The sequence below is a fragment of the Balaenoptera musculus genome, chromosome 8 (assembly GCF_009873245.2).
Source record: "Balaenoptera musculus isolate JJ_BM4_2016_0621 chromosome 8, mBalMus1.pri.v3, whole genome shotgun sequence".
In the NCBI taxonomy this organism is placed as follows: Eukaryota; Metazoa; Chordata; class Mammalia; order Artiodactyla; family Balaenopteridae; genus Balaenoptera; species Balaenoptera musculus.
This window is the reverse complement of record NC_045792.1, coordinates 14571563-14640785: the sequence shown is the minus strand read 5'-3', so window position 1 is coordinate 14640785 and position 69223 is coordinate 14571563. Positions and strand designations below refer to the sequence as shown.

Below are 69223 nucleotides of genomic sequence, written 5' to 3'. Positions count from 1 at the left end.
GCACAGTATCTGGCACATAGTAGGTGCTCAACAAATGAATACATGTAGGCATGCATGAATGAATGAATAATGAATATCACTACCTATAACTGTGCCCAGGGAGTAACACTGCCTTACATCCTTCTATCACTGGGAGATTTCAAACGAGTAGGGGCTAAGGGTTAAGTTCTTGCCTAGGGGGTTTCATACTGTTATGATAAATGTAATTCATCATCCTCTGAAGTATAGAGGCACAGGATGATAATGAGGGGAGTGATGGCCTCGCTGAGAGGCCTCTCTTTGCTACCTGCTTCCTGAGACATGGCTGCTTCTGAAGCAGAACTGCTGATTACCCTCAAGTCCAATCCACACACCTCCCTGTCTCAGTAACCTTTGACATCTTTATTAGTATCTGTGACATTCAGGGCTTGCCAGGCAGGGCCTCTGTCACATTCCTAGCACCTCGATACAGACGGCCCATGGATGTATCATCACCACCATCATCATCATGATCACCATATCTTTATTGAACATCCCTATGTTCTAATCACTGTGCTGAATGCTGGGAAAGCACCAGCTGGGGTGGGAGTTGGTAAGATAATAATGATAGATGAGACATAATTCCTGACCTAGCATGTTTTACCATTCAGCTGGGTAGAGAGATATGTACTTAGAAAAAGCTTATCAGATTCTAGGACAGTTTACAATAAATGTCAGAGACATAGTACAGTCGTGAAGTGGTGCCCAATGTCAAAGGAGGGAGAGTACTAGATAGAACCGTGGGTAGGGCTGGGCTGGGGCGCTCTCCACTATGTCATCCACACCCCCCATTTTCCATGTTCAGATACCAGTCTTTGGCCCTCACTCCCACCCTCCACTCCACTGCCCAAACTCAGAAGGAAACAGGACAGGGGTATCTTTGTGGAAATGCTTGCCATGTCCCTCCGGGCCAGGCACTCATTAGACTGTCAGATGAATGAATGAGTCAAGAAGGGCACCCCCAGCTGCACCCTCACCTCAGATATAACAAGGTGATACAGTCCTCCTGGGTCTCACCCCACTGAACCTAGTGACGAACAGCCCACTGTTGAAGTCATCCTGGTGAGTCATTTCCTGGGAAGTGGCCTGGAGAGCCACCTCCCGCTTTGCTGGCTTAGCTGCCCAGGACATGCTTGGCTTAGGGCGCCACCTGCTGACACTCCTAGGAAAGGCTCTCCAGGTCACCACCTCCTTCCCCACCTGGGCCAGCCTCAGAGTCCTCCAGGCTGGTAACCCAGGAAACCAGAACCCCAAGGTCCAAGTTCCCCAAAAGAGCAGAATCAACCCTCTTCCAAGACCCTTACTCTTATCCTCCTGTGCGGCTTTGGTCTTGAGCATCCTTTTAAGGGAAAATGTCACCTGTGTATCAGCTACTTATATGTCCCTAAAGCATTCAGCTGTCTGGAGTTATTACCCTCTGCTTCCAAGCCCATACAAGTGGGGAGCCAGGGTCACTCCCCACACCTCCAAGGATTATGGAGGGGGACTTATGTTTCCCAGAGTTACCTTTAGATCTGCATTCTTTCTTCTGCTGGTGTTGGAACTCTTGCTCGTTGCTCTAGGTTTTACATCCTATTCACGTATTGCTCTTTTTCTGTACCATGTACCCCACCAGATAACACCCCTGTTGCTTTGTTCCCCAAAGGGTCAACTACCAAAGGTTGTGCATGCAGCACACTTTACAGAAGGTGTAGAGTTGGAAGGGGGTGTTCAAGCAGGGAGTTGCATTGTCAAATAACTCAACACTGGGCAAGAGATGGGGGCAGGGAGGCTAAGGTCGGCAAGATGCCATTTACAGACCTAACCTTATTGTGGGAATAGAGGCACCAAGACAGCTCAGATCAGTTCTGGACAGGAATTCTTCATGGACAGAGAGATAATGGTCCTATCCTGATGAAGCTTACATCCTAGTGGAGCGAGATGGGCAATAAACAACTGGACTAGTAAATAATTAGGTGACTTCTGTAGTAGTAAGAGTTATAAAGAAAACAAAGTGATAGGGAGTGGCTAGTAGAAAAGAAGGGAGGCACTTGCATAAAATGATGTCACGGATGATTTCTCCAAGAAGGTGAGAGGTGAACCAGGACCTGCATGGTGAGAAGGAGACAGAGCAAGGGGGAGGAGAAGGGTGAACAGTCAGGAAGAGAGGCGGAAAGGAGTCAGAGTATTAGCCTTTCACCTTTGGGGTGAAGGGTCAAGAAGAGACCTCCCCAAAGCAAGGTAACTAATGTGATTTCCAAGGACAGGAATTTCAATGTACAATTTCAAAATTGTGTGTGCATTGAGGGGTACAGTGTGGCCACTCATTTTCAGTAAATCGATCATACTCATGGATTTTTTTGCAAGGGAGTTTTTACTTTTTACTTTTGTTTCTGTTTTGGTTTTGGTGGAAATCAAGGAAAGAAGTGAGATTGTCACCCATGGAGCAGAACAGAAAACATGTATCTAGAAACAGAAACTCACAGATAAAGACAAGCCTGAGCTCACAGATACCCCTGGGAATTCCTCTTGAGCAGGGTTTCAGACCACAGCCAGTCTGGGACTTGGGGCTCAAACTCATCTTAGCTAGATCCCAAGGAGCAGAGATAGAATTCCCAATGTTTATTGCATACTTGCACTTTACTTCCAATATCTCATTTTAGCCTTGCCCCTAGGTACCACTGTTATTTCCACATGATAGATGAGGACACTAAGGTAAGAGAGGTTAAGTAACTTGCTGAAAATTACATAACTCATAAGTGGAAGACGTAGAATTTGAATTCGAGTCTGACTCTAACCCTGGGCCCTGGATCAGACTCTACAATGTGAATACAATGAATTTTTTAATGAATGTTTCTCCTTCCCTCTCACCCCAACACTCAGACACCCACAGACACAAGCAATTCCTCGCTTCTTTGACTCCCCCATAGTACCTGGTCTGTTGAAAGTTGAAAGAGACCTCGACTACACAGAGCAGTGGTTCTCAACCAGGGACATTTGGCCACGTCTGGAGACGTTTTTGTTGTTGGTGTTGGTGGTGGTGGTGACATGCATCTAGTGAGTGGAGGCCAGGGTGCTGCTAGACATCCTACAATGCATGGGACCCACAACAAAGAATTATTCAGACCAAAATATCCCTCGTGCTGAGATTGAGAAACTCTGATGTGGAAGATGTCATCAAGGAAAGCTACTAGCTGGCCAACTTGACATTACCTTGATGACTTAACCTCAGTCAGGGAACTGTTGCTCAGCTAGCAGGACCCAGAACCTAGGTTCTGTGAATTCTCCAAGATGATAAGGTCCTGAAGAAATGATTCACCTCAAGCCAAAAAAAGCATAAGAACTAGAGCTTTCAAATTTTTGAAGCAGATGGACCCCCAAAACCAAAACAAGCCAGAACCCTCCCCACTCTTCATAGATGCTATTGCAATACACTCTAGAAAAAACAAAGGAGGAAAGTGAAAGGAAACCTCAAGTCCGTTCAAAGCCCTGGGGTATCTGAGCTCCTTCTCCAGCAGTCAGGGGAGGAAGAGCCCTGGGTACCACTTGTCCAGGGCTGCTGCACCGGCACCTGAGAACAGATACCAGAAGAAGTCTTTCTAGAAAGATCAAGATCTGGCGATAGTCTGAGATCCACAGGGACAAAGCCAAAGGGAAAGAGCCCAGGAACGAGGCCAAATACCACCCATGTGAGTGAGACCAGTGAATTCTCCAAAGCTACGCTCATTAATTTACCACAAAGAAACCTAAGGGTCACACAGTCTAGAATGTTCTCATTAGCATAGAAATAACTTCTTCCCAGAAACAGACCCTCAGAATACCAACTGCTCATTCAGTTTGGAGGGAATCTCCACAGAGGATTAATAGTCTCCTTTGAAAGTGCTTTTCTCACCCCAGGACTGTCCAAGCTATACTCTTCCAGAAAGATTCTAGTCCTGAATGCAGATGACCTTCAAGTTCTCAGTTCCAGGGAGACCTGGGTTCCCCCGCCGACCCCCCTCCTCACCCACACATCTTCTTCCCAAGGGCACGTTGTCCAGGTTGTGGTGAGTCTTTCTTGGCCGGAAGCCAACAAGTCTCCTGATTTGACCTGGGATGTGTTGATTTTCTAGGTTAGCTCTCAAGAGTCTCTCTTGTTTCCCTTGTTCACCAATGCTAGTTCACGGGGGGAGCCCTGTCCCTTGTGCTGCGGCTCTGTGCTGGCTCCCCTGTCACTTCCTACACTGTAAGAGTTCCCTGAGTATGTACATTGCCTCCCGACCCCTAGTCTGCGGTTGGCAAGGCAGGTTCAACAGCACAAACTCTCGATGTGGACAAAGTCGAGACTGAGTCCCAGCTGCAGCCCACACTGGCTGTGTGACCCTGGACAATGGCTTTCACCTCGCCAAGGCTCAGTCCTCTCTTCTGTTAATCAGGGCCACAAACGGCAATGGTGGCTTGAGGACTAAATGAGGGGATGCGGATGAAGTGCCTTGCACAGTGCCTGGCAATGGTGAGCACTCGGGAAACGTCAGCAATCATGGTAGCTGTCACCTTGCACGGGGCCTAGCAACAAGGGCGGTGGCGTCTCCCACCACGCCTCCCGCCTGACCTGTGCCCAGCACGTGTTTGTGACTCGGGGTATCGGCGCAGAACTCCTTGTTCACTACTCATTTCACGTACACGTGATTGTCCGATCAGTGTGGATTAGAGATTCTGTGAGGGCAGAGAAGAAAGCAGTGCGGCGAGGTGGAGCCCAGAACCTGGATGTCAATCCTGCCTTCTGGGTCACCCCGGCAGGTTACTTACCCTCTCAGCTTATTCATCGGAAAAGTGAGGAGATGGCAACATACGCCTGCCTTCTAGACCAGCACTATCCAACAGAAATCTGACATGAGCCACAAATGCAAACCACAGAGATGCGATTTTTAAATATTTAGCACGTATATTATACAGAGTAAAAAGAAACAGACAAAATTGATCTTAATGTATTTTATTTAACCCAAGATATCCACAAGATTATCATTTCAACGTGTAATCAATGAAAAAATTTAAGGGGCTGTTTTATAGTCTATTTTTTTAATATTAAGTCTTTGAAATCCAGCATGTATTTAATATACACAGCACATCTCAATTCAGACTAACCAGGTTTCAGATACCCAATGGCCACATGTAGGGAGTAGCTGCCGTACTGGACAGTGTAGTCTTAGGAAGTAATAAAAATTGAATGAGTTGATGGAAAGAAATCAGTTGGTCCCAAGTAAGTGCAGGGTAAATGTTGGTGTTATTACTTCACCACTTGAAATAGACAGCACAGGGGTGTGGGTGGGGCTCTGAATAATTTTGTGTCAAAATCTTTTTTGAATGCTCATCTTCTTATGTTGTAAATATAATATACAGTAGAGGATAGAGGCTAAGCACATAGCTTCTGAAGTCAAACTGCCTGGGTTAGATCCCACCCATGCCACTTACTAGCTGTGCAGCCTTGGGACAATTACTTAATGTCTCTGTACCTCAATTTACTCATCTGTACAAGGGGGCTAAAAATAGGACCTCCACCATGAGGTAGTTGTGAGGATGAAATGAGTTCATTCATGTAAGTGCTTAGAAGAGTGTCTGCCATCTGATATCATAATAGCAGGTATTATTGTTCCATGTTTGTTAAAGAAAATCCAAAAATACAGAAAGTTTGGAAAAAATTAATCAATTAACCCCAGAGTCTTTTCAACCCAAAACAACCACAGATGATATTTTTCTGCTGTGGTTTCTCAATAAAACATGGGGCCCCACCTAGTTCCTCTGTTGATGTTATAAAGTGCCTCTCCCATCCTTCCCTTACTCTCCACTCCACCCGCCTTGTCTGCCTTTGAAGTCTCTGGCCCCAGAAGCCAAGCGAAGGTCAAAGAACATTCCTAAGAACATGAAGAAAAAGCGAAAAAATATACTTATGTTTCGAGGCAACACTTCTCTGGTCTGTTGTCCAGTGACAGTCTGATCAGTAATTGACATGACATCTTGCTTCCACCAAATGTCAGCTGAGATGGGACTGTTGATTTGGTCATATCACAGCACAGGGCAGCTCTGTGTGTCAGAGATGTGACACCCACCTGGGACAAGCCCAGGGTCTTCTCTCAGTCATGCTGGACAGTCCCAGGGCACCTTGGCGACCCAAATTTGAACAGAGAATGTCTGTCCCTGATTACAACCCCTACTGCCAGGCCTGCAGCTCCAACTGCGGACACTTCCTTCTAAGGCAATGGTTCTCAAACTTGAGGGTGTGCTTATGAGAATCACCTACTGAAATGGTTACAATGCAGATTTGACTGGGTTCGACCCTGAAAGTCTGATTTAATAGCTGTGGGGATACCCAGGAATCTGCATGCCACGGGGGATTCTGATGCCTGTGGTCTGCAGCCTACTCTTTGAGAAGTCCTATTCATGTAAGGGGGGTAACTCTCTTTGCAGCTCACTGGTATCTACAGACACAGAGACCAAGCTAGAGACAGTGATGGTGAGAGCGAGGGAGCGAGGGAGAAAGGGGGAGGGAGCCCTCCCTGAGTCTCTGACCCACAGTCCTCTCCTCGGAAGTTCAGTGTCAGCCTTCGACCGGAGCACGGACAGCACCCCTCACCGTTTTTAAAAACGGTGTGACTCACATATCACATTCCAATGATAATGGAAAGAAATATCATGTCTGGAGTCAAATCTTAACTTTGCACCTTAGCTGTGTGACTTCAGGCAAGTGTCTTTCCTCTTTGAGCAATTTACTCATCTGTAGATAGGGATAATGAAGCCAACCTCTCGGGATGGCTTCGGCTATTAAATTAGATACTGTATGTGAACCAACAGAGCAGAACCTCCTGCATAGTAGAGGCTCATTTTAGTTATTTGGCAACTATTTATTGGATACCAGTATATGCCAGGCTCCATGCTAGCTTTGGAGGCACAAAGATGCAGCAGAGGAGCTGCCCTTTTATAAGGTGTCCTCCAGGTGCTGGAGAAGGCAGGCAAGGTCTCCACTATGAGACAGAAGAAAAACCAGAGAGGCAGGGTGGCTTCCCAGAAATTTGAGTACCTTCCCTTCCCCAGATGATAATTTGCTACCCATTCAGAAGTTGGGGAGTGGCCCGCTGAGATCCAGTCATCCTCACACTGGGATTGGCCATGGAAAGGACATGCTTATAACATTCAGCTGACCGTTCCAAGGAAAGCTAACTTTCAGCAAAACTCAAATCCGCTAAGTGAGCGAGGGAGTGAGGCCTGGTCAGCATGCAAAACTCTTGCCTCAGTGCACATCAAAGACCTTTCGTATATTTATGCCCTAATAGTCCCAGTTCTTGACATTTCCTCTGAGGAAATGATCTTAAAAAGAGAAAACCTTTACACACAAAAATGATAGGTCAAAAGCTGTTTTAAAAAAAAGTCCATGCCCTTTAATCTAGTAACTTCACTTCCAGAAATCTTCTCTAAGGAAATAATAATAGAGTCACACAAAGACTGTGATGTGTACAGGTTATTCATTGCAGTGTTTTAAGTAACATTTTTTAGTCTAACGTCAGACAAGAGAGGAATTGGCTAGGTAGGAAATAATAGTCAAAACATTAAACAACCAGCAGTACAAATAAGGATTCTGAAGGCCCCTACTATGCCAGGTGTTAACCTTCTAGCTGCCAGACTGTGAAAAGTTTGGGGAGGGGTGTCCAGGGCAGCCTGGAAGGGAAGACAGGGCATTGTACCACTGGCTACTCTCCTACTTACTAGGCTAAAAATTCAAATTAGATTCAGAGGAGAATCATGCAGTCATTAAAAATTTTTGTGGTTACATGTATATACATTTGTCAAGACTCACCAAATTATACACTTAAGATCTGTGGATTTTACCGTATGTAATTATATCACAATTTTTAAAATTATTGTGGAATAGAGTAGTGGTTAAAAGCCTGTATTCTGACCTCAAATGGATTTGGGTTGGACATACCAGCTCCACCAATTCCCTTTCTAAGCTTCAACTACCTATCTGTAACGTGAGGATAATGATAGTTTTTACATCATAATATTGTTGTGAGATTAAGTGAGATAATTAATGAAAAAAAATTAACACAATGCTCAACACTTAGTAACTGCTCAGTAAATGTTAGCAATAATTTGATAATATGAAAAAGTATATATGATATAATATATATCATAACACATATGACATACATATGTATCATATACATCATATACACAGACATATAATCATATACATACATATCATATGTATATCATATATACATATATACCCATGACATAATAAGAAATATAAAAACCAAATACAAAATTATATCTGCAATATGATTAAAGCCATATATATTTTTACATGTTTAACCTTTGCATTAAACAGAGACAGGGATGGAGTGATGTCACCAAAATGACGACATAGGACATTCCCGATTCCACCCCCTCACACAATAAGAACGACGAACAACTATTCATGGACAAGACACCACTGTGAAAATCCTAGAACATGGAGGTGAGGCTGAAGCACACCCTGTACCACAGAGACCAAGACAGATCACATCAGGAGGGTAAGAGGAGCAACCACACGCTGACCACATTGCCCCTCCCCCAGGCTGGCGCAGCACCACGTGGAGAGGTCTCCCCTGAGCCTATGGTTCCTCCAGAGGCAAAAGAGAGTCCAGGCTGGACATCCAGCTTCCCCATTGTTGTGGCTCACTTCTTGAGAGTCCCACTCTTGTCTTGCCTCAGGGGGATCGCAGGGGAATCTGTGGAGCTTGACCACTGGGAATCAGATTGTGATGGAGAAGGGAGGAGGGCTTGTAGGAACCAGGATTTGGATTTTGGCAGACCAAGTTCCTACTAGCAGCACCTAAGTGGTAGTCTCAACTAGGAGCTTTACTCATCTGTAGACCCAAGACAGTGGTGCAGTCTGACCAGGGAACTCGGCAGGGTGCAAGTCTGCCTGATTTGGGACCTCAAACAAAAAGCTTTGTCAGCCCTGGAGCCTGGTCTGCCCCTCCACCCAGGTAAGGGAGGTAACTCATAGCCCTACCTACTGCTGAATACAGCCTCCAACCCTGCTAGCCAGGAAACCTAACCAGAGCTCCTGGGAATCTCAGTAGCCCACCCTGCAGCCCCGATTACAGTGGCACTTGACTGGAGAACCCAGCCAGTGGCTCTGAACCTGCAGAGCCAACTCGGTGACCATGTCTGTCCAGGGAGCTTAGCATGCAGGTCTGTCTGATTTGATCACCCAACAAAGAGCCCTGACAGCCCTGGGGCCTGTTCTGCAGCCCCAGCTGGCAGAGAAACTAATTTATAGCTCTGCCCAAAGCTGAATACAGCCCTTGGCCTGACCCGAACAAGAAACCTATCATCTCTAGTTGCAGAGCTATCTTGCAACTCTGGTTACAGCAACACTTGAGCAAAGAACCTGGTCAGTGGTCCTACCCATCTGTATAGCTATGATGGTGGCCCATCAGGCCAGAGAACTTTGACCCCTAAACAATAGCCTTGTGGGACCTACCCCAACAGGGAAACTAACTTATAGCCCCGCCCACTGCTGAATATAGCCTTCAGCCCATCCAACCAGGTAGCCTAACCAGAGCACACAGGATGCAGTGTAGCCCATCCTACAACCCTCCTTCCAGTGGCATTTGAACAGAGAGCATATCCCATAGCTTTTCCTGTCTACAGAGCAAAACCAGTGCACCCATCTGCCTGGGAAGTCAGTGCACAGTCTTACCTAATTTATGTCCCCAAAACAAGGTATGCAGGCCTTGGGTCTGTTATGTAAGACCTGAAATCATAAAACTCCTAGAAGAAAACAGAGGGAAAAAATCTATTTGAAATGGGTCTTGACAACGTTTTTTTTGATATGACACCAAAAGCAAAGGCAACAAAATAAAAAATAGACAAATAGGGCTACATCAAACTAAAAAGCTTCTACACAGCCAAAGAAACAATCAACAAAATGAAAATGCAACTTACCAAATGGGAGAAAATATTTCAAATCACACATCTGATAAGGGGTTAATATACAAAGTACCTAAATAACATACAACTCATTAGCAGGAAAACAAATAATCCAATTTAAAAATGGGCAAAGGGCCTGAATAGACATTCTCCCAAAGAAAATATTCAAATGGCCAAAGGTACATGAAAAGGGGCTCAACATCACTAACCATTAGGGAAATGCAAATCGAAACCACAATGAGGTATCACCTCACACCTATCAGAATGGCTATAATAAAAAAACATAAGAGGGACTTCCCTGGTGGTGCAGTGGTTAAGAATCTGCCTGTCAATGCAGGGAACACCAGTTCGATCCCTAGTCCGGGAAGATCCCACATGCTGCGGAGCAACTGAGCCCATGCATCACAAATACTGAGCCTGTGCTCTAGAGCCCATGAGCCACAACTACTGAGCCTGCATGCTGCAACTACTGAAGCCCGCACACCTAGAGCCCATGCTCCACAACAAGAGAAGCCACTGCAATGAGAAGCCCATGCACAGCAATGAAGAGCAGTCCCCGCTCAACGCAACTAGAGAAAGCCCGCGCATCTCAATGAAGACCCAACACAGCCAAAAAAAATAATAAAATAAATAAACAAATTAATTAAAAAATAAATTAAAAAAACAAGTAATAAATGATGTGTAATCTAATGAAAAAATATGAGATTTCTATCAATAAATTTCCTGTTAAAAAAAAAAACATAAGAGACAACTACTGGCAAGGATGTGGAGTAAAGGGAACCCTTGTGCATTGTTGGTGTGATTGTAAACTGGTACAGCCACTATGGAAAACACTATGGAGGTCCCTCATACCATCTGATCCAGCAATTCCACTTCTGGGTATATAGCTGAAGAAAACAAAATCACTATGTTGAAGAGATATCTGCACCCCCATGTTCACTGCAGCATTATTTACAATATCTAAAAATGAAAATAACCTAAATGTCCATCAACAATGAATGAAGAAAGAAATTGTGGTGTATATATATATGCAATGAATACTATTCAGCCATAAAAAAAAAAATAAAAAGAAAGTCCTGTCATTTGTAACAACATGAGTGGGCCTAGAGGGCATCATGCTAAGTGAAAAAGTCAGACAGAGGAAGACAAACGCTGTATGATCTCACTTAAATGTGAAATCTAAAAAAAAAAACAACCAAGTTCAAGAAAAAGAGATCATATTTGTGGTTACCAGAGGCAAGAGGGTGGGGGTGGAGGAATTGAATGAAGGTAGTGAAAAGGTACAAACTTCCAGTTACAAGATAAATGAGTACTAGGGATGAAATGCACAACATGATGACTGCTGTTAACACTGCTGTATGGTATATCTGAGAGCTGCTAAGAGAGTAGACCCTAAAAGTTCTCATCACAAGGAAAAAAATTTTTTTTCTTTTTTGTATCTATGTGAGATGGTGGATGTTAACTAAACTTATTGTGCTAACCACATTGCAATACATGCGAGTCATTGTGCTATACACCTTAAATATATGCAATGCTGTATGTCAGTTATATCCCAATAAAACTGAAAGAGAAAATAAAAACATTTAAAAAAAACAAAGTGAAAAATATGTCATGGGACTATGGGTGATTTATCTTTCCTTCTTGGTAAACTTTTCTGTACTTCCAAATTTTCTTTAATAAATATGAACTGCTTTGTGGAAGAAAAACATTTCTAATTTAAAATATGAGATAATTTCAAAATCCCATTGTTTGGGAATATGAATGCTTCAAAATGTTATGGTTTGTTAGCACTACCTGTCCTTAGGGTACTTGGAAAGGGATGAACTTTCAAAATGGGAGAGTCAAGGAGCCAGCTATAAGGAACCAGGGAATACAAAATCCAGGGAATGGGGCAGGCAGATGAAGCTGACACTGGACACAAGAATTCTGAATAAAAGATGAGTGGCTGAGTGAACGAGCAGAATTCTTAAGAAGCTCAACAAACCCCAAGCAGGATATATTCCAAGAAAACCATGCCTAGGTACATCATAATAAAACTGCTGATGACAAACACAAATAGAAAATCTTGAGAAGAATCCAGAAGAAAAAAAAAAAGACACATAATCTTAAAAGGGAGAAGAATAAGACTAATGGCTGTTAAAAAGGAACGAAACTGGGTCATTTGTAGAGACATGGATGAATCTAGAGACTGTCATACGAAGTGAAGTAAGTCAGAAAGAGAAAAATAAATATCGTTTATTAACGCATATATGTGGAACCTAGAAAAATGGTACAGATGAACTGGTTTGCAAGGCAGAAATAGAGACACAGATGTAGAGAACAATCATATGGACACCAAGGGGGGAAAGCGGCGGGGGCTGGGGGTGGCAGGTGGCAGTGGGATGAATTGGGAGATTGGGATTGACATGTATACACTTATGTGTATAAAAGAGATAACTAATAAGAACCTGCTGTATAAAAAATAAATAAATAAAATTTAATTTAAAAAAAAAGACTAATGGCTGACCTTTTGTTATAAGTGGAAATGTACCCCTCCCCACAAATTTATATGTTAAAGTGCTAACCCCCAGTACCTCAGAATGCGATGGTCTTTAAAGAGGTAATTAAGTTAAAATGAGATCATTGGGGTGGGCCCTAATCCAAAATGACTGGTGTCCTTATAAGAAGAGGAGATTTGAACACAAACATTTACAGAGGAAAGACCATGTGAAGGTACAGGGAGAAGACAGCCATCAGCAATCCAAAGAAAGAGGCCTCAGAAGAAACCAACCCTGCTGACATCTTTTTTTTTTTTAATGTTTTAATTTTATTGGAGTAGAGTTGATTTACAATGTTGTGTTAGTTTCAGGTGTACGGCAAAACGATTCACTTATACATATACATACATTCATTCTTTTGTAGATTCTTTACTCATACAGGTTATCACAGAATATTGAATAGCGTTCCCTGTGCTATACAGTAGGTCCTTGGTGGTTATCTATCTTATACATAGCAGTGTGTGTTCATACCAAGCTCCTGATTTATCCACCCCCCATGTTTCCCCTTTGGTAACCATAAGTTTGTTTTCAATATCTGTTAGTTTGTTTTGTAAATAAGTTCATTTGTACCTTTTTTAAATAATTAGAGTCCACATATGAGTGATATCATATATTTGTCTTTCTCTAACTTACTTCACTTAGTATGATAATCTCTTGGTCCATCCATGTTGCTGCAAATGGCATTATTTCATTATTTTTTATGGCTAAGTAATATTCCATTGTATATATGTACCACATCTTCCTTACCCATCCCTCTGTCAATGGATATTTAGGTTGCTTCCATGTCTTGGCTATTGTAAATAGCGCTGCAATAAACATTGGGGTGCATGTATCCTTTTGGATTATGGTTTTCTCTGGATGTATGCCAGGAGTGGGATTGCTGGATCATACAGTAGTTCTATTTTAAGTTTTTAAAGGAGCCTCCATGCTGTTCTCCATAGGGGATGTACCAATTTACATACCCACCAACAGTGTAGGAGGGTTCACTTTTCTCCACAACCTCTCCAGCATTTATTGTTTGTAGACTTTTTGATGATGGCCATTCTGACTGGTGTGAGGTGATACTTCACTGGAGTTTTGATTTGCATTTCTCTGATAATTAGTGATGTTGAGCATCTTTTCATATGTTTCTTGGCCATCTCTATGTCTTCTTTGGAGAAATGCCTATTTAGGTCTTCTGCCCATTTTTTGATTGGGTTGTTTGTTTTTTTGACATAGAGCTGCATGAGCTGTTTGTATATTTTGGAGATTAATCCCTTGTCGGTCACATCATTTGCAGATATTTTCCCCCATTTTGTGGAACCCTGCTGACATCTTGATCTTGGACTTCTTGCCCCCAGAACTGTGAGAAATAAATTTCTGTTGTTTAAAAGTTATTTTGTTATGGCAGCCCTACAAAACTAATACACTTTTTAACAGAAACTAGAGAAACCAGAAGACAAAGGAATGATATTTTTAAGGTGCTGACAGAAAATAACTGCCACCTAGAATTCTATAATCAGCAAAAATGTCCTTCAAAAATGAAAGTGAGAACTTTCGCTTCTGGACAAGATAGAGTAACAGGGACCATTTTACCTTCCCACCTGAAACAACCACTGCCCCCCCTCCCATGGAAAAAACATATGTAATATTGGTTTTCAGGATCTTAAAATTCAGGCAACAAAAGACAAGAACCCTGAAAGCCCTATGATTGCCCCAACATGTTGCCTTGAGAGAGTTTCCAGGCCATAGCACAGGGAGGGGGAACTCGGGTAGAGCCTATGCAGCTGGGGTTCATAGGATGGAATATCAGAGAGGAGACAGCTACACACAGAGAGAACATCAAAGATCTGAAGGAGGTTCCCTTCAAGTATTCAGCAGAGTACTGATTAGTGTGTCCAAATGAAGAAACTACCAGAGGCCATGAACTATCTGAAAGAATAAGAGTGAACTGTACCTGATGCTCACAGAGAACTGGAAACAGTACCTGTCCCCACTATCCAGACTGGAGAAACTAATAATCCACAGGGCAATGGGTACAGTTCTCAGGATAGTCTTGCCTCAACAGAGGAGAATAATTGCCAGACTCACCTAAGAAATCACAAAAGCAATACACAAAAGGGTAAAACTTTTGCTAAGTAAACTTAATTGCATCTCAGAGCACAACTCAATAATAATTATAGGAATACAAAAATATCCAGCACCCAACAATATAAAATTCACAATGGCTGGCATACAACCAAAGATTATAAGGCATGCAAAGAAACAGGAAAACAAGACCCATAATGATGAAACAATCAATAAATTGAAACAACCCAGAACTGACACAGATGCCAGAATTGGTAGAGAAAGGCATTAAGACAATTATTATAGCTGTATTTCATAGGTTCAAAAAGTTAAGTAGAGATCAAGATACTTATATTTTTAAAAATCTCAATTCTAACTTCTAGAGATGAAAACTACAATATCATAATGAAAATACACTGAATGGGATTAACAGCAGATTAGACACTGTAGAATAAAAGATCAGTGAACGTGAAGGCATAGCAATAGAAACTACCCAAAATGAAACACAGAGGAAAAAAAAGCCACAAAAGAAAAAAGAATATCAGTGAGCTGTAGGCCAGTTTCAAATGGCCTAAGATTGGACTCCCTGAAAGATTCCTGAAGGAGATGAGAGAAAGGGGAAACAGAAAAATATTTGAAGAAATGATAGCAAAATTTTCCAAATTTAATGAAAATTATAAACCCACAGATCTAAGAAATCAACCAACCAAACAAACAAACAAAAAATCTGAGCACAAGAAACATGTAGAAAACTACACCAAGGCACATTATAATCAAATTGCTCAGTACCAATTTTAAAGAGAAAATCTTAAATGCAGTCAAAGAAGGACATGTTACATACAAAGGAAAGACTGAGATAAGGATATGTCACATCAGAACCAATGTGAACAAGAAGACTATGGAGCAACATCCTTAAAGAACTGACAGGAAAAAACAATCCATCTAGAATTCTATGCCCACAAAAATATCTCTCAAAAATAAAGTTACCATAAAGATATTTTCAGTTATACAAAAGCTGAAAGAATTTTCACCCCACACCATTTTCCCCTATTATTAATATGAGAACATTTGGTTACAATTAATGAACCAATGTTGATACATTTTCATTAACTAAAATTCATACTTTATTCATATTTCCTTAGTTTTTACTTGATGTTCTTTTTCTCTTCCAGGATCCCATCCAGGGTACCACATTATATGGGTTGCCATATCACATTACATTTAGTCATCATGTCTCCTTAAGCTCCTCTTAGCTGGGACAGTTTCTCAGAGCTTTCTTGTTTTTGATGACCTTGACAGTTTTGAGGAGTACTGGTCTGATATTTTGTAGAATGCCTCTCTGTTGGAATTTGTTTGATGTTTTCCTCATGGCTATACTGGAATTACAGGCTCTGGAGAAGAAGACCACAGAGGCGAAGTACTATTCTCATCACATCATATCAAGGGTAGGTACTGTCAACATGACTTATCACTGTTGATGTTGACCTTGATCACCTGGTTGAGTTAGTGATTGTCAGGTTTCACCACTATAAAGTTACTCTTTTCCCCCTCTTTCCATACTGTCCTCTGAAAGAAAGTCACCAGGCACAGCCCACACTTAAGGAGTAAGCAGTGATGCTCATTGAGGGTAGAGTATTTACATAAATGATTTGAAATTCTTCTACATGGGAGATTTGTCTCTTTTCCTAGTTGGGATTTTCCATATTTTGCTCAGAGCTTATCACTGTTATCAGCCAGAGGGTTATCCAGTACAAACTATTCCACCATTACCTGAACTAGACCTTCCCATATCTAACATCTGTTGGACATTTATGCACCATGCACTGTACTAAACATCTTTTATGTATTTAATTTCATTTAATCCTTGAAATAACCTTATGCAATAAATACTATTATTCTCATTTCATTGAGAAAGAAACTGAGACTCAGAGTTACTCTACTTGCGAACCCCATGGCATTCCTGGCTATGCCTTGCACACCATACCCTGAAAATTGGAGTGAATTTCCATAGATTGTTTGTCCACCCAGATTTTGTGCTGCTTGGTAGACCCTGCTCTGAATCCTCTCCTTCACACATTTCTCAGCCTATCTCTGAGGCTGTCTATCCTCCTTCCCTGCTGGGCCTGGTTGTGTAGTAACTCGGCTGGCTCCTCAGCCTCCCCCAAAGCCTACCCCAGAATCCAGTTCCATGGCTTCCCATGGGTGCCTGAACTCTCAGGCGCAGAGCAGCCCCAGGGCATGAGGGGTCACAGCCTCACACCTCTGCTCACATGGAAAATGCCTTCCCGCCAAAGGATAAAAACAACTCCTCACACCTATGAAGACCTGAGCCATCTAGAAGACTGTTTCACACTCTGAACAAAATCCCCCACCCAGATGTTCAAAGGCGAGAGAGCAGGGAGGGAATTGAAGACTCAAAAGCCGCTATGGTTGGAAAAGAAACCTAACAAGACAACTTCTGGGCAGTTAACCCACCTGCACCCGCAACAGCCCTTAAAGGAGGAATCATGGGTATCAGTAAGGCTCAGCCAATTTTAGAGAGTTCAACCACTCAATGCTCAAGCTTTTGCCCTTCCTCACCCCACCCTAAACCTCATCTTGGGCACCGCAATGGAGTAAAAACAGGACGCGGGGGCAGAATATCATTTGATATTCACAGAAGCCCTGGAAGGATGACAAGGGACTTATATTTTCACTTTACCATAGAAATGGAGGCTTAAAGATGTAAAGCGATTTGCCAAACTCAGTAGAGTTAGCAAGCTGTCTGACCCCATCTTGGCCTATTCACACAGATGGTTTGATGGAAAAGACTAGGACCAGTGTCATTACCAAAACATCAAGTTGAGGCACCTAGTAATAGTGGCCAATAAACAAAGATGTAGATGAAAATTGTTGGCCAAAAGAGTACTCCGCAAAGTTGGGGGTGACGCACAAGCCTGGAATGACTAGTGTTTATCAAGGAGGGTTCTCTGGAGACGGTGTCGAATATTCTGCAGAAGGAGGGAAGAGGAGGCAGGAAGAAGGCCAGATGGGTCCACACTCCCAGAACATTCATCTGACTGCCATCTCCTGGAGCACTATGCCTGGCATGGGGCCCCTGTGCAGAAACCACTTGGTGGCATCTACCCCGGAAACCCATTTGGATCAAGCACCGCAGGCAGCAGAACTGGAGCTGGAGTCCCAGGAGAGGAAACAATCAACCTCAGTGTTCTGCTCCCAGCCAGACAGGTCTCTGAGGGTTGCCAGCACTTGGCCTACTGCCTAGCACACAGTGGGGCCATATTAAAAGTTGGTTGACTTGAGTGCTCCTGAAAGAGACTGAAGTACAGAGAGGCGAAGTCATTCTCCCAAGATCACACAGCAGTAAGTAGTAGAAATGAGATTCAATGCAGGTCAACAGGCTATTCAGCATTCAAGCCCTCACGCTTTCCCCTCCACCCTATAGTCTCTTGCCTCTAGGGCCAGAAGAATGTCACTTTCTTGTCTTCATCTCTGTAACTCCCGACACAATGTCTGCCACACAGTGAGCTCTTCTGAATTTTTCGTTGATCAAAGATTAGAGGTCTGCCCTTAACACTGAGCTCAGGGGGTTTCCTTGCTAAACCACATGGCACACTGGGCAGGAAGTGAGAGGATGAGGCCTGAAGGAGGAACGGGGAGGAAGGGTCCTAGGATACCAGGTAGGGGCCACGAGTTAGGATTGGGCTAAAGGATGGGGAGAAGGCACAACAGATTGACCCCCACACACAGTGCCTGAAACCCACACCCCTCTCCCCATGCGCCCCTCCCCAAGCCCTGCACATCCTGCCGGTGCTGGTCATGCCCTGGTCCTGCCATCTGTTCCTCTGCCTGCAGCACTCTTCCCTCCCCTCTTAACCTGGTGACCCCAACTCGTCCCTCAGATTTCAACTCAAGCAGCACCTCCTCATAGAAGTTCTCTTGGGCCTTTCTCACCAGGTCAGGTCCCAATTATGGACTCTCATGGCACTTACCACAGTTGCAATTTTGCATATTATTTGGATGATTATTTGATCAACGCCCATCTCCACTTCTAAACTGTAAGGCTCCGAGAAGGCTCTGCCTCGCTCACCATGTCTTCCCAGTGTCCTGCAGTGTCCGGTATTGAGTAAATGCTCAATAAATATATGTTGAATCAAGGTAGGATTGAATGAATACAGAAATGAATGTTGAAACTGGTCACTGTGGTAAGATGAAAATGGCTCTCCAGAAGCTATCCATGTCCTAATCCCTGGAATCTATGAATGGTCCCTCCTATGGAAACAGGGTCTTTGCAGATGTGATTAAATTAAGGATCATCAAAATGAGTCCTACATGGACTTCCCTGGCGGTCCAGTGGTTAAGACTATGCGCTTCCACTGCAGGGGGCACAGGTTCAATCCCTGGTCAGGGAACTAAGATCCCACATGCTGCACGGTACAGCCAAAAAATAAAATAAAATATAAAATAAAATAAAATGATAAGATAAAATAAAATAAAATAAAAATAAAACTATTCCTTTAAAAACAAATGAGTCCTACATGTAATCACATTCAGGCTCCTGAGAAATTCTTGTAATTAAAGAGACAGGGAGATTTGACACATACACCTCACTCTAGCTGCCTTGGGTTCTGGGTCTCTCACAGGGGGACACGGTTGTATCCAAACACCTGCCAACAGGCCTCAACCTAGTTCTTTGCCTGGCAACCTCCCAACTGACCTACAGCTGGAATGTCCCATCTGCTTCTTTATGTCTGTGGCTGGTGGGAGTAGGGGTGAAAAGGAAAGTGGTGATGTAGGGTCAGACAGGCCTGGACTGGACCATTTGCTGAGTAACCTTGGGAAAATCATATAACCTCTCAGTTTCCTCCTCTGTAAAATGAGAAAAGAATACCTCAAATAGGATCAGATGAAGTAATAACAGCGCATTAGCCAGCACGAAAATAAACGCTAGGTTTCCTTTTCCCCTCGCTTTCAAACTAAGCATCCTCCAAAGCAAACACAGTCTCTTTTTCATTTTTGTCCCCCGGTGCTAATCACAGTGGCTGACACAGAGCAAGTACTCAATGAATATTAGCAGATTCAAGCTGTTGACCCAAGAGGGAGAAGGGCCGTGAGGAAGATGTGGCAATAATGGACTTTGTTATCAAAGTGGGACCTCAGAGGAGCTGAGTTACTGACTTACGCTTTAGTATGTAATGACCAGAGTTGGTGTGGGGAGGAAAGTTAAATGGAGAGGGGGAAAGAATTGAGTCCAGAGCTCAAGAACACATGTAATGGAAAGAGGTTCCTAGTCCAGGAGCCAGAAGAAGTACCTCATTATATGGTTGCAAAGGGAGCATCTCCTGAGAACAATGGATGGGCAAGTATCCAGTACTCACATGGAAACCCTCCTGTTAATTTATAAATGTGGACACAAGTAGTGACCACTTACAAAAATTTCATGAACCTCAGAGCATTTATTCACTTCAGCTTTCTGAAATTAGGTTTAGAATTTCCACAATTGGTAACATTAAACATGAGTCACCTATTTGGTGCTTCATACCATACATCAAAGTGTTGATAAATGGTATATATTTCTGAACATTTATTACTTAATCAAAGAATTTTTATGTGTTAAAAAAAATGTGTTTACCAAACCAAAGTTCCAAGAAGTATAAAAAATAACCTCACCATATTCAAGAACTCTAAAAAGCTGCAGAAGAAATGCTCATTTTTCTCTCATGGGTCCTGAGAATTTTCCACTTGGGTTCCTTTGGTGCCCTGGGAGGAGGGGCTGAGGGAGGAGAGAAGGGCAGGTTAGTGCAGGCAGAAAGGAGGGGCTACCGGCCACCAGAAGGACCAGCAGGACTTCCCGTTATCAGTCACCCAACTGCTGGCTTGTGAAAAAGAGTTTGGAACAAGGTGAGAAGGACAACTCACTTGTTCTTATGTCCCAAAATGTCAGATGGCCACAGAATGAATCTGGGGGTGAGGTGTGAACTTGTCTAGCTAACTGAGCTCCTCCTCTCTGACTTTCATTTTCCTATAAATTATAAGAACTTGAACTGCACCCTCGGACTGTAGAACTTCCCTCTTCCATGCTCCCCTCCCACGCACCCATCCACTGGGAACATGTGCACACTCTCTACGCACCATGCCCAGCTGACCTCCAACTATCATTTCTTGTACTTGTCATTAATTCTGTGAAAGAGGAAAGGCCTTATTTCCAGTATGTCCTGGGGAAAGTGCTGGAAGAGAAGCAGGGGTACAGATGAATTGTTCTCCACGTATGGATTCCAGGATTCCAAGGGGCAGCAAGATCTCTTGGAGCCATGAGGGGACGGGGAGAACAGGCTTGGGGTTATGACCTGGCCAAGATCCGCTTGGCCTGGCAGTGACCAGAAAGGAGACCCAATCCATAAGAAAAATACCAGCAGTACTAATACCCTACATGTGTATTACACCTTAGAGTTTACAAGACACCTTACATCTAAGCTGGTCCTTAGATGTTATTTATTACAGGTTTAAATCCCCTGAAAGTACATGCTCCTGATCAGGCCAGCGTATGACTAATTTTTGTATCCCACAGGACCTAGTCAAGGGTACTTAACAAACGTTTGCTTACATTAATCCTCTCAACAACCCCAATAGGCTGTAAGAAGAGGTATCATCTTTATATTAGAGGTACGAAACCTGAGACCTGGGGAATTTGTGACCTGCCCAAAGTCACAGATGACACCTGACAAACTGGGGCTTAAAGCCTGGTTTTAGGTCTTCCCACCCAGCACTCCTACTGCTACCAGAGGTACAGTGGAATGGATACCTTTAAATTCTTGAAACTGAAAAACTGTAATTCAAGGGTTACAAGCAATTTCTATATCACAGAGTAGTAATTAGGATTTGTCTTTAGGTGGGAGCCTCCCTCTGTCCTGGGTGAACCTTCTTAGTCATGTCAATAGAAAGTAAGTATATGCCCATAGTTTTGGGCAAAAGCCCAGACGTCAGTAGTGGACCCAAGACAGGTCCCTCAGACCGAGGTCTAGAGGTTTTGTTTGGCAATGTCAACTGAGTATCTCCTTAGCAGATCCATGGCCCGGAGAAGTTAGAAAAATAGGCTGAATTTAGGCTGTCCCATCCCACACCTGAACATCACTGTTCTTTGTCGTGGTTTTGCTCATAGAAGACCAGGAGCCCAGACACGCACAGGAGAAGCAGGTAAACCTGGTCTCTTCCCCTCCGTGGAGGAATGGCTGTGCAGGGCCCTGGACTGTGCTTGACATGCCACTGTCTGGGCCATACAGATGCTGTCCCACTTGTGCTGTTATCTGAGGCTAAGGCAGACTTAAGGAAATATACCAGCAACTAGCCCTTTGTGGGCCATTGGAGCCACACTATACATTGGGGTGGGGCTAGGAATTTCCCCTGAAGGATATTGATGCTCTTCCTGTGAATCATCTTAAAGCGAGAAATAAGAAGAAGAAGTAGTGGGCTTTGAGCAGGGAACGGAAGGCCTCTCCCCTCTCTGGGGGCAAGGAAGTTGTTCAGAGAGGCCTGGAGATTTCCAAAGGTGGGAAGCTAACTGGTTCCTTCCTGCCACAATGACTGCCAGGAGCTTAAGGAAAGTTTTCAGAACGGCACCGAACTGGTGGCAGCTCCGAGTGGTTACTTCTTAATAGAGTTGAAAACTATCTCTTTGGTACTTCTGCTATTTGCAAGCCTCCAACAGCAAGTCCAAATGTGATAGGCCCTGTGTCCACACTTGAAGTGAGCAGCTGCAGCCCAGCACCATGAGACCCTAGGAGGTGAGGTGTGAGACTGCCAGGAGAGCCCTGGGCATGGGAGACTTCCCTGGAGAACCCCACAAGTTCTCTGGAAATGGAAACCCAAGAGCAGATGAACTTCCTCCCTTCATAGGATAGGAGCTCAGACTGCTGTTAAATTTAGAATTAAAGGGAAATGACACCCCTAAAAACTGGAGAAGTCAAAGTCATCTGGACTACAGAAGGAAAACACAGCTGTTTCTTGAAGGGAATGGGATATTTTTGTCAGCGTTCTTAATCTCTCGTACCCAGGTTCATGAGAGCAATGGCAATGGACTAGGTGCTCACCCTTCCTGATAAGATGATTGGAGGCGAGGAGGAGTCCAAGTGTGGGCAAAGGCCCCAGTTGTCCTGGGGTGGGGTGGGGTTCAGCACAACATACAGCCTGGAGAAGGGACAAGTGAATGCAGACAAGGGGAAAGGGCACTGGTTCCCTCTAGTTAGTATGAGGCCTTTCTGCTGAATATTTCTACTAGCCACACCCCCTCTTATTTGGGAAGCCTTTATCAGTTGTCAGAACACTTCTGTATCTGGCCTTGCAACAGCCCAGGAAGGCTACAATTCTTCCAATCCTGTCATTAGCTAATAGAGGTAAAGGGACTGGTGCAAGGGCACACACCTGGCAGTGGCCAGGCTAGGGCGAGAAATAGGTCTCCTGTTTCTGAGGCCCACAGGCTGCTCCCAGCAGCCTTGTGGATCTTGACCACTGGCCAAGAATGATATCCCGAGTAGACTGCAGGCTTGAGATGGCCCTTGGCCCCAGCTCTGCTGATTCAAGAGAATTAGCAGGGGAGGTCCCTCACCTGGGAGACCAGTATTTCTTCTTCTTTTCTCTTTGCTAGGGGGCACAAAACATGACACGTGATTCACACGGTCTTCATAGTTCCACAAGCTTATTTGTTGGGGCCTGTCAGGCAAAAAGTTGAACTTCAATCAGATCAGGGTTTTGATTCTGCCACTAACTAGCTGAGTCACCTTAGCTAGTTACCTCTGTACTCTGGGTTTCCTCTTCTATTTAAAATGCAAATCTGCCATGTCTCTCTCCTGCCCAAAACCCTTTAGGGAGGCCTATCACCCACCCAACTAAAATTCAAGCAACTCTCCATTCAAGTCTGAGCCATCATCTGAACAGAAGAGAGAGGGACATTCGGAAGGGGGTTCTGTCCCTGCTGAGCTCTTTTATTCTCATCCAGGAGAGAGCCAGGCAGACGGTGAATGGATGTGGATGTTAATTAGGTTCTGTAACCAACAGCAAGAAGGCTCCTCCGGGGGCTGGGCTGGCCCCTGATGACCTCTTCCCCTCACATCTGTCATTTGCCTTGACCCAGTGACTACCATACCAAGTATCCCCAGGCAGCTTCCTTTTCTCTGATTTCTTCTCGGGGTTGGTTCCATTGAGGTCTCTCTCCCTGTTACGTTTAGCTCTGACATGGTGATCACAAGGCCTGGAACTTCCCTAATCACCAGTCCAGGGACAGAAACTGCAAGCCGTGTCTGTTACCACACTCGAGCTGGACTTCCTACCGCTCAGATGCCCACCCTACCCCACAGTGGTGCCCATTCAGAAGCATCAACCTGAAGACCAAGATGAAGTAGAGTGAAAATGGGACAGTGGAACCATCCAAAGCCCAAAACTTGTCCTAAAATTTTCCCAGTGTGGCCATGGGGGCAAGGCTCTGCCCACATGTTCTCTGGGGCTCCTCACCTTCCCTCTTCCCACCATACTCAGCCCTGAGCTGTTCCTCCTCCCCCACCCTCACCCTCCTCTCTTTCTCTCTCTCAGCTCAGTAGACACTTGTCTTTTCCAAGAACTCTTCCAAGATTGGGAAGGGCATTTTTTATATGGTGGCAAAAGCATGAGCTCTGGAGTCAAACAGACCTGGACTGTAATCTTAGCTCTGCCACTAAGTGGCTGAGTGATGCAAACAAGTGATGTTGTCCCTGACCTCACTTCCCCATCTGTAAGACATTAATAATTATGTCAATCTAGCGGGGTAGTAATAAGGATTAAATGAGACAATGTTTGCACATTAATCAGGGTAGTTAACATTAGCTGCTATAACAAAAATTCCAAAATCTCAGTGGCTACATACAAGAAGAGTGTGCTCCACACTCAAGTCACAGGCTGATGTAGATTGGGTGTCTCTCCTGCATAGCTCCCCTCCAAGAGGTGATTCAGGGACCCAAGCTCCTTCCATCCCCTTGGAGTCCTCCACTAGGCCCCCTCCACTGGCTGACAGAATAGCAAAGACACAGTTAGAGGCCAGGCCGGGAAGTGGCACCCATCAATTCAACTTTACATTGGTTAAAACCCAGTCACATATTCCATCTAATTGCAAAGCAAGCTAGGAAATGTAGTTGTCATGTGTGCCCAGGAAGAGGAAATGGAATTGCTAACCATCTAGCCAGTCTCTGATACAACATATTAAGTATTTAGCAGAATGACTGATACGTAGTAAGAGCTCAATAAACAAAAGTTACTATTATAATTACTTTCTATTATCTGTCCCAATACTGGTATGAATACCAGAAATCACTGAAACTTAGGTGGACTTTTCACAACACTGAGATTGAATAACTGGATACAAACCAAAATAAACACTGAATTTCTTAAAAGAAAAAGGTACAGTAATCATATGTCTGACATAACTCCTGTTCTAGGTGCTTTCTTTGAGGCACCAGGATACACTGGAATAGTCTACATTCAAATGCTGACTCTGCCCTGAGCAAAACATTAACCTATGTCAGTCACAGTGGTTTCCTCTTCTTAAAATAGGAATGCTAATTTACTCACTTTACAGGATTCTTCAAAAAATGCCATATTCCCTCATATCTAAGCATATACTTCCCTCTGTCTGGAACACCCTCCTTCTCCCCTCTTCACCCAGCTACCTCCCACTGATTCCTCAGGTCTCAGCTTAGATGTCACCTCCTCCAGGAAACGTTCCTTATCCTTGATCCCAGTTGTGGTAGAGTGTCTGTTTCCTGTGTCCCCATGTGAGCCTGTATTTCCCTTCCCAAAGCACTTACCACAGCATATTAAAAATCTCTGTTCACTTTCTCTCTCTAGCTGAGTGTTCATTTCTTGTGGAAAGGGACCTTGTTTTCATCACCATTTTTTCCTCAGCCTCAACAACGTGCAGGCACATAATATCCCCAGGTTCATAATGATATGCATTAAATGTATGTCATATGAATGAATTAAGAAATCCCGATCCTTCTTCAAAATGGTGAGGGGGTATAGACTTGTAAACTCTTACAACTCAACACAAAAGTAAAAGTAAAGACAAGTTCAGAAAGACACCGCGCAGCGTACTCCTGCTTGTAAAGGTCAACGGGAACTAAGAAGTCATTTCAGACAGTAGCCACACCCTTGGGTCATGCCTGGGTACTTCTCAGCAATTGGCTAACTTCTAATCTCTCAGTTGAGCAACAGAGGGTGCAAAAAATATCCTCACACATTAAAAACCCTGGGACTCTTCCTCCAGGCTGATGTAAGAGTGTGGCAACGAGAGCTGCCCACTTAGGGTGGCCCTGACTGACCATGTGTCTTGCTGGGCTTGCATATACCACTCTTCACTATCCATGTGGCCAGTGCATCCCTGACCTTCACCGACCACCATCAAAAAATGAGGTCTTGGGCTTCCCTGGTGGCGCAGTGGTTAAGAATCCGCCTGCCAATGCAGGGGACACGGGTTTGAGCCCTGGTCCGGGAAGATCCCACATGCCGCGGAGCAACTAAGCCTGTGTGCCACAACTACTGAGCCTGCGCTCTAGAGCCCGCGAGCCACAATTACTGAAGCCCACGTGCCTAGAGCCCGTGCTCTGCAACAAAAGAAGCCACCGCAATGAGAAGCCCACACACCGCAACAAAGAGTAGCCCCCGCTCTCTGCAACTAGAGAAAGCCCGCGCGCAGCGACGAAAACCCAACGCAGCCAAAAATAAATAAATAAAATAAATAAATTTTTTTTAAAAAATGAGGTCTTTCTAGTCCCAAGGTAGATCTTCAGATACAGGATGGGACTTCCATCCCACCCCCCGCCCCCCATACACACACATAGTCTGAAGCACATGCCACCACCCAACAACAGTGAAGTGGACAGTTTGTCTCCCATGCCCAGATACCTTCCGTGCACCTGGAGTGAAGTGTCAGATGAGCCAATTGACAGAGGTATGAGTGACTGATGACGTTTACCCAGTTCTCCCGGAGCACGATTACCCAGCAGGAAAAAAAAAAAAAAATGTGGTGCTCCAAGAACAATTGTGCCTCAAGGACAAAGGACGACCCTGCCTGAAGAAGTGTCAGCGTTACATCCCCTACCGGACTCTTAATCGCCCTCCCCACCATGTTGCAATGGTTAGGAAATTTCTGAGCCCACCTGGGCAACGGGACCTGTCCCAAATAAGGGAAGGCATATGCCCTGTCCCACTCCCACCCTATAGAAGGAAGGTATATGTGTCTCGACCAATCAGTAAACGAAATTTTCACCTCGGGCCATTCGTTTGTTTTCTGGCTATAAAAACTGATCAATAGCACATGTTCCGGCTCGACTCTCCCAGACTACTAGGAAGTCGACCCGCTGTTCTGGCAGCGACCCTTCCCGCTAATAAATTCTATATTCTTTACATTCTGCCTTGTGTCTGGAAATTCTTTTCGAACCCCCGTTCGGACCACGACAAAAAAAACTCTGAACATGAAGATTTCAGGCAGGAGAGGGAAACCAAAAAAGGCTGGAAGACGTCGTCGGCACCCCTTCCAAAATATTAAGCAGGTAGAGGACTGCCTATTTTACTGTTGGTTTAGCTCAGGCCTACATCAAGGTACTTGGCAGCTCCAAGGCTCCCACACGTGTCCTCTCACACATCCCCTGAGCACCTGGGGCAATGTCCTTCCCAACTCCGAGCAGCTGCGGATCCCAGCCCTACTCTTCCGTAAATTGGCTCTGACGCCCTCACCCCACCTTCCGCACCCACAGGGACAAGGCTGTCCCTCGCCACCTGCACCGCAACAGACACACACACACACACACACACACACACACACACATACACATACACACACCCTCCAGGCTACTCAGACTGCTTTCACCCTATTACACCGGGGGCCCCGGGAGGCGAGGAAGGTGAGAGTTGCCCAGAGCCCGGCCCCCGCCCCGGGACAGCATGCACAAGCCCTGCCCCTGCTTTCCTCTCCACCTGCCTGGGCTGACCATGCTCCGCAGCGGTTCTGGCTCCCTGACGCCGCGGCTCGGGGGCGGGGCGTCTCGAGGCTCCGCCCTTCTGACGTCAGCCTAGCGGGGCGCGGCCTGGCAGGCGGCCGGAGGTTTCAGTCGCAGTCCCGCAGAGCGGCGACTGGAGGCAAGCATCCCGGCTCCGGAGGATGCGGCTGGACCAGGATGCTGCCGCGACTGATACCGCAGCTTGCGGCCCTCCTCAGCCTGCTCCTCGGCTCTCGCGCGCACGGTAAGGATCGGGGTCTAGCCCTGCCCTCTCCGCGCCCGCCCCGCTCCCTCTCCTACCGGTCGTCACTCCTGCATTAAAGTTCTGAGTCCCACGGAGAATCCCGTCTGGTTGGCCCTCTACGGAGAGGGGCGCCCATTATCTCCCCGCTCCCCGAATCGCCCTCATTCTGGCAAGCCTGGGTCTCAGGCTCACCCGTTGTGGGCGTGGAAGAGACTGAGATTGACTGGGGGAGTGGGGAAGTATGGATAGAGAAGTTAAATGACCCCCCCACACAAGTCACCGTCCACCCGCCTCCCTGTGAGTCATAAATTTACCCCTGGCTTTTTTGTTGTTCTAGTTCAAATGAAGGGACTGCTGGTCCCTCTGGGGAATTACTTTGAGCTCAGTCTGACTCTACCTTCCCTTAGCTCTCCGATTAATCTATTTCTGCCCCGTGCCATGTCACCCTATCTCAGCTCTTTTCCCCCACTATTACCCGTCACCCCCATCGGATCATCCCTTCTCCTTCTTTAGCCCCCAATGCTCTCCCACTGCCACCTGCCTCCCTCCTCCCTACTGCTACTCCTTAGCTCTCCTAACCCAGCCAGAAATCCTGGAAAGTTTCTGCAATTGAAAAGACTAAATCCTGAAGGGAGAAAATGAAAGGGCCGTGAGCCGGAGGGACCAGGAGCGGAGGCAGGGAGAGCAGGGAGTGAAACTGCTTCTACATGACGCCAGAATACGAAGTAAAACATGCAGTCACCATTCACATGATAGAGAGCTGAGCTGGGGATGTGCAGCCCAAACACCACAATGACCCACTGTGTTTTTCACTTTCCATATACTGTTTTGAAATCGAGACACAGTCTTGAGGATCAAAGACAGTATAAGAAAGAAAGCAAGGGACCGGGACAGATGTGCTTTCTAAGTGAGAATGACAGTCAGAAAATAGAAGCATTATTAGAGAGATGATGAGAAGTTGGAGAACAAGGGAAGCCTGGGAGTCGCTGTCAGATGGAGAGACATTAAGGGATCGAGGAGGAGAGAAGAGGAACTGAATGTGGGTATTGGCCGTGTACTTCATTGCACTTGATCGGCAAGACTCTTAAAGTAGGTGTATTTATCACATTCTTACAAATGAGAGAACAAGTTCAGCGAGGTTAAATGATTTGTCTGAGTCACACTACCAAGTGCTAGTTTGAGGCTCTTGAAGTTAGAGTTTCCCATGGTGAAAGGTGTGGGTGGCTGTGAGGGGAAGACGGGAGGTGGAGAGAGGCACTGGTACTTAGTATATCACCTTGGAGCCAAGGGTGCCAGCTCTTTGTGGAAACGTCCTCAGCCCAGTCTAGACCCAGGACTGCCTGTCCTACTCCGCCTAAGGCTGGGCATCTGGCTGCAGTAAAGCCCTCCTAGAAGTGGGGGGATGGGACAAGCACTCAGCTTGGGGTTCTGTGAAGACAAACAGGTAGATGCCAACTAGCAGGATATCTGTGTACCCAAAGAACTCCAGAGAGGGGGGCCTTGGGCTAGAGCCAGGGCTGGGGCCAGGGTGGGGACCAGGTGTGGGGATGGGGAGCAGGCCTTGGGATGGGGCTGGAGCAGGGACAGGGATTGGGCAGAGCCAGGGACCAGCTCATCTGAGAGCTCATTGTGGGTACATCTTAGCCCTCAGCCCCTGCCTTCTTGCCTGGGATGCATCACACCCACCTTGGCTCTTCTCAACCAGCACTTCTGCTTCTGATCACATACAGCACAGGACAGGGATTTAAGGACACTATACTAGCTCTGGGATCAGACACATCTGGATTCAAAGGCCCACTCTACCGCTTACTACCCCCATTGACCTCGGGCAAGTCACTTAACCTCTCTGAACCTTCATTTCTTCTCTGGTAAAATTGGGGTAATAAATGCCCACCTTGTAGGATTACTGTGATAATTAAATGAGACAATGCATGTGAAGTACTTAGCTGAGTGCTCAGCTCAAAGTAAAGTGCTCAGTAAATGGGAGCTGTTAGAATGCCTGCCACCATCACCACCATCATCTCCTCCCTGGCGGGGAGGTGGAGGGGGCCTCTGCTAGCTCTGGTACTGACACTGTTCTCCCTGTGGACAGAACTGCCCAGACCTTCATCTGCGTGGTTTGAAGCAGAATTTTTCTACCACGTCCTCCACTGGACTCCCATCCCGAATCAGTCTGAAAGTACCTACTATGAAGTGGAGCTCCTGCGGTAAGCAAAATGGAGGATGGAGAGAGGAGGGAGGTGAGTGAGGGAGTGGGTGAGTCCGTCCCCTTCTACCCACCCTGGCATGGGAAGATACCTGCCTTGTTACTGAAATGACACCAGGAAGGACCCTGGCACATATCCATCAGATGACAAGTACTGATCAAGTCTCATATGGGCAGAGTAGCGTGCTGGAAGCTCTGGGTGAGAAAACCAAGGTATTGCCTTTACCCTCAAGATTTTTCCATCTTATTGGAAAAACAGGAAAAGCATCCATAAGCCAGTTGGAGAACAAGGAAGCCCTAAGGACTACAGATGTAGTTGGGAGAAGGGAGGAATTGGGCTGTGTTGCAGGGAGTGGCAAGTCTTCCTGGAGGAGTTGGCGTTTGAGCTACTCGTATTCCAATCTCAGAGTCTTCTAGAGCACAGAGAAATTGGTACAGAGTCCCAGAACCAAGGGAGATCCCCCTGCAACTAGACGCCCCAGACTAAAGGGAATACCCTGAGGGCTATACCATCATGAGAGCTCTCCCCTGGCCTCTTGCTTCCCTCCTAAAGGAGTTAGGTTTGAGCACAAGTTCCTCTCCCAATGCCTACCCCGCTATCTCCCCAGGTATGGAGTAGAGCCCATCTACTGGAAGCCCATCCGCAACTGTAGCCAGACCCTGGTGCTGTCCTGTGATCTCACCATGCAGACCCTGGACCTGTATCATAGCAATGGTTACCGAGCCAGAGTCCGGGCAGTGGACGGAGGCCAGCACTCAAACTGGACCTCTCCCAACACCCGCTTCTCTGTGGATGAAGGTGCTTTTCCTCCCCGGGGCCTAGAACATGGCTTTCAGGGTCCTTTCCAGCCAGAAGCTCTAGTCTAGAACTTTTCTCTCCGTTCCCATAGCTCGCCACATCTGCCTGGCTTCCTGGCTGGGGATTTAGTTGCCCAAACAAGCCTGAGTCAGGACTTTGGAGAAGGTTTAGATGAAAATAGCCAAGTTATTCAAGATTTAAAAGGGAACTGGAGTTGTTTATCCTACAGAAGAGAAGTCTTGGGGTGAGTTGGGGCAGCTGAGTCACGAGGGCCAGGTTGGTGTACTTGTAGGGTTCTGGGAGAGGAAGCAAATCCATAAGAACTCAGCATAGGGCAGCAAGCTGGAGGCAGAATTTCGATCAGGTCCTCCTCCCTTTAAGAATGAATTCCTCGGGGTCAGGGTGTGATGAGGCTTTGAAGCAGGGAGGTGCTATTGAAGCAAAGTTGGGAGTTTCTCTCTGCAGAGAGAAGAGAAAAGAATAAGCCCCAAATGTGATGGGATTCTTTCCTTCTGCAGATTGGGACTGACTGTGCTCTATGTGTGTGGCAAGGCTGCTCTGCAGAATTCAGAATGCTGCTCTTGGAGGTCATTGTCTCCCAAATGCTGGCTGCAGAAACGTCACTGTGTGTGTGTTTAAAATAGACGTTTCCAGGACCCAGCTTCCAAAATTCAGATTCACTGTGTCTTGAGTGGGTCTGGGCATCTGCGTTTTTAACATGCTCCCCAGGAAATCCTTATGTTCTGCCAGGTTGAGAAACCTGTAGCCCAGGTTTTAGGGTGGGTAAAGCTTGACCCTGGAGGCCAGGTATGGATGGGGTGGCCAGGCCCTCCCCAGCCTGCAGGCCTCATGGTTTTGTCTCCCGACTCAGTGACTCTGACAGTTGCCGGCGTGAAGCTAGAGATGCGCAATGGCATCATTCTTGGGGTGATCCAGCTCCCCAGGCCCAAGATGGCCCCTGCAGGCGACACATATGAAAGCATCTTCCACAACTTCCGGGAGTACGAGATTGAGGTTCGCAAGGTACCAGGACGATATAAGGTATGGGATTCCCCAAGGCCAGGCTTCCCTGTCACCTGGGCGGAAGTGCCTTTGTGTACCCCTGGGGAACTTTGCAGCAGAGTTGAGAGAGCTTGTGGGTGCAAGGTGGGGGGAGCTGAGATGGCCACAGCCCTCAACTGTGCTTCTGCCAGGTGGCAGGGAAGACAGTGCCCGCTAGGTGTCAGGCAGCGCAGGAGACATTATAACTATCGCTTCCAACCCCTTGCAGGTGGGGGTTTATTCCTATTCCATGTTATAGGTGGGGAAATGAGGCTCTCAGAGGCTATGAAAATGCCCAAGCACACTCCCATAAGTGGGGGATCTGGAATCTGCAAAATCCATCCTCTTTCCTTTCAACCGCAGTTGATTCTAGCCCCTTCTGGGATGGTCCTCAGTATCTATAAAATACTTCCTTTTCGCTTTTTTTTTTTTTTAACATCTTTATTGGAGTATAATTGCTTTACAATGGTGTGTTAGTTTCTGCTGTATAACAAAGTGAATCAGCTATATGTATACATATATCCCCATAACCCCTCTCTCTTGCGTCTCCCTCCCACCCTCCCTATCCCACCCCTCTAGGTGGTCACAAAGCACCAGCTGATCTCCCTGTGCTATGCGGCTGCTTCCCGCTAGCTACTTATTTTACATTTGGTAGTGCTTATATGTCAATGCCACTCTCTTACTTCGTCCTAGCTTACCCTTCCCCCTCCCCATGTCCTCAAGTCCATTCTCTACGTCTGCATCTTTATTCCTGTCCTGCTCCTAGGTTCTTCAGAACCATTTTTTTTTTTAGATTCCATATATATGTGTTAGTGTACGGTATTTGTTTTTCTCTTTCTGACTTACTTCACTCTGTATGACAGACTCTAGGTCCATCCACCTCACTACAAATAACTCATTTCGTTTCTTTTTATGGCTGAGTAATATCCCATTGTATATATGTGCCACATCTTCTTTATCCATTCATCTGTCGATGGACACTTAGGTTGCTTCCATGTCCTGGCTATTGTAAATAGTGCTGCAATGAACATTGTGGTACATGACTCTTTTTGAATTATGGTTTTCTCAGAGTATATGCCCAGTATTGGGATTGCTGGGTCGTATGGTAGTTCTATTTCTAGTTTTTTAAGGAACCTCCATACTGTTCTCCATAGTGGCTGTATCAACTTACATTCCCACCAACAGTGCAAGAGGGTTCCCTTTTCTCCACACCCTCTCCAGCATTTATTGTTTGTAGATTTTTTTGATGATGGCCATTCTGACCGGTGTGAGGTGCTACCTCATTGTGGTTTTAGTTTGCACTTCTCTAATGATTAGTGATGTTGAGCATCCTTTCATGTGTTTGTTGGCAATCTGTATATCTTCTTTGGAGAAATGTCTGTTTAGGTCTTCTGCCCATTTTTGGATTGGATTGTTTGTTTTTTTGCTACTGAGCTGCATGAGCTGCTTGTATATTTTGGAGATTAATCCTTTGTCAGTTGCTTCATTTGCAAATATTTTCTCCCATTCTGAGGGTTGTCTTTTCGCCTTGTTTATGGCTTCCTTTGCTCCTTTTCGCTTTTAATACAAACTAAATCATGGTAATCACAGAGATCTTGGGCTGCCTCGATAATGCAGGGTTTTTTATCTTAGAAAAAGAACACTGAAGGGGGTTGGCCTTCAGGGCTTTAGAGCATCTCTAAAGGCCCCTCCAGCTCTCAGCTTCCATGTGGCATGGAACAAGGATATCGTGTTTACTGCTCTGATTGTTTTCGTTTCAGTCCCATGACAAGATAAAACATGAAAACTTTAGCTTCCCAGTCCCGAGAGGGGTGGGAGAGTTCTGTGTCAGGGTGAAACCATCTGTGAGCTCCCGAGTGAACAAGGAGGTCTGGTCCAAGGAGGAGTGCATCGTGCTCACCCCGCAGTGTGAGTTGGTCAGGGCTGCTGTCCGGGCAGGAGGGAGGCAGGACGGGCCTCGCAGGTCTGAAAAGCATTCCACTGAGGGCTGCCGATGTGGGGCACTGTGCTAGGCGCCCCCCCCCCTCAGCTGCAACACAGCTCTCCATCCTCACACAGCCCTATGAAAGAGCTCCCATTGTCCCCATTTTAGAGATGCGGAAACTGAGGCTCAGTACCTATAAGCAACTTTCAGGGTGTGGCCACAAAGCCAGGTCTCCCAATTCCGCGGGTGCTTCCACTGGAGCCCAGCTGCACCCCCAGGAGCCCTTCTGCAGCACCCCTCAGCCAGCTGTGCTGGTTCCTGTTTGTTACATTCTTCTGCTGTCTTTTCGTAGAGCTGGGGGCACAAGGGCTTCTCCAAACTTCCCCTCGTCCCCCTCAGAGGAAAGCAGAACTGAGCTGACTCCTCCCCACAGCTGCAAAAGTCAGCAAATACTGTGCCAGGCTCTCAGCCCAGTGCTGGAAAGGGGAAGGAGGGAAGGGAATATGGCATGTGAAGGCCGTGGTTCTGCCCACTAGGATCTTACAGTCTGGCTGGGAAGACAGGGTGTGCCCAGAGCAGGCTGTAACTAGCTACTCAGGACAACATATGTCAAGTGCCCGGCGAATCATGCCAACAGTCAGTGCGCTGGGAGTGCCCAGTCCAGTGTGGGCAGCGTCCAGCAATGACCAGAGGGACTCCTTACTTTTCTACAGTACATTTCAGTTTATGGAAGACACGCACAAACTCATCATCATTTCAGCCTCACTCACATTGAAGCAGAGTAAGGCAGCGCCTGTGTGCCAGGCAGCCTTAAGAGCTTTTCAACATCCACGCACTGATATAGAAATAGTTTTGTATACAGGTCTGGGTTCAAATCTCAGCTTCGCCACTTATGAAATATATGACCTTGGGCAACTTGCTTAACCTCTCTGGGCCTCAGGATGCTAATCTATAAAAATAGGGACGATAATAGTATTTACCTCCTAAGGTGGTTATAAGAATCAGGTGACATAAGTACAGTAGTCCCCCCCTTATCCGCAGGGCATACGTCCCAAGACCCCCAGTGGATGCCTTGAAAGCACGTATATATACTATGTTTTTTCTCTATACATACATACCTATGACAAAGTTTAGTTTATAAATTAAAGAAAAATTTAAGAGAATGCCCAAATTGACAACATCACTACTCTTGCACTTTGGGACCATTATTGAGTAAAATAAGTTACTTGAACAAAAGCACTGGATACCACAACAGTCCATCTGATAACTGAGGCAACCACTAAGTGACTCACCGATGGGATCTGCTGGACAGAGGGATGATTCATATCCCGGGCCAGACAGAGTGGAGCAGTGTGAGATTTCATCATGCTACTCAGAACGGCACACGATTTAACTGATGAATTGTTTATTTCTGGAAATCTTCCATTTAATGTTTTTGGACCACAGTTGAACACAGGTAACTGAAACCATGGAAAGCAAAACCACAGATAAGGGGGGACTATTATAAAGGGCTTGGTTCATGAGAAGTGCTGTGTGCTTCACAACCATCTATGAGGTAGGCACTATTATTTTGCCCGTTTCGTAGATGGTAAAACTAAGGCTCAGATAGGCTAACTAATTTGTCCACAGCCTCACAGCTAGTAAGTGGTAGAGCTGGGATTTGAACCCAGGTCTGGTTGCTCCCAAAGCCTCCCTTCTTACCTTCTGTACCATCCTGCCCCACTGCTACGTATGCCTTCATGTGAGTTCTGTGCAGAGAGCTGGAGGCCATGTGTCTAGTGAGGGAATCCTTCAGGGCAGAGGTTGGAGGGCCAGGCAGGGACTCCCAAGAACCCAGGCAGGGCCTCCAGAGTTGTGGCCTAGAGGTAACCTGGGGGGATGCGGGGGGGGGGGGTCACTCGGCCCCTCACCGAGAGGCTCCTGAGAGGGGCCATGGGATCCTCGGGGACTGCCCCTCCATATCCCACGGCACCAGGCTATAAACCCATCTCTCTGGGCCCGCAGATTTCACCGTGACCAACCTCAGCATCTTCTTCACCTTTGTCCTGCTGCTCTACGGAGCCCTGGCCGTCTTCCTGGCCCTCCAGCTGTATGTGCAGCGCCGGGGGAAGCTGCCTACCGTCCTGGTGAGTCTCACGGGGAGGCCACTGTCCCATCCTTCCCGGCCCCACCAGGACTCCGGGAGGCAGGGAGCACCCGCCCAGGCAGGCCGTACCCTCAGCCCTGACAAGCACCATGGGGGTGGAGGGAGGGCTTGAATGCCAAGCCCAGCACGGAGAATGTTGCCTTATAGTGGCCCAGATAAGACACAGTAATCCCAACCCGCCACACACCATTTTGTTACTATTTGCTAATAATTGGCCACGAACCAACCCCTGTGCATTAGTACCTCGGAGTCAGGTAGTTATAGCCTCACTTTACAACTGAGGAAACTGAGGCGTAGAGAGATTGTTACATGCAGAGGGTCCCACAGCCAGGAAGAGTCAGGGCCGGAGCCCAGCCTTTCGCATCCCTAGAGGCTGGCGATGGGTGCTCTGGAACAGGAAGACAAAGGGCTGCTGTCAGTGTGGGAGAGAGCAGAGCGGAGAGGTGATGCTGAGAGGCGAGCATCTCCGGCCCTTCCCACAGCCTCTCCTCTTGCTACACAGTGCTGACAAACACCACATTTGTAGTCAGCCGGCCTCCAAAGTTCAACTTGCCGCACTGAGCAGCATTTCCAGACCACAGCCCGTCTCTGGCCTGGGATTCAGACTGGACCAAAGGTGGTCCCCACAGCTGACATTACTATGATGGTCGAGGGCTCAGCTGGAAGGGTGGGCTCCTTCAGGGAGACCGGGGCCCAGGGAAGCTCACAGCTGGAAGGGGACCCTCCACAAGGATCCCAGGATCTCTAGGAAAAATAAGGAGAGAGACAAAGGCCCTCTGAAATTATTTTGAGTAAGAACTCTGGGATGGGGATGGAGGGGAGAGAAGAGGGGTGGAGCTGCCTGCTGAGTGCACCAAAGGGCCTGCCCTCAGGGATGGGTAACTAGAGAGCAGAGTGGTAGGAAAGGACCGCTGGATGGGAGAGTCTTAGTTGGGCTTGGGAAAAGGCATCTAGTAAGAGAGAGGTAGCTATTGACTTACAGTTACCAAGCATCTACAACATGCAAAATGTTGTACAGAAGCAGCTGAGTAATGTGGCCACTGGTCCCAAGGAGCTTGATTACGTCTGGTGGGGCAGCCAACGAATCAACTATTAAGTTTAATGCAAACCAGTGAAATGGACATAGATGCAAAAATGCCAAAGGAGATGACAAGCAACCTCTGGTTTTTTTGTTCCTTCTGAACGTTTGGATCACAGAATTGACTTGTCCTCATGAGTTTTTTCCTCCTCAAGATAAGTACAGCCCAGTTTCCTTCCTCTAATGATCACAGCCATTACTAACTTTATAAATAACTGAGAGAGCACAAAGCAGTTTCACATGCATTTGCTTGTTCTCATTCATTAGCTGCTTTGATCTGATCTTCAATGATTATCAAAGTAAGCATTGTTAAACAAGTGGGGATTACAAATCGGGACAGTTGAGTACCAATTCCAGATTTATTTGTTCTTTGCTGCTGTGTGACACTGGGCAAGTCATTTAACTTCTCTGAGGTTCAGTTTTCTCCTCTAGGAAATAGAGATAATAATACTTCTTTAGAGAATTATTGGAGAGTAAAATTCAATTCACCAAGTGTTTATTGAGTGCTTTCTCTGTACCGGGCACTGTTCTAAGTATTTTACATGCATGAACCACAACTTGAGGAGGCAATACTGTCATTATTTCCATTTTGCATGGGAGGAGCCAAAGCACAGAGAGGATAAATGATTTGGCCAAGGTGACACAGCTGATAAGAGGCAGACCTGGGATTTGAACCCGTGAAGTCTGGCTCCAGAGTACACATCCTTAGTCACCAAGCCATATGGTATCAATAGGGATCCAACCAATAAGAGTTGCATTAGAGTCATCACATACAAAGGGAACAAGGGCAGATGTGCAACAGTGAGTCAGTAAGTCAGTCAACAAACCTTTGGAGTGCCTACTATGTGCCAGCTCAGTTTAAGCTCTGGGAACAGAGTGGCCAATAAGAACAGACGACTCCTGCCCTCAAGGAGCTTCTATTCTGTTGGGGTTGGGGACTGAGTGTGTGTGTGTGTGTGTGTGTGTGTGTGTGTGTGTGTGTGTGTGTGTGCATGTGGGGGCACAGAAAAAAAAATAACTCCAGGAACTAAGTGCTAGGAAAAAATAAACTAGGTTAATGGGAAGAGAGTGTCTGGAGCACTGCTTTAGCAAGGGTGATTGGGAAAGTCTCTCTGAGGAGATGACATCTGAATTGAGACCTGAACGATAAGGAGGATACATAGCCATACAAAGTGCTAGGAGAAGAGTATTCCAACCAGGAGTAGCCTGTGCAAAGGCCCTGAGACAGCACTGTCCAGAGCAGGAGGAACACCAGTGCGGCTGGGGCAGAAGAGCAAGGGGGAGAGAGGTTAAGTGACTTCCCTGGGACTCTGGGCAATTAATGGGGAACGAGGCCTCCTCAGCTGCTAGATGTGTGCTTGTTTCACTGCCCCACGCTGTGTTTATGGGAATCACTCAGGGAGCGGAGAAATTAACTCGGTGTTTCACATCCAGCTTTATAAGAGATGAAATGAATAACATGGGATAGGATAGGACAGGACAATACAATAGATCACAGGGCACAGGTAGTAACGATAAGTAGTATTTTGTGAAATTGGTTTCAATCATATATGAGTTATACATTTATGGGCTATTTATATACAGGTTATTGTGTAACACATTTCTTACTTGGGGTCATAGTGAAAAAAAGTCTGAAACACATTTCTAGATCTCAGTGGGTCCAGCCTGCTTTCGGGTTTGAAAAGCACTGCTGATGGAGCCTCCTGAGAACGTTCACCTTTCCCTGCAGCCTCCCATTCTGCCTGTCATTCTGTCTGAACTCCAAGAATACAGGCTTCTTAGGTATCTGGCCTGAGTGCAACTGAGAATTGCATGAGGAGGAAAACTCAGTTCTGAACCAAGACCAAAAGGACAAGTGGCAGTGTACTCCAGCCTCTGCAGCACCCCCTCTGTTGGAGAAGTACCTCCTGAACCCCTGGCCTCCCCTGGCCACACTGGGGCGGGTTCCTGCAGGTGACCCTCCCACCCCTCTCACTCTACCTTCTCCTCCCCAGGTCTTCAAGAAGCCCAGTCCCTTCAGCCTCATCAGCCAGCTTTCCTGCCCAGAGACCCAAGACACCATTCATCCCCTCGATGAGGAGGCCTTCCCCAAGGTGTCCCCAGAGCTGAGGAACTCGGAGCTGCACGGCAGCACGGACAGCGGCTTCAGCAGTGCCAAGCCATCCCTGCAGACTGATGAGCCCCAGTTCCTCCTCCCCGCCCCCCACCCCCAGGCTGGGGGTACTTTGGGAAAGGGGGCGACCCGGTTGCCGGAGAACAGCTGCAGTAGCGGCGGCAGCAAAAGTACAGACAGCGGGATCTGCTTGCAGGAGCCCAGCCTGAGTCCTGGCACGGAGCCCAACTGGGAGCCGCGGGTGGGGAGTGACAGCCGGGACCAGGATGACAGTGGCATTGGCCTGGTCCGGAACTCTGAGGCGCAGCCTGAGGGTGTTCAGGGTGGCTCAGCTTTGGACCATGTTAGTCCCCTGGGACCGGAGGTGGCTGCGGGAGAAGACCCAGCCGCAGGGGCCTTCCAGGGCTACCTGAAGCAGACCCGGTGCCCGGAGGAGAGGGCAGCCGAGGCAGGCGGCCTGGAAGAAGAATCCTCCTCAACAGATGGCCTTGGCCCCAAATTCAGGACATGCGTGGATGCTGAGGCGGACTGGCCTCTACCAGCCCTGGCCAAGGGCTATTTGAAACAGGACCCCCCAGAAATGACTCTCACTCCCTCAGGGGCCCCAGCTGGACAGTGGAACCCACCAACTGAGGATTGGTCACTCCTGGGCTTGACCAGCTGTGGTGACCTTGGAACATCTGACTGGAGCTTTGCCCATGATCTTGCCCATCTGGAGTGTGTGGCAGCCCCAGGCGGTCTCCTGGGCAGCTTTGACTCAGACCTGGTCGCCCTGCCGCTGATCTCCAGCCTGCACTCAAGTGAGTGACTCAGGCTAAAGGGCTGCTTTTGGTTTCCGCTGCACCCTGCCTGGACCCAGAGGGGCCCCAGGGGATGAAAGTGAAGCACAAGGCCAGTCTGGGCACTTTTCTGCAAGCATAGTGAGGCCAGCGCCAGGCCTGGTAAGTGTCCAGGGCAGGAGGAAACTAAGCTAGCACAGGGTACATAGGTGGCATTGGCCTCCTGTGCAGACGGGGCCCTGCAGACTCTGACGGAGCTGAGAAGGGCAGGGCGGAGATCTCCACCTCCTTGGGATACTTCCCACATTGTAAAGGACTACTTGCTCAGGGGAATCATGGGGCTTTTTGGAGCTGTGGTGAGGCCACCAGGCTGAAGTCAGCTCAGCAAGCCAGGCCCCCCCTGCTGAGGCCAGCCATGTGTCAGGGCCTCCAGCAGGATAGAGGGCTGAGAGGATGGAGGCTTCAGGGCCTCACTGCAGGGGCCATTTCTAGGAGGGAAAGGAGGGAGCAGGGGCCAGAGGGAGCTGAGATCCAGAAGGGGGCTTCTGGCTCAGAATCCAGTGCTCTGGGGATGTCTTGTGTCCATCTGCAGACAGCGCCCTCTTTCAAGCAAATACAGAAGCATCCCCCTGGGGCACCTGGAGTGGCCAAGCCACGCACTACCCTCACCCTGCTGCCCACACCATCTTGCTGACAGTACCAGCGAAACCGTGGGTGTTTGTACTGGTCAAAACTCAGGCCTTCCGGTGGCCTCTAGGCTTGGACGCCACCTTATCTGCCCAAGAGGGTCAGGGTTAGGACCTGCACTTGTGTTTGCTGCTGACGTCCAGCTACAGGACAGGACACTGGGGTGGGACCTCTGTTCAATGATCAGCTGTGCGACCTTGGGCCAGCCACTTCTCAGAGGGCCTCAGTTATCCCATCTGTGACGTAAAGAATCTCTAGGGGACCCTTCTAGATGGATGGATGTTAGCCAAGCTGGCTTCTGGGGTGACATCTCCAACCCCAACTGACCCTGGGTAGGGAGGAAGCCGTGCCTGCACAGAGCCGGCTTCTTTCCCATGCCGCGGGCTAACTGAGGTAGCAAGAGCGCATGGCACCGTGCTGAGAGAACAACCAGACCCTGGGCCCAGAGAGGGGGCAGGTGTGGGCCCTGCTTCCCCGCAGTCAGTTTAGAATCTGTCTGCAAAGCCAGTTTACAGTCCGTGGGCAGGGAACCTGGGAGGGGTGATAGGCCTGGGGTGTGCCCCCCACCCCCCGCCAATTCATCCTCAGCCCTGTGTTCTCCGTGGCATTCTGGGAATAGACATCAGGCCCGGGGAATCCACCCAGAGCCCCTTCCACTCTGCCAGGAAGCTCGTAGGCGCCAGTCCGATAATAACTCCCTCTAGAAACAGGCTTGAAGGAGGGGTTTCTCAGCGTTTCCTTGGAAGGTTTATTTATTTATTTTGTTCATTTATTTATTGAAGAGGCAGCAAGATACAGGGAAAGAATTCTGGGTATTTCGATAGCCTAGGAGTTCTCATTCTGATTTCACTGTTTCTAGCTGTGTGACCTTGGGAAAGCCACTTTTCCTCATCTGTGAAACCAGAAAACGTTGTCTGACTTGTTTCATTCATAAGGGTGTGAGGTTCCACTGAGGACGAGGATGTGAATGTGCCTTGGACACGGGCTCTGTAAATGAGTGACATGTGTTTTTTCTTCCAATAAATTGTCAGAACCACAGGAATCTTGGGAAACCAATCAGATTTCTGATGACACAGTGGCTGGTAGAGGCATCAAGTTGTTGACGATCGAGAATGATAATGAGTAGGATGTGTGATGTCACTTTAAACTACCAAGACTGAGGACTTAGGCTCAAATCAGGTCCAAGTCCTCATGTTAACATTTATTTTCTGTGACCTTGGGCAAGTTTCTTACTAAGTTCCAGTTTCTTCATCTATAAAATGGGAATAATCATTCCTCATGGGGATGTCAGGAGGTTTAAATGAGGTCACACATAAAGAGTTACATTTAAAGCTGTATGGGGAAATGGACAGTTTTTCTTGGATGAAAATGAAAGAGATCATGAAAAATGTATGTTAAGTATGTAACGAAATTGCTGAAAGGGTACGTGAGGAAAGATAATGAATGCAACGTAAGGTAAAGAGCATGTAATGTAATGAAAGATAATGAAAATGAGTGTAAATGAAAGAGTATGCAGAGGGTTCTTTAAGAAGACTGAAAAGGAAACAGTGGGACGGAAAACACTATCTTTTGGATGTGAATTCTGACAACTTGAAAGGAGACCCGATGGCCCCTCCCTTCCAGGCAGACAGCAGACCAGGCATTCCCGGAGCCCCGCCAGCTGCTCCCCCCAACCTGGAAGTGTGTCCCAGCAGTGCTTCTCGCAAGTGTGGAAGCCATCGTGTCCCAGCAGTGCTTCTCGCAAGTGTGGAAGCCATCTGCATTCAATTCTAAAAGCAGCCTCCCGTTTCCACGAAAAGCCACGTGTGGGTTTGAGGCTCTCCCGGAGCTCAGCCCAGCCGGTGGAGCAGGCCCAGGGCTTGGGGCCTGAGTTTTGGGTACACGTTGCTCTTTGTCGCAGCCTGGATCCTCCAGGAGGTGGTCGGGGACACCACATCTCTGTTCCCCTGTGTCATCTCTGACGATGCCTCTCCCCTTTTACTCTGAGAAAATAACCAGTTCTGGGGAAGCGCTGATCCTATCCTCTTCAGAGAACTTGACTAATCTCATACCGTTTGGGACCTGCTCAGACTTTTGCCCCGAAGGCCTCCTTGTCAAATTGGTGTGATGGGGTTGGTCACTTCCTCCTGGAAATGAGTGTTGGAGATGGCGTCTGCCCAAGGAGAAAGGCCTCTGGGTCAGGTTGGATGAAGCCTGGCTGAGACGTGAATAGGAAGTTTCAGAGAGTAAGAGGACTCCTTCTCAAGGAACTGAGGCCAGTTTGGATGGAAGAGAGGAAGCATGGAGTAGTTCGAAGGAGAGAGTGGAGTCCGGGCATGTGAGCTCTTGCAGCAGGCTTCCCTTATGTGGAAGGAGTGGGAGTTTGTGCCAGGTCTCCTCCTCTTTTAAGCTGCTTTCTGACCACCCAGCACGGCCAGGGCCATAGGAGAAACTGAGAGAGTTCTTCCAAACAGCAGTGAGACACTGCCAGGCTTCTCGGGAATTTGGAATAAAGTCCCCAAGAGATGGCCCTGTTTGTTCCTACACTGAGAAACCTCCTTCGAGGGCTTTTCCAAGCTGAGGGATGGGTGATTCTGCATTTCTATGAGCTAATGGAACTTCCTCTTAGTAAGGAGATGGGAAGTGGGCCAACATTGACTGAAGAGGAAATTCTACTGAACTCTGTTTTCCCGAGTTTGTAAATAGCTGTAGTCAAAGGGTCTGCCTCGTCTTTCCCCAAAGATCTCCATCCCTCCCCACCCCACTCCCAATGCACACACGGTCACAGGACACACACCACCCCTGAGATGGTCCCACCCACTGCACTGAATGGAGCCCACAGGGCAGTGCGGGTGGAGGGTCGCAGAGCCCCGCCCACGAACGGCAAAGAAGGGGGTCTTGCTGTGCCCACCTGGGACAGCACACTGGTAACCGCGTGAGGTAGTTCTAGCAGTTAAGGCTGATTTTATCAAACCCCAGTCGAGAGGACGCTAGGTACTAGAAAGCATGACTCATCTATTTCCTGTAGGGCTCATGGGTTTGGGGGTTTCTTTTAAAGCAAATCCACAATTAAAAAATTTTTATTAATCATTTAGGATCACTTTTATTGATGAGCCACCACACCTCGCTATCAGCTTGATCTTAACTTCATTTTCACTCCCGTAAACATTCAAAAAGGGTGCTGGGACCCAGTAAACACTGACAAACAAGGGTTGGGTGAGGTGAAATGTGTGTTTTAGAAAGATAACCCTGGTCAGTACACAACAGGGTCAATACACCCTGGCATGAGTCAGAAGGAACCAGGCAGAATGCAGGGTGAACTGGTTGGAGGCACTCCTTGTCAGCATTTCACTTCTTCAAGAAACACATTATTAAGCATGTACTATGTGCCCAACATGGCACTCACTGGGTCCAGAGTGATGAACAAAAGATGTACAGCTTCATGGAGGGCACCTCTGCTTATGAAGATAATCACCAAGCTACTCAACAGACTAACAAACATATTACTATAATCAGTGATAAGTGCCATCAAGGAAACTAATATCCACACACAAGATGGAGGCAAGCTGCAGAGAAACTGAACAGGAGGTTGTATTAGTCAGCTCAGGCTGCTATAACAAAATACCGTGCTTCAACAACACCACAGTTATTTCTCACTGTTCTGGAGACCAGGATGTCCAAGACCAAAGTGTTGGCATATTCATTTCTTGGTGAGGGCTCTCTTCCTGACTTGCAGATGAGGCTAAAGATTCATGATGGCCCCTTCTCCTTCTCCTTCCATAGTGGGATGGGATGGGGGTAGGGGTGGTAGAGAGCTCTGGTTTCTCTTCCTCTTCTTGTAAGGATACTTTTTCCACTGTGAGGGCTCCTCTCTCACAACCTCATCTAACCCTAATCACAAAGGCCCCACCTCCTAATACCAGCACATTAGGGGTTAGGGCTTCAACATTTGAATGGGGGGACCACAAACATTCAGTCCACGACAGAGGCTTAAACAATAATCCAATTAAATGAGCAGGGACAGTGGGAAGAGAGAGGAAGTGACAGATTCAAAAGACAATTTGAAGGGAGAATTGGCAAGACTTGGTGACAGCCTGGAGTGAGAGAAACAGGAATCAGAGGTACTAATCATACTTCAATGTGGATGATGAGAAAAGTGAAATATGGCCATGGAAGGGAGACATGGGCATGGGGGAAAAGGGAGACGGTGAGTTCTGGAGTTGATATCACAGGTCAGCCAAGGAGAAGATCCTCCAGCAGTTGGCAAGGCAGGCCTGGCATTGGGTGAGGGCTCAGAGCTGAGGATTCGGATATGAAAGCCTTTGTGCTATGACCCACTTAGGTCAAGTTCACATTCAAAGGTATGGAGAAGACCACCAAGCTCCTCTGCAGCCAATATACAGTTAAAATACTCACCTCATGATCGCCCACCTAGAGGAAAAGCAGGCTGCCATTCCTCTGCTCTTAGCCATGCCTATGCTGGGCACCTGTCTTGCAGACCCCACTGTCATTGGTGCCATGTTGTTCCTTGGACAATCACAGCCCACCACAAGGGTGCAGCTGAGGGGTTTTAGTAAATCAGCTGATCTGTAGGGCTGGTTAGCTCTGGAGTAGGCACAGGGAGTGGTGCTGTTGAAGATTGGTACATGACCAGCAAAGGTCTGGGTGTGGGTGCCACACCTGTATACCTCTACCTGCACAAGGAAGGAGGGGCTGGTGGAGGTTAAGTCCTCATGATGGCCCTGGAGAGAACAGACACATTCTTCAGGATCCTGCTAACTAGTCATGCAAATCCTAGGCACCCCTCTACCTATCCCCCAGGGCACTCAAATCACCTGGGGGTACTTGTCTTCCTAAACTTTTCCTCAAGGCCCAGAATTTCTAAGGCTAGTTCCCAGGGACCTGCTTAATAAACAAGTTCCAGGTGATCAAGTTGCAGGTGACTCCCATATACATTAAAGTCTGAGAGTCACTGCTTTCGAGAATAACTTGATGACTTGCTGCTTGTTCTATTAAACTCAACCCTTCTCTCCTCACTGCTCCTAGATGGTATCACCCAGTCCATACCTTTAAATGCCATCTGGATGCTGGTGACTTCCAAATGCCCAAGCAGGACTTCTCCCTAACTCTGCTGCCTCCTGAGCAGCTCCATTTAGATGTCTAGCACGCATCTCAAAAATATGTCTACAGCAGAACTCTTGACTCCCTCACACACTCATTCCTCCCCCAGTCTTCCCCTCCTGAGTAAATGGCACCATCATTTACCCAGTTGTTCATAACAAAAAACCAGGAGTCATCCCTTCACAACACACATCTGATCCATCAGGTAGGTCCTATCAGCTCCACCTTCCAAATAGATGGTGAACCCAACCACTTGTCACCACTCCCACACGATCATCCTGGTCAAATCCATTATCATGTCTCACCTGGACCACTGTTCATCCCCTTCCTGCCCCTCTATTTCCACTCCTGCTCCGTTAGTCTAATCCAGCATGATTTGTACAGTATACTTACTCTAGTGCAGTAGCCAACGTGATCTTTATAACATATGACTCAGGTCATGTTATTCCCCTGCTGGAAGCCCTCTCCTTTGCTCTTGGTCCAAAAGGGTGGTAAAATCCAGATGAGTTGGTATCTGCCCACCCTCTCGACACACCTGCTGCAGCCTCCCCCTGCCCACTGCTTCAAGCTAATTTCCATCTCAGGTCATTTGCCCTTGTTCCTCCCAGGTCTTATCCTGCATTCCCTCCTCATTTAATTCAAGTGTCTCCTCAAATGGAGACTCTTTGAAGAAGTCTCTCCTCACCACCCTCCCCAAGTATCCGCCCCATCTCTACTTCATCCCTCTATCCCCAGCTTATTTCCTTCAGAGCACTTATCATTATCTGAAGTGACATGATCGATTTATGTGTTTATTTGCTCATAGTCTATCTCTCCCAATAAAATATAAGATCTGTAAAGACAGGGACTTTATCTCTTTTGTTCACTCCTACATTCCCAAACTTCAGTTTGTATTTGTTGAAGGAATGAATGAGCAAGTAAATAAATGAATACAGACAGACTTACAATATAAGGCTGTAAGTGCTGCCTTAGCCTAGATTGCCCCATCCAGAAGCAGAGCCTGATTCAAGGACTTGTGGGCAGGTGGTTTATTTAGAAGGCAATCAGAGAGAACAAGAGTGAGGGAACAGGAGAAGGAAAAGCCAAAACAAGAATATGTTATCAGGCTGGTCATGCTGGGAGAAACTGGACCCTGATCCCACTGGAATGTTTCTTGGAGCATATAGAGGCCTCTTCCAACTGTCCCCTGAGCATTAACAGTAGAAGTCCTAATCCATCAGCTCCTGAACTTCACTGGCTGAGGCTTCCCCCCAGAGATGTTGACTCATCTGTACTCTCAGGCTGCTGGTGAACAGGGCTGCATGGGCTCCCCCAGAACAGAAGGAGCCAGGGCAGAAAGCAAGTGATGTGCAGTGGGCACTGCAGAAGAGACTGATTAGCACAAAGTCGGTCAGAGCCCACTCAGAACTGGCCAGAATCAGGGGTGGAGCCAAGAGGATGTAAGAGATCATAAGAAGCATCAGCTGAACGTGCTGTGATGGAGATGTGCACAGCGGTCCATAGGAGGGGCATTTGGTCCAGCTAGAGTGTTCAATGCATGTTTGTTGGACTGAATTGAAAGGAGTAAAATACACGATTTATTAGATTATGCTAAGTGAGGTTGGGAGACTTCCAAAACTTGAGATAAGATCTGAGCCCACAGTTCAAACCTGGGGCAAAGAAACCACACATCTAGTAGAACAAGCACTGTGTGGCATGATACAATGGAGTGAAGAAAGCAAAACACTCACATGGAGGAAGTGCCCATCAGTCCACCCAGGCTGAAAGGACCAATCCATGGACAAGCTTCCAAGGCAAGGTGGCTGGTCTGGAGCTGCCCCCAAGGGCAAAAGGGAAGAGGCAACAGATCCAAGGAGTGGAAAGAATGCTCAGGAGTGGAATGGAACTCAGGAGACCTGAGTTCTATCGTCACCCAGCTCAATCTTGTCATGTCAACTCTGGGCCTCAGTCTTCTCATCTGCCAAATGGAGAGAGTAATCTTCAATCTGACTCCTCTCAGGAATGCATTGGGCATACTGCTGTCATTGAACATACAACATTCAGTGCTCATTTCACTGTGAGCTCTTGGAGAGCAGGGACTCCTCTTGATTTCTCTCTGTATCCTTCACACCCAACCAATGGCTAATATATAGCATAGGTGCTCAGTACATTTTTGATGAATAAATGAATGCCTGAAGGAGTGGATTTCCTCACAGAGAAAAGCATGTGAAAGATGTTGAAGTAGTATAATCTCCAAATATGAGATGGCAATGTGGTAATGGTAGCCTGAGGCTGAATGTGTACTTGGGAGACATTAGACTGAGCCGAAATGAAAGCAGTCAGGATATAAATTTGATTTTATTTTCAGGCTTGTCATCTTCTCGGCCTCACCATATTATACCATGCTTATTCCCTTCTCTGCTGTTTTCACCCTATAGCTCTTAGGTGTTGGAGGGACTCAGGGCCACAGACTAAACAGGAAGCCTAGAGCAAGGGGATGTGGTCAGGAGGCAAGGCAAGGGACCGTGAAAACATTGAACATGCAGCCACTCACCCCTTCAGCAAACATTCATTGAGCACCTGTCGTGGGTGGGCCCTCTGGGAATACAGCTGGCGACAAGACACGATCCCTCTCTTCCTTGGCTCACCTCTGCAGTGGACACACACACACACACACACACACACACACACACACACACACACACTCAGAGGTGTCTCTGCCTACCTCCTCCCCTGCCTCCCTCCCCCAGCACTGGGGAACTGAAGTCACCCACACTCTGAAATAGCCTTGCAGCTGGAAGGGACCTCAGAATCCTCAAGTCCAATGGCAGCCTTATACAAACAAGGCACCTGGGACCCACCAGCTACTGGGGCTAGACCTGAAGATGAGGCTTCTTACCTTTTCCACCCCTCTGCCTCTCTATGGCTCCCTGCTTGTGTATGAGAAACCTCACCCTAGGCTTTGGGGAGGGGGAGACTACCCCCATGGCTCTGCAGGAAAAATCCAAGAGACAGGGAGTCTACCAGGATCTCTGGCACTGCCCCACCTGTTGTTTTGTTGGCCTGTTGCTGCTCTGGGCAGACAGAACATTTTCACTTCTGGTCCCCAAGTGTGAGAATTCACCAGGCCACTGGCTTCCTGTTTTGTACCAGATCTGCTTAAATATCACTGTTTCTAGATGGTTTTTGATCACTAAGCACTTTTAAAAATACAGTAATGGTAGACCCATCTACTCCCACTTTGAGGTTCTCAGAACCCTGGGCCAGAGAGAGGGACACCATAGACACTGGGCCCTCCATGGTCAGTGGCATGGAGCAAGGTCATTACAGCTGAAAAGGAAGCTACAGGAGAGCAGAGCTCCCTCCTCACCTGTCCAGCTTCTTCATGGGTTTGGCCATTATCCCTCAAATAGAAAAAGTCACTGTGAGCACTTTCTCCAGATCTGTATCAGTTGATGATCAAAGGATTGAACATGATTGAGGACGGGAAGAGAAAATCGAAAGTTTTGGTTTTCCGAGCACCCGGGATTGGACCAAGGATGAAGCAACACCCAAGATTCCCTGAAGAGACTGAAGAATCTTTCAATATAATTTCCTGAGGAGTTCCTGGCTACGGCCAGAGCCGTGCAAGGTACCATAAAGAACTCAGAAAAGGTATAAGATCTGAATTTTGCCTGCAAAAAGTACGCATCAAATAGGAGAGAGTGAGGTTAATCTCAAGAGAGATTGGATTCCTGCACAGTGCCTAGCACATTTCCTGGCCTATTAGAGAAGCTGCATGAATGAATGAATACAAGGGAATGATCAATAATTAAGTTATGGTAGCCAGAGAGTATTTGTAATTAAAACTCAGAAGACAAGAAGATCCATAGATGTTGAAGAAGTTTCTCTGGAGAAGTGAAAATTGAGATGACCTAAAGAATGGGCAGAATTTGATGATTTGGAGGTGAAAGGGAATATAAAAAATAAAAGAAAGAATGAGGAATGGGTCAGTGAGAAGCTCAGGGCTGAGGACAAGGCCTGGAGAGGCCCGGCTTCTGAGAAGCCCTTCTCACCACACCAGGGGACCTGGAAAAGAGATTAGAGACCAGAGTGAGGGGGCCAGGGAGCTCAGGGAGCTGCTAGCTTGGGCAGAAGCTAAAAGTGAGGAAGAGTTATAAAGAAAACACATTCTTGCCTGGCCTTAAGCAAATCATTTCACCAGACCCTGAGCCTCTGTTCCATCACCTGTGAGGCTGAGAGGATGAAGTGAGACAGTGCATTTGAAGTCCCTGCTTTGCACTGATCTTTGTTCAGCAAATGTTAGTGTTTTACCTTCCTTCTCAAGAAGGGCTCGCTTGGGAATGGTCCAGTCTCGGGAGCTGGTCAGACTTAGCCAAGGTCAAAGAAAGACTGACTAATATTTAGGATCCTAAACCATCAGGGTCTAAGGGAACTTCAGCCATCACCTTTCAGCTGCCACCTCCTGCGTTAGAGAGTTATAACTACACTTTGTATTATACTTGCCTCTTTTGTGTATTGAATGCCTACTAAGTGACAGGTCCTATGCTAAACACAGAGAGTACAGAGATTAGAAGGTGAGACTCTTTTTCTCCTTCAAGTAAAAGAGAGGAACCTTGGAGAAGTAGTCCAGTCCTTGATTGCCAGATGCTGAAATTGAAGCCCAGGGCGGTGAAGTGACAGCCCATGGCCACACAGCATGGCAGGACAGGTCAAGACCAGACCCTGTTCTACAGTGTTCAACCCTCCTCCCACCAGCCCTCAGATCAGGCTGCATCTGTGAGGCCTCAGATTCTACTCAGGCTCCAATGCCGTCAGTGGCTGGCTGTGCAGCCTTAGGCAAAGCATATACCTCTCTGAGCCTCAGCCTCTCCATATGTAAAACGGGACCAGTAATCATCTCCACGTCACAAGGTTCAAGACACAGTAACATGCATGGAAATGCATTGTACTCTGCAGACTGCGTATTGTATCAGCCGTTTCTGCTCTTCCTCATGTCACCTTGGCATCTTTCTCTAGGACAGGCAGCCTTCTGTGACCAGAGAAACTGGGTGTTTCTCTCCGCTCAGCAGGCATTTATTAAGCACCGCCTATGGACTCCACTTTTAGCAGTTACTAAAAACCTGTGGGACGTAACCCTGCCTGGTCGGGTGGCATCAAGTCTAGAGTCCTGAGGGAAGCCACAGGCAAGATTAGACTTAAGCCAACCATGGAGACTAGATGTGGCTGGGGGTGGGAGTGGAGAGGAGAAGGCATTCTAGGCAAAGGCAGCTCTGGCAAAGACACCAAAGAGGAACATGGTGGCAGTGAACATGGGAAGGGCCAGCCCACGGAACTGCTGACGCTCGTGACTGCTTCCTGGCTCCTGGGGCCAGTGAGACGAAGAATAGGTAAGGGGAGGGGGAGGGCCTGGGGGGGTCGGTGCTGGCACGGCCATGGGTCTGGGTGCCCAGCCAATGCCCAGACCAACCAGACTTGAAGCCAGATTTCTCGGCATCTTCTCCCTTATCGTTTCTGAATCAGCTGGAATCTGCCCCCAACGGAAACATGTAGAATCCAGGGTAAAGAAAGTCGTGCCAGCCAGTCAGACTACGGAAGTCAGGAAAACGAGGGGGAGGCAGAGGGGACAGGGAACGCGTCAGAGGACCCAAAAAGAGGAAGTGGCCCAGTCTCAGTTCTGCTCCCAACTGAGGAGCAGAATGGAGGAAATACCCTCCATTCTCCCAGCCCTCGGCAGCTGTCCCTGTCTCCTAACCTGAAGCCACCAAACCGGGGGCCAAGACCACCTGGGCTCTGGGCCCCATCCTTTCAGTTTTTCCCAAGGCCGCTGAGTTCTGAGCACTTTCAGGGGCCTAGGACAGTCCTGCCGGGACTGCAGACCCAGGATCTGCACTGAGCAGGGCACAGCTGAGAGGGTATTGAGGCTGGACACCCCCTGGGTCAGGAAATGGGGCTCAGCCCTCAGAACTGAAATGCAAGGAAGAAGGACACCAACGTCAGCCCTTCCCCCGCAACAGGCCTTCAAGGAAGGGAGGGATCCAAAGTCACTGGGGGGCTCCTCCCCAGCCCCACCTACTCAGGAATAGAGGAGTTAGTTAGGGCCCAGCTGAAGACCTCCAAATCCAGAGATTTGGTTTATTAAGTTGGAGGCTGGCTACATTGAGAGAATGGCCCCCAGACCCTGGAGGGAAGTAAGGGGATGGCAGGTATAAGTCCCCTCTCCTTCCTTCCTTCCTTCCTTCCTTCCTTCCTACCTTCCTTCCTTCCTTCCTTCCTTCCTTCCTTCCTTCCTTCCTTCCTTCCTCGGCAATCTGCTAGAACCCAAAGTGAGAAAGAAACCAGGCCTCAGGAAAGAGAGGATAGGAGGACAAATAACGTGACTTCTCTCCTCCTCGCCTATCACGGTCCTGGGCTTCTGCATCTGGACCTGGGCAGGGAGACCAGTGGCTGGTAGTTCTAACTGCAGTTTCAGCAGTGGCAGGGCCCCCTCAGGCCCTGCTCCATCCACAGCTGCCCCAGGAACTCAATCTCTCTGGATTGAACAACTCTGCATTAAGCACCTACTAAGCTGACATCCCAGTTCAGGCCCCAGCTGGGGTCCAGTAGGGCACAGACCGGAGGAAGGAGTGAGGACTCATGAACAAACTGTTCTCCTGTCACAAAGCTATACTTGGTTCTTGATTTCCCGTGTGCACTATCTGTTGTTTTCAGGCTAATCTCGGTTCCTCTTCCCCACTCTCACCATTTCTGGCCCACTCTCCACATCACAAGGCAGGCCTTGCATGGGAAAAGGAGAACATGGGAGACTGAGCCTGCCACGCCATGCCCACCCCATCACAGGAACCTAAAAACAAGAATGTGTTTCAAGACCGTCCTCAGCACTGCCCTCAAAATTGTTTGGGAGGCACCAAGGCTGGTCAGCAGCAGGGAAGACAGCCCCCGGTGGTGGACATGTGTGTGGGAGGGCATGAGGGGTTGGGGGACTTGCTGAAAGTGCCAGAACCAAATGTGAGTCAAGGCCTAAGCTCAGCCTTCAGCTCTCAGGGGAACTTGGCTTCTGGTAGGAAGGTTGAAAGTGCAATCACCCTCCCTCCCACGTGACTTTGCCTATGGAGGATGTGACAGGTTTTCTGGCCCTTGTGTCAGTCCTGCAGGGAAGTGACTGGGGATGCCCCAGGTAACAGGCCCCACCCACACCGGCCAGCTGGGCACCTGGAACTCCGCCCACAGGCTCAGAGGCCTCCCGGGAACCAGCCCTTTCTCGCTGGGACACGGCCATCTCTGTTTCTGTGAGAAAGCCATTGTGACTCCACACACTCTGTCCCCAGAGGCCTGACTCTCCTGGGGGACTCTCATGCCACAGGCTGGTGGTGTCCCCAGAGAAGACTCCTCAATGTTCACAAGAGGGGGCCAGGCCAGGCCGTGAAGACCCAGGAGTGAAGGCAGGGGAGGCCGGGAGGGGCAGGCGCTGAGCCAGAAGCCTCCTCCTGCAGAAAAAAAAAAAAAGGGAAAGTGACAAAGAGATGAGTCTTGGGAAAGATTCCTCTAAACCATCACATCAGGGCAGAGGGAGGAACACATGGGAGAGGTGAGTGTGGAGTCCTGTGGGGAAGAGATGAGAGAGAAACTGAGGGTCTGTGAGGGACTGCTGGAGGGAGGAAATGTTTAGATGGGAGAATGCAACTGTGCTGTGAAGAGGGATGGGCTCGAAGGCGGGAGAGGAAAGGTGTGACCAAAGGGTCAGCCAGCCAGGAAACAGGGATGGCTCCTGGGCTTAGAAAGTTCAGAAAGTTCAGAAGTTCTGCAGCTGTGCTTCTTGGAGAGGGTGGCCATCTGGAATCTTCATCTCAGAGCAAAGGGTTGAGATACAAAGCTCTATTCTAGAAATTTCCATCTGATCAGAAATAAAACTTCCCCAGGAAAGAACGGCAGGACATGGATCCAGTGGAAAAGGAGCGGCCCAGGGCTAGCAGGAGGTGGGGAGTGGGAGACAGCATGACCCCAGGCCTTCATTCCTGAGATCATCCCCACAGCACTCACTCTCCAGAAGGTGGGGGATGAACCAAATCATCTCCGTGTTCCAAGCAGTCCTTGGTGCTAGGCTTGGGGTGCCTGGACCATCTGAGGACCACACTGGGACATCAGACTCACTCAGCTCAGCAACCTTCCACTCACCTCTCTGGGGCTCCAGAAAGCTGACGCTCCCCTCATCAGACCAGTCTGTTGGAGAACTTCATGTAGCCGCCATCTGGACTGCTGATGTGGCCACTGATGGTGAAGGGTGGCCCCATCTCCAGATCCTTCATGTTCCTGAGAAAGATGAGCCAATCAAGTTACTGGGGCTGAGAACCAGGCCTCTCCCTGGGACCAGAGCATGGGAAGAACTTCTGGCAGTGACTCACTGACTCACTGGCTTATCTTCCAGAATCAGCGTTACCCCATCTCTCAGGCCAGATGAGAAGCTGCCATGTGACAAAGAGCAGATGAGATGACTTATCACAAGAGGAGTTTCCATATCTCACACCCTGAATGCCTGATTGTCTTCATTTGACGGCATGTTATGCCTGAGATTAAATTATTTGTAATCAGGCAGGTGTCCACCACAGACAGTGAAATGCTTGAAGACAGAAGCTATGCCCAGTTATCTTTGTACCCTTAGAAACTAACACCACAATACCTGCTACAATAGATCTTTACCGAATACATGATGAGTGAATGAATAAATGAATGAATGGACGGATGGATGGTGCCTGCCCAGGGGTGAATGGTCAGAGGAGCACTGTCATTTGGATCTTACATGGTCCTGTCCATGTTCAAGTTTTCGTTCATGGAACTTTCTAAAGGGACCCTGGCTCCTTCCTTTTCTCTTGTTTGTTTAGGGACATGGGGAGGAGACAGGGAAGGCAAGCAGTAAATTTGAGCTCCATCTTTGATTCTTTCTCAAGCATACCGAACCACCCATGCCCATCCCACCCAGATCTGTCCTGAATCTACTCACCGGATTTGGTACAAGTTGAAGACAAAATTAGGCCCTAGAAAGACAATCGGAAAAGAGAGGGTTAGTACCTCCAGGGAGAGCGGCCCGTCACTCTTCTGGGAGCATCTAGTGCTCCCTCAGCCCTGTCTGGAAGGTGTGGGGTGGCTAGGCAGGGCTGCAGGATGCCATGGGAGGTTCCCAGTCCTGCAGCGTCTGCTTCCTGCCCCAGACCCATGGGTACACCCCTTCTTCCCAGACAGAACCACCAGTCTTTGAGGCTAGATCCTGCCACTGGGGTTCCCTCCATCAAGGGCACTGATTACTCTGGGAAGGAGGCTTGAATCCAGACTCTACCACTTTCCAACTCTGTGACTTTAGCCCCACATCCTCATCTATAAAAAAGAGAGACTAAGAATTTCATCTTCGCATGGAATTTTTTAAAAAAAATCATACTAGGCACAAGTGCATTGGCACATAGTAGGTGCTCAACAGACATCTGCGGAAGCTGTTGAACTTAACTGCAGATCTGGGAGATGTGCTCTGCCTCTCGGCACTCCAGCATGCCCTCCCAGTTCTCCTGGGTCCCATGGGAAGTGCAGATGTGGATGAGAGTTGGGAGCACCCCAGCAAATTCCAGGAGACGCCCAGTGAGGCTGAAGCATCGGCAAGCTTAGGAGAGAGTCCCAGGAGAGGGCAGGGCAAGAGAGGCTCTAGGAGCCAGGGTAGAACACAGCTGGAGCTTGGCCTGTCTAGCCCGTCGCCCTCAGCCTTGAGGCCCACACAGGCCTGGGAGGTGGACTCCTGTGAGCTCTGAAGGAAGAGGAAGCTGACTGCTTGCTGGGGGAGGAGAAGAGCCTCCACTCCCTCAATAAAGGCCCCACCCGCCCCCCCCCCCCGACCGACACCTCAAGTCTTCAACCACTGCGGCCACCACAGGAAATATTTTTGCATGACTCCGTGCTGAAGAGTTTGCAGCCCCACCTGGCCTGGCCAAATGCCACAGGAGAGGAGGGACTGGGCTGAGCCTGGGTGACAGGGTCCAGCGCTCACTCACCCTCCCAGCAGTACCCACGCTGGTACCACTTGGCCAGGCTGTAGCCCAGGATGGACACGAGCAGCAGCGAGAGCCCCAGGCAGAGGAGCAGGCCCAAGGTGCTGATGGAGTCGTCACCTGCAGAGAGACACACATCCTTCACCCAGCTGCCCAGAGCCCTCTCGCGGCCCCGTATGCCAACTGACTGCATCATGTTCCAAATTTCCTCTCCTCCCTCCCCACTGCCATCAAAATGACTGTCCCCTAAGAATCTGGATCCTGGCCAGCTAGTTCAGCTAAGTCATGCTAAGATGTGAATGTCTGATACCTGATTTTTTACAGTCAGCTTGTTTTTCCAAAGTAACAGTCCTCTAACAGCAGAGATAATTTGGAGCTGGGAAGCCTTCCTGAAGCTGCCAGACTTTCTATGTGTTGAAAAAGGCACTGCTGTTTGGGGAGAAGCCCAGGACGTCTCTCCTCTGCATGAAGCAGGAAGGGCAGCCTGGAGGGCCCCCGAGAGCAGAGACACACAGATCCTTGATCGTCTCCCCACAAAGCCCTCGTATGTGGTAGCAGGGTGTTAACCCCTGGGCTCTGTTTGCTGCTTATACTTATCACTTCTTCCCTTTTTGTGGTATGAGCTCTTGGTTAAATTTATATTTTATTTGTAAAGCCAAACCAAGAAAAAGAGAGAAAGAGAGGGAGGGAGAGAGCGGGAGAGTGGAAACGTGCTGAAGCAGAAGCAGAGCAGGAAACCAGGTTTGCAGGGAGAAGCTGACCATGGGGGCACACGGAGACAGCCCACCCCTGCTGAGGCAGGGAAGGAAGAGGCAGGGCAGCCCCACTCCTGCTGGATGAGGGGCCAGGAGTGTGGAAGAATCATCTGATTCCCCATCTCCATGGCTTGGTGTCTTGAGGCTCCAGAGGCGTTGCCAAGAGGCCAGAGGTGCAAGGTTATGCACAGCCTTTGGTACAGCAGGCTTGCGTGCGAAGCCCATGCCCATCATTTGCAAAATGTGGGACCCGAGCAAACCCCTGTCCCTCGCAAGACTTCAATTTGCTCTTATGAAAAATAAGCATAATAATAAATACACATGGATTTGTTGTGGTGATTAGTGGAGATGCCATATATAGAGCACTTAGGAGAGGACCTGGCATACAGGAAGTGCTCAGTAGATGTTAATTACATCATTACTGTTGTTGTCATTATTATCATCAAATAGTGAATTGTATTCTTAAATAGTTCACAATTTCCCCATGTCCTTCTTCCCATTAAAGCAGCCAGGTTATTCTCTGAGAGAGTATGACAGCCGAATGCAGGGAGAAAGTGTCTCTCCTCCTACTTTTAGATTCCAAAAGCCCAGACCCTTAGAGAAATGGCAAGGATTCCCAACATAGACAAGAGATGAACAGAACCAAGATTACCCTTCTCACTATACTAGGGGAAAATTTCCAGCCTGGGGGAGGGGAAGGGAGAAAGTGAGGTAAGAGAGATGGGGGAAAAGTACTGGAAAACATTGAAAAGATGTCAATGGGCCACAGAGAAAAAGTCCTTACTCCCGGATCAAAGTGGAGCCCTGGGGAGGCAACAGAATTCCCAGGTAGAGTTGTGGGATCCGAGAGCTGGACTGAGCCCCAGAAAGACAGCAAGAGCCCAGTAAGGGAGACCTTCAAGATGGTGGAGGAGTAAGACGTGGAGATCACCTTCCTCCCCATAAATACATCAGGAATACATCTACATGTGGAACAACTCCTACAGAACACCTACTGAACGCTGGCAGAAGACTTCCCAAAAGGCAAGAAACTCCCCACGTACCTGGGTAGAGCAAAAGAAAAAAGAAATAACAGAGACAAAAGAATAGGGATGGGACCTGCACCAGTGGGAGGGAGCTGTGAAGGAGGAAAGGTTTCCACACACTAGGAAGCCCCTTCGCGGGCGGAGACTGCGGGTGGCGGAGGGGGGAAGCTTCGGGTCCACGGAGGAGAGCGCAGCCACAGGGGTGCGGAGGGCAAAGCGGAGAGATTCCCGCACGGAGGATCAGTGCCGACCAGCACTCAGCAGCCCGAGAGGCTTGTCTGCTCCCCCGCCGGGGCGGGCGGGGCTGGGAGCTGAGGCTGGGGCTGCGGTCGGATCGCAGGGAGAGGACTGGGGTTGGCGGCGTGAACACAGCCTGAAGGGGCTAGTGCACCACGGCTAGCCGGGAGGGAGTCCGGGAAAAGGTCTGGACCTGCCTAAGAGGCAAGAGACCATTCTTTCAGGGTGCGCGAGGAGAGGGGATTCAGAGCGCCGCCTAAACGAGCTCCAGAGGCGGGCGCGAGCCGCGGCGATCAGCGAGGACCCCAGAGACGGGCGTGAGACGCTGGGGCTGCTGCTGCCGCCACCAAGAAGCCTGTGTGCGAGCACAGGTCCCTCTCCACACCGCCCGTCCCGGGAGCCTGTGCAGCTCGCCACTGCCGGGGTCCCGTGATCCAGGGACAACTTCCCCGGGAGAACGCACGGTGCGCCTCAGGCTGCTGCAACGTCACGCCGGCCTCTGCCGCCGCAGGCTCGCCCCGCATCCGTACCCCTCCCTCCCCCCAGCATGAGTGAGCCAGAGCCCCCTATTCAGCCACTCCTTTACCCCGTCCTGTCTGAGCGAAGAACAGATGCCCTCAGGCAACCTACATGTAAAGAATGAAATTAGAACACTCCCTAACACCATACACAAAAATAAACTCAAAATGGATTAAAGTCCTAAATGTAGGGCCAGACACTATAAAACTCTTAGAGGAAAACATAGGCAGAACACTCTATGACATAAATCACAGCAAGATCCTTTTTGACCCACCTCCTAGAGAAATGGAAATAAAAACAAAAATACACAAATGGGACCTAATGAAACTTCAAAGCTTTTGCACAACAAAGGAAAACATAAACAAGACGAAAAGACAACCCTCAGAATGGGAGAAAATATTTGCAAATGAAGCAACTGACAAAGGATTAATCTCCAAAATTTACAAGCAGCTCATGAAGCTCAATAGCAAAAAAACAAACAACCCAATCCAAAAATGGGCAGAAGACCTAAATAGACATTTTTCCAAAGAAGATATACAGATTGCCAACAAACACATGAAAGATGCTCAACATCACTAATCATTAGAGAAATGCAAATCAAAACTACAGTGAAATATCACCTCACACCAGTCAGAATGGCCATCATCTAAAAATCTACAAACAATAAATGCTGGAGAGGGTGTGGAGAAAAGGGAACCCTCTTGCACTGTTGGTGGGAATGTAAATTGATACAGCCACTATGGAGAACAGTATGGAGGTTCCTTAAAAAACTAAAATAAACTACCATATGACCCAGAAATCCCACTACTGGGCATATACCCTGAGAAAACCATAATTCAAAAAGAGATATGTACCACAATGTTCATTGCAGCACTATTTACAATAGCCAGGGCTTGGAAGCAACCTAAGTGTCCATCAACAGATGAATGGATAAAGAAGATGTGGCACATATATACAATGGGATATTACTCAGCCATAAAAAGAAACAAAATGAGTTATTTGTAGTGAGGTGGATGGACCTAGAGTCTGTCATACAGAGTGAAGTAAGTCAGAAAGAGAAAAACAAATACCATATGCTAACACACATATATGGAATCTTAAAAAAAAAATGGTTCTGATGAACCTAGGGGCAGGACAGGAATAAAGATGCAGATGTAGAGAATGGACTTGAGGACACAGGGAGTAAGAAGGGTAAGCTGGGACGAAGAGAGAGAGTAGCACTGACATATATACACTACCAAATGTAAAATAGATAGCTAGTGGGAAGCAGCTGCATAGCACAGGGAGATCAGCTCGGTGCTTTGTGACCACCTAGAGGGGTGGGATAGGGAGGGTGGGAGGGAGGCGCAAGAGGGAGGGGATATGGGGATACATGTATACATATAGCTGATTCACTTTTTTATACAGCAGAAACTAACACAATATTGCAAAGCAATTATACTCCAATAAAGATGTTAAAAAAATAAAATAAAATAAAGGAAGTGTACAGGAAAAGAAAGATTAAGGAAGCAAACAGAAGAACACATAATATTTTTATGGAGATAATATATTCAATAGAAATAGAAAGTAATAGAATAGATATCATTAAAAACTAAATTACTAACAGAGAAAAAGCTTGAGGAAAGCACAGGGATGGGAAGAAAAATTCAAAGAGATTAAAAAAATTAGAGGAAAAACTAATACTTATGGAAGACCAAGATAATCCAACTAAGGAAAATTGTCAATCCTGAGGTAGAGAACCCAATAAATTAAATAGAAAATATTTTCAAATATATAATGCAAGAGAATTTCCCTGAATGGGGGGTGGGGAATGGCATCTGTGAATTAAGTGTATACCAGGTTCTAGGAAAAATTGATTCAGAATACTGAAGATCAATGTACATTCTAATTAAAGTGTTGTTGCAGTTATTAAGCTATTGTTTCTCAACTTCAAGCCCACCCTCTATATCCAGTTTTGTGATGCTACAGCTGGGACTCTGCAGACCCCATTTCTCCTTTGCCAGCCAGGGGAGGTTTTGCCAATAGAGGATGACAGCGGGAGACTGAAAGACTGGAGGATAAAGAAGGGACTTGCTCAGTTCTGTCTACTTCCCGTTGTCTTCTTGTGAATTTCCTACTACTGTCAGCATCACCCATTGCTTCTTTTTCACCCCAGCAGTTTCTTCTGCAGTTGGGTCTAGTTTTCAGTTTTTCCAAAGTCATAAAACCAGTCTCATTATTCCCTACCCTCCACTCCAGAAGCATGAGTACCAGACTGTCAAAACCCCGTCCCCCAAAGGTCTGAGGTTCTCCTCAAAGCTCCATGGTTTAATACTTCCAGGTTCTTTCCTTTGCTCTCCCAGTCCTACGGGTAGTAGCTCTTCTTGCAATTGCTACCTCCATGATCCCTTATTATTCTCTATCTGCCTTTTCACTTAGCTCGTCACCAATTCTCTATAATAAATTCTCTCTGTTAAAATACCTGGTAAGGTTTCTGTTTCCTTACTGGACCCTGACTGTCTAGGCAGAAATATAAAAACCTTTTAGGGGAAGGGCAGGGTGATGCAACATAATTTAGGCTGACCTTAGCTTTCTTCACAGAAAATTAATGCCAGGAGACAATAGATCATTGTCTACAAAGTTCTAAGGGAAAAAAAAAAAAGTGAAACCCCAAAAGTATTTTATCCAGCCAAGGTATTGATCAAATATAAAGACAATAGGCAGACATTCTCAAATATAAAAGAACTTAAGGAACAGAATAACTTTTTTTGGTCCCAACTGCAGTTGGTGGGGAGAATGGCACCAGGATGGCCCTGAGCAGGATGAAGAGGGTGTCTGTGGTGGAGAGCTGCTTAATGCAAGATGTCTGATTCCAAGTGGGGTGAGGAGGATGTCCATGAGGAGGGCATGCCTGGTATGAGGAGTCAGGTAAAAGAGGAAAGAGGAAGGTAGTCAAACATGGGGTGTCAGATACCAAGCAGGGTGATAAGGCTATCAGTGCTGGAGAGGGGAGCAGCAGAGATAGGGATTGATTATAACAGAGGATTAATCCAAAAAGTAAATATATTAAGAAAAATGGAAGCCAGATTTCTCACTGTTGGGAAAAGGAATTACAAATACAAAAATGGAGCAACCTAGACTAAGCCTTGAGGTATTAGATTGGATTGGAGTTATTAATGTGAATTCAAGTTTTCTACATATATAAATAGGTACAGAAATAAATGTTGATGTGTATATATGTAGCTCTATCTTCTAAGAGGACTTGAGAGCAATTATGCCTCAATATCAATGAACACATCTACCACCAAAATCTTGGCTTCTAAATACCATTTTTCACTGTAAGAAACCAGGGCTCTTTGGATAAAGGGCTGATTTCAGACTGACAGGGAAAATACAAGATGAACTTGAAAATCTTCTTGTGCCTCCCATCTCCAAAAAAGAAAGCCCTAAAGAATACTGGGGACGTGTCAAAAAGACATATAAGCCAGCTTCTATTGGCCAAATCATGATAGTTTAAGCATCAAAATAAATAATTACAGTAACAACACATTGAATAAAACAGAAACCATAAATCCATACAAATATTAATTAACTAATTAATTAAAAGTTTATAAAAATAGAGTTGCCACATGATCCAGCAATCCCACTTCTGAACATTTATCCAGACAAAACTATAATTCAAAAAGATACATGCACCCCTATGTTCATAGCAGCACTAGTCACAACAACCAAGACATGAAAACAACTTAAATGTCCATCAGCAAATGAATGGATAAAGATGTGGTACATATAAACAATGGAATACTACTCAGCCATAAAAAAGAATGAAATAATGCCATTTGCAGCAATATGGATGGACCTACAGATTATCATACTAAGTGAAGTAAGTCAGAAAGAGGAAGACAAACACCATACGATGTCACTTATATGTGGAATCTAAAATATGACACAAATGAACTTATCTATGAAGTAGAAACCGACTCACAGACATAGGTAACAGACTTGTGGTTGCCAAGGGGGAGGGGGGAGGGGGAGGGATGGATTGGGAGTTTGGGATTAGCAGATGCAAACTACTATATATAAAATAGACAAACAACAAGGTCCTACTGTATAGCACAGGGAACTATATTCAATATCCTGTGATAAAGCATAATGGAAAAGAATATGAAAAAGAATACATATATATATATATATATATATGTATGTATGTGTGTATAACTGAATCACTTTGCTGTACAGCAGAAATTAACACAACATTGAAAATCAACTATACTTTGATAAAATAAATTTTTTAAAAAGTTTAGTGCCTAATGGCGTATTTACGGTTTCAAAGTCCCTCCCCACAAAATACCTTTTAATTATAAAGAGAAAGAAGAGTAACTTTACAGAGGGGAAGCCTGGCAAACACCACAATAATCAAGTGATCAAAGTGAACATCATCAATATGAGACAAACACAAACGGTGTGCCTCCGGCTAGGATGCAATATGAAGCACACAACATCACTTCTGTGACATTATTGCCAAAGATGTAGAACCCGAGCCTCAGCGTGAGGAGACATCGTACAAACCCGAATTGAGGGCATTTTACGCAATATCTGGCCTGCAATCTTCCAGTGTAAAAGTCAAAAAAATCAAGAGAAGATTGAGGAAATGTTCCAGATGGAACCAGGCTAGAAAGACCTGAGAACTAAATGCAACCTGTGATTCTGAACTGGATTCTTTTGCTATAAAAGCCGTTATGGAGGCAATTGACAAAACTTGAATAATCTAAGGATTAGATGGAAATAATGTATTGATTCAATTTTCTGATTTTGATCATTGTATCATGGTTATGTAGGGAAATGCCTTTATAGGGAAAAGACTCTAGAGTATTCAGGTGTGATAGGGCATTAGGTCAATAACTTACTCTCAAATTATTCAGGGAGAAAAAGTTTTGGTTTACTTTTTTAAAAATATATTTCTAACTTTTCTGTAAACTTTTAATCATTTCAAAATAAAATTTGATAATTTTTTAAATGCAGCTGGTCTCTACTGATTTACAAAATCTCAAGACATTTTGTAAATGAAAAAGCAAAGTTTAAATGGATAGAGTATAATGTCTTTTTGGTATACTTTCCAAAAGAATATATATTTCATTATATGCATTTATATAATTTTTCAGGATAGATGCAGAAGAAAGATTTTGTGATGATGTGGGAGAAGGTGGTGGTGGAAAGGAACTTTTATTTTTCATTTTATATCTTCCTGCACGGTTTAGATTTTATTACCATGTACATATATTAGTCTCGTGGGTTTTTTTTAAGTTTATTTTATTTATTTATTTTTGGCTGCATTGGGTCTTCGTTGCTGCGCGCAGGCTTTCTCTAGTTGTGGCGAGCAGGGACTACTCTTCGTTGCGGTGCACGGGCTTCTCATTGCAGTGGTTTCTCTTGTTGCGGAGCACGGGCTCTAGGCACGCGGGCTTCAGTAGTTGTGGCACGTGGGCTCAGTAGTCGTGGCTGGCGGGCTCTAGAGCGCAGGCTCAGTAGTTGTGGCGCACGGGCTTAGTTGCTCCGTGGCATGTGGGATCTTCCCGAACCAGAGCTCGAACCCGAGTCCCCTACTTTGGCAGGCGGATTCTTAACCACTGCACCACCAGGGAAGTCCCGGTCTAGTTTTTTAAAAAACTACAGGAGTTTTCTGGAAAGTGAGATTATGTGCCATTTTCGTTTTTCTTTATATTCTTACACAATCAAAAATTAATAAATAATATATAATGTTAAACATTTGCATCCACACATATTATAAAATTTATTTTTCTGTTTATAACTAGGGTAAAAATTTAACAAGTATCAGATATCAATTAAGTCGTTCTGAATAATTGTGGTGGCAGAAAGACTTTACCTGATGTTTTATTTAATTTAGGCTTTTTAACTTAAAGATCTATATGAGGAATTGTTCTTGGCTACCAATTAGCAAGAATTCTATTTATTTTTTATTGAAGTATAGCTCATTTACAGTGTTGTGTTAGTTTCTGGTATACAGCAAAGTGATTCAGTTATACATATATATACATTCTTTTTCATATTATTTCCATTATGGTTTACTATAGGATATTGAATATAGTTCCCTGTGCTATACAGTAGGACCTTGTTTTATCTACTTTATATATAGTAGTTTGTATCTGCTAATCCCAAACTCCTAATTTATCCCTCCCCTGACCGCTTTCCCCACTGGTAACTGTAAGTTTGTTTTCTATGTCTGTGAGTCTGTCTCTGTTTCATAAATAAGTTCATTTGTGTCAAATTTCAGATTTCACATATAAGTGACATCATATGGTATTTGTCTTTCTCTGTCTGACTCACGTCACTTATTATGACAATCCCTAGGTCCGTCCATGTCACTGCAAATGGCATTATTTCATTCTTTTTTATGGCTGAGTAGTATTCCATTGTGTATACCTTCCACATCTTCTTTATCCATTCATTTGTTGATGGATATTTAGGTTGCTTCCATGTCTTGGCTATCCAATTAGCAAGGATTCTAGAACACACAGACTTCAAGGCAGTTATCTCAGGACCATGTTGCTGAGAAAAGAAACTTCTTGTTTATTAATTTAGGTTACTCACCAAAACTTCACCCCGTGTGATATGTTTTAAAATCTACTCTCCTGTTTGGTTCTAAGACCTTTGACAAGCATTTTCCAACGATTTTGGAGGTAATAAGTTTAAATAGGATTTAGACTTGATAAACTCCTGTGTGTTTTTTTCCATATTCCTTTATGTGCTGCCTTATTATCACAGTCAAGGGGCTTCTCCTATTGTTGTTATTGTCATTGTTGTTTTGACTTCCTGATAATGTCCTTGCAAAATCAAGAAAGTCTGGAGCAAGACTCACATTTACTCATATGGAATGGTTAAGACAGATTTTAGTTTTCAGTGATCTCTTGATAACAGATGAAGAGAGAAGCCTCCTTCTCTCAAGGCACTTAAATATGAAAGTTTCAAAAGGCACCTCAGAGGAAAGTTTACATGAAGTTTCAGAAGACTGTCTGACAGCAAGAAATCGCTTGCAGAATTCTAGAATTGCTTGGCAATACAGAACAGAAATTAAGAGTTTAGGTGCTGGTGCCAAACACACATGAGTTTGAATCTCAGCTTTACCATTTACTTACAATGCGTCCTTGAGCAAGGGACTTAATCCCTCTAAAACTCAGTTTATTTATCTGTGAAATAAAAATAAAATTATCCACTGTCTGAAATTATTATAGATTTTTTTGGAAATAATATGAGTCTACCACAAAGAGAGCATTTAGTAAGTATTAACCGTAGTAATTGTTGCTGTTGCTGTTGGTTACTTTAAAAAAATAACTGCTTTCTCAATCTCACAGTTCTAAATATGGATTAAAACAGACTCACAGTCCACAATGTCAAGGGTAAAAGTAAAAGGGAAATGGCTGTTTTCTATATGCGCCATGATATTCATCACAAGAATCTTAAAAAGGAGGGGCCAGCCACCTTTTCACAACATTAGCCCAAGGATGGAGCTGTTAGTGAAAATTCCCTTGGAATATGTGTCCATCGAGCTGCCCGTTACTAACACCAGGTTGTAGCTATAAATGTAAGTGGTGAGGAGTTGTCTTCTGAAATTTGCAACTTTTCCTCTGGTTTCATATCAGCTCTAAGTAGAGCCCCAGCACCCCCCTCACAACCCTGGCATTCCATGCTCAAGAGAGCATTTGTTCCCACACTCAACAAGTATTTATGGAGTCCCTACTCTGTGTCAGGTCCTCTGCTAAACACTGGGCAGAGGCAGATAGAGCCCTGCCTTCATGAGCTCATGTTCTATGGGGAGGGATATGCTAAACAGATAATCATCCTAATCAGCTGATCAAAAACACACATTGTATGAAGAAGTACAAGGTGTCAGAGTACCATTAGAATAGGAAGACCTGAACTATTCTGAGAGGTTAGGGAAGGCTTCCCAGAGGAGGTGACATTTAAGCAAGACCTGAATTAGGAAGAAGAACAGCATTTAAGGCAAAGAGAACATGTACAAAGGGCCTGAAATAGGAGAGAGCATGTTATATGCACAATAAAAATTTGAAAGACTAGAGTGAGACTAGAGAATATGTTGGTGTGAGGCAGAGGGAAGGGGTGGAGCAGGAAGTGGGGCACAGAGTGAGAGAGGCATGAGAAGAAGTGAAAGAGATAAATGGGGTCCTGTAGTCCATGTTGAGGACTTTTGAACTTTATTGTAAGAACAATGGAAAACCACTCAAGCATTTAAGCGGTACATTACGACCAAATGTGCTCTTTCTAAATGCCACTCACCTGGGTTGACCAGCTGGGAGGCAAGAGAACTTGGGTAATAATTATCTTTGCCAAGCAACACATTGAATAAGCAATCTAAACATCCAGTCATCTGAATAGGTAGCTTTGGTGGAAAGGATATAGTATTAGGCTTATAATCAGTTAATTAAGAAACTAGATTGGACCAAAACAGGATTTTATTGCCTCAGTCCAGGAGCTCCATAGCAGCCTCTTTAAGGTTGCTCAAGAATAAAGGAGCCAGAGAGGTAAAATTCTAGCATGAAAACATGAGGGGATCTAATGACCTACTCCCACTAAAGCTGGTGAAAAATATTTTGAAAAAAAAATGATTTAAAACTCTATAAGTGGTTCTAAGTGTTCAACTGCTGTTTAGCAAATGAAGAAACATCTATTCAAGAACATCTATGAAAATTTGGTAAGAAAAGCAAGAATGTGTGGTATTTGAACCAAGACCATGTCCTCCCTCCTTTCACTCAGCTCATCAAGGCAGAAACTCCACTCCAGGCTTTTGCTTCCAAGAACACAGGTCTCCCTCTCCCCACAGTAACCAGTCAGAGGGCTTTTTTCCCAGGAAGAACAGGACTTCAGCATTTCTCATCCTGTCCCCAGCTGCTGTTGCTAAGGCTAAGTTCCAGGTGAGTACAGTTGAGAATTGGGGTCTCTCTCTTCCATCCACTCCCCTCTCATGAGATGGAGGCTCTACCTTGGGTAGGGCATGCTGAGAATATTGGGGCCCTGACTGCCCTTGACTTAGCTCATGAGGCAGTGGTTTCACAAAGGAGAGGCAAGCCAAGAGGATCTCAGGCTACTGCCTGCACGTACTGATTGTTCAGCTCCTAGAGCATTGTCACTCAGAGAGAGATTTGCCATTGTTCCCATCCCCACCTCCAGAGCTCCAGAGATTTTTCCTAGGGGGAAAGCAGGCCATAAAACAAATAGCTCATCATGTCTTCCCAAAGGAACTGACTTTCTTTGCAAAAGAGCATGGAAAAGTTCAAACCTAATGTTTGCTCTCAAGACAGTGGAGATTGTGGAGAAAAGCAAATAGAGGGATATTCATGGATTTAATGAAGCTATAGCCCGGACAATACACTGGATAGTTTATAAGACAGAAGCAGGGAATAAAACAGCTGAGAGGAATCCACTGGGGTCAGAACAAATCTCAAACACATACTTCAAAAACTATTCCTTCAAAGGAGTCACAATTTGATCAGATTCACTTATAGAGTAATTTGCACCCCAGAACACTGTTGAAAACATTAGAGCAACCAGCAAGAAATTAGTGAAATCTAACAGCTGGGTATAGTCAAGATAAGCAAGAAAGAGAGCCCTACAAATACCACTGTCATCCAAGGGACTGTGGGCCTACTCAAAGCTATTAACTCTCCCTGAGGAGCAGCATCAGAGGCCAAATACTGGTGGAGTGTAATAGACTTCACTAAAACAATCCAGCAAATCACAAAAAAATAGACAAGAAATAACAACAAATCTGGAAGGGGAAGGACTAGGAATTGCCAAAATATATCATCTAAAATGTCAAGTTTTCAGCAAAAATAAATATAAGAGGCAAGAAAAGAAATAGGAAAATGTAAACCATATACCAGGAAAAAAAAAAAAAAAAAGCAGGCAAAATGAACTGCCTGGGAGAGCAGCTAGATTCTGGATTTAACAGAAAAAGACTTCAAAATAGTCATTATAAGCATGTTCAGAGTACTAAAGGAAAGCATGCTAAAGAAGTAAAGAAAGGTATGATAGTGTCACATCAAATAAAGGACATCAATAAAGCAATAGAAATTATTTTAAAAGACAAATTGAAATTCAGGAGTTTAAAAATACAATAAGTGAGATAAAAAAATTCTTTAGAAGGGCTCAAAAGTAGATTTGAACTGGCAGAAGAAAGAATTAAAGAACTTGAATCACTAGACCAATAGAGATTATACAAGCCAAAAAAACAGAGCGGAAAAAAAAATGAAGAGAAGTGAATTAGGCCCAGAGAATTGTGAGACACTATAAAGTGCACCAACATACGTGTAATCAGAGTACCAGAATGAGAGGAGAGAGAGAAAAGACCAGAGAAAATATTCCAAAAAATAGTGGCAGAAAACTTCCCACATTTATGAAAAAGTAACCTACACATCCAAGAAGCTTAATGAACTCCAGATAAGACCACAAAGAGATCCACAAACACACATCATAGTAAAACATGCCAGGGGTGGGGGAAGAAAAACAGACAAGGAAAAGGTCTTGAGAGCATCAAGAGAAAAACAGCTCATTATTTACAAGGAATCCCAATAAGATTAGCAGCTAGCTTCTTAGCACAAACAATGTAGGCCAGAAGCAGTGGAATAACATATTCAAATTGCTCAAATTAAAAAAAAAAAAACTGTCAAGAATCCTATATTCAGCAAAGCTATCTTTCAAAAATGAAGGTGAAATAAAGACTTGCCCAGAAAAACAAAAGCTAAGAGAATTTGTTGCTAGCAGTCCCACCTTTAAAGAAATACTGAAGTATATTCTTCAGGCTGAAAGCAAATAATCCCACATTATCACTTGAGTACACACACACATACACACACACACACACACACACAAAGGTAATTGTGTACCAGTAAAGGTAATTATGTAATTATTTTTTATAGTATGAGTATTTCTTTCCTTGCTTCTTATAACTGATTAAAAAGAAATTGCATAAATAATATGTAGATAATGTAATGTTGG

At 46.3% G+C, this 69223-nt stretch overlaps 2 protein-coding genes across 3 annotated transcripts; one reads left to right on the top strand and one right to left on the bottom strand.

The window, feature by feature from the left end:
• Positions 1–27668: 27668 nt before the first annotated feature.
• IL10RA (interleukin 10 receptor subunit alpha) lies at positions 27669–43639 on the top strand. 2 transcript variants are annotated; one of them, XM_036862396.1, is made up of 7 exons: positions 27669–27797; positions 29890–30004; positions 30612–30802; positions 31674–31843; positions 33604–33751; positions 35772–35893; positions 38986–43639. In XM_036862396.1, the coding sequence occupies exons 1-7, from the start codon at positions 27731–27733 to the stop codon at positions 39910–39912; spliced, it is 1740 nt and encodes a 579-aa protein (XP_036718291.1). In that variant the 5' UTR covers positions 27669–27730; the 3' UTR covers positions 39913–43639. The 2 variants fall into 2 exon arrangements, with proteins under 2 accessions (XP_036718291.1, XP_036718292.1); XM_036862397.1 differs by lacking the exons at positions 27669–27797; positions 29890–30004 and adding an exon at positions 31321–31389 and having other exon boundaries at positions 30664–30802.
• Positions 43640–53837: 10198 nt separating this feature from the next.
• On the bottom strand, positions 53838–55873 carry SMIM35 (small integral membrane protein 35). The gene is made up of 3 exons (XM_036859959.1): positions 55681–55873; positions 54648–54681; positions 53838–53959 (listed from the first exon to the last, which is right to left on the bottom strand). Exons 1-3 carry the CDS (start codon positions 55871–55873, stop codon positions 53860–53862), a joined length of 327 nt encoding a protein of 108 aa, XP_036715854.1. The 3' UTR covers positions 53838–53859.
• Between the last annotated feature and the right edge of the window lie 13350 nt (positions 55874–69223).

Coding starts and splice junctions, on each gene's coding strand:
- IL10RA (XM_036862396.1), top strand. CDS start 27,731: ATGCTGCCGCGACTGATACCGCAGCTTGCGGCCCTCCTCAGCCTGCTC. Junction 31,844..33,603: donor AGGTACCAGGACGATATAAG/GTATGGGATTCC, acceptor TTTTCGTTTCAG/TCCCATGACAAGATAAAACA. Junction 35,894..38,985: donor GGAAGCTGCCTACCGTCCTG/GTGAGTCTCACG, acceptor TCTCCTCCCCAG/GTCTTCAAGAAGCCCAGTCC.
- SMIM35 (XM_036859959.1), bottom strand. CDS start 55,873: ATGATGCAGTCAGTTGGCATACGGGGCCGCGAGAGGGCTCTGGGCAGC. Junction 54,682..55,680: donor GCGTGGGTACTGCTGGGAGG/GTGAGTGAGCGC, acceptor TTGTCTTTCTAG/GGCCTAATTTTGTCTTCAAC. Junction 53,960..54,647: donor TTCAACTTGTACCAAATCCG/GTGAGTAGATTC, acceptor CATCTTTCTCAG/GAACATGAAGGATCTGGAGA.